At 42.1% G+C, this 72,089-nt stretch overlaps 1 protein-coding gene across 1 annotated transcript; it reads left to right on the top strand.

Moving 5' to 3' along the window:
• Nucleotides 1-16,190: 16,190 nt before the first annotated feature.
• On the top strand, nt 16,191-59,281 carry Txlnb (taxilin beta). The gene is made up of 10 exons (XM_006986081.3): nt 16,191-16,347; nt 19,288-19,733; nt 27,130-27,221; nt 32,311-32,481; nt 39,694-39,888; nt 42,762-42,881; nt 45,593-45,667; nt 51,058-51,150; nt 54,472-54,567; nt 55,788-59,281. Exons 2-10 carry the CDS (start codon nt 19,301-19,303, stop codon nt 56,556-56,558), a joined length of 2,046 nt encoding a protein of 681 aa, XP_006986143.1. The 5' UTR covers nt 16,191-16,347; nt 19,288-19,300; the 3' UTR covers nt 56,559-59,281.
• The last annotated feature ends 12,808 nt before the right edge of the window (nt 59,282-72,089 follow it).

Genomic DNA, 72,089 nt, shown 5'->3' with positions numbered 1-72,089 from the left:
CGTGTGTGGCAGAGACTATTCACATCAAAGAGGACCAGGAAACCGAGAGCAGGAGGCCAGCTGGCTCACATTTGGGCTTTTACTCCCTTATTAATTCTCTGAGGCACCTCGTATGTCTGCTCAGAGGTATGTCTCCATCTTCTAGGTGATTCTAAATCCAGCCAAGTTGACATTGAAGACGAACCGTCACCTCACACGGGGACAAGTGAAGTAAAACGGTGACTGCATAAAGGCCCACGTGACTTTCAAACATCAGAAAGCCCATCATGAAGAAACGCCCGTGGGCTTCTTCTCCATAGCTCCTAATAACAAGTGTTTAGCCAGAGTCTGAGAGGAGAAACCATGCTCAACTCTAGTTCAGTTGCTGCCCGGCACATTTTGTACAACACATCCTTTCACAGAAAATGTTGAGGGCTGTGTCTCTGGAGCATTCCAGAAATTTGACCCTTTCCATCTGTAAGCATGCCCTAGACTAGAGATAAAAAAAAAAATCAGAGGCTACCTCTCTACAACATGCTGAGATGGCTACTGGAGGGAGCCACTCAGTGGTACTGGGAAGAGAGACAAACTTTCTCTGATCTCCTCTGAAGGAGAGACCAAATTTCACGACAACCTTCAGAGCCTCATCCACTCATTCATTATTATTTACAGAACATTGCTGCAGTGCCAGGGATGGTAGAAAGAATCCTGAGTTGAAAAATACCTGATGGGAATGTCTTTCTGTATGCTGTGAATATATGTGGTTCTGATTGGTTGATAAATAAAATGCTGATTAGCCAGTAGCAGGGCAGAAAGTATAGGCAGGATAAGCAGACAAGGAGAATTCTGGGAACAGGAAGGTTGAGTCCATAGACGCTAGCCCACCTTCCAGGGAACAGCATGTAATGGCACACAGGTAAAGCCACAGAACACATGGCAACATATAGATGAACAGAAATGGGCTGAGTTTAAATATAAGAGCTACTCAGGGGTAGGCCTGAGCTAATGACTGAGCAGTTTTAATTAATATACACCTGTGTGTATTTACTTGTGTCTGAGTGGCTGTGGACAGGGTGGGACACAGGAAAAATTCAACTACAAATACCATTATTATTATTTTCAAAGAAATTAGTCTCATAGGGAAACAGAAGCAATAGAACATGTGCCCAGGGTATTCACCTAAGTTTATCGTATCATCTCAAACTTGAGATAAATATCAATAGATTGATTTTGATTCTTGAACATTTATCTATACTTAATTCCTTATCTTTTGGGGTTTAAAGGATGCATACTTATTAAGAAGATGAATGCCTTTCTAATTAATTGGGATTATTTACTATTGGAGACAGATGGAGGATCTGGATGCTTTCCCAGCACTGCTGATATGTGCAAACCTCTACTTACAGTTATCACGTTAATAATCTACAACTCTGGTAGAAGTTATCTGTCAACCCGAGTCCTCGAGTTTACATCATACACAAGCACTTACTTATCCCAACTCCCTATAAAAATCCATACCTCCTACCCAGGATTAGCCACTCAGTGTGACTGAGACTTCTACATAGGAAATGTTTTCCACACCAAGCATTAATAGCATAATAAAATATACAGATGACTTTCAACTTAATTGTTTTAAAGATTTTTCACACTTGAGATTTTTCCAATGTTCAGTCCATGTTATTCAGCTATTTATAAAATATTCCTAATAGAATATTAGAAAAATTTAAATGTATAAAGTTATAATCCACTGCAAATTTTCTATTGACTTTCCTTCCTAATGTTTATCAGCAAATTGTCATTAACCACGTTCTATAAATATAGATATTTAAAAATATTGACATTAACCCTAATCTCTCTCCAATTTACTATATAATATATACATATCACACATTACTTTTTTATTGAAAACATTTTGTTCTCATTCAATATATTTGAATCATACTTTTCTCTTCTTCCAACTCTTTCCAGGCCCTCCCCACCTCCCTACCTACCCAATTCCATGTCCTTTCTTTCTCTCTCTCTTAAAAAGCAGATGAAGCACACATAGAAAAAAAACCCAACTTCACAAAAACACAAAATCAGAAACCAAAATATATAAGAAAAGAGCAATAAGAAAAAAAAAAGCTCAAATAAAGGAATACGAGACAAAAAGTCTATAAAAATGTCCTAGACCTTGTTTTGTGTTGGTCATCTCCTGCTAGGCATGGGGCCTATGCTGAAGGGTTGTTAATATACTCAGTGAGCTTCCACTGGAGAAGATAATTTTTTATTGCAAGTAGGTACTAATTGCACATAACTTCTTGGTTAGGGATAGGACCCAACGGCCACTTCCCATCTCAGTGCTGGGACCATGTCTAGCCTGAACCTGTGAAAGCCTGGTAGATGCTGCCATAGTCTTGGTGCATTCACATGTGTACCAGGACTACTATGTCTGGAGGACACTGTTTCCTTGGAGTCATTCATCACCTCTGGCTCTTACAATCTCTGTGCCTCCTCTTCTATAGAGACCCCTGAGCCACGAGGGGATGACTTTGATAAAGACATCCCATTTAGAACGGAGTGCCCCAATGTCTCTCACCTTCTGCATATTGTCCAATGGGGGGGTCTCTGTGTTAGTTACCACTTAACTGTAAGAGCTGCTCTGAGGATGACTGAGAGGCACCGATCGAGGGGTATAGCAGCGTGTCATTGGGGGTCATTTTGTTGGTATATTCCTTTGGCAGGACAATAATATTTGGTTTTCCCCTAGGCCCGTGGCCTATCCAGTTTCAGGTTCTTGGCTACTCCTGCAGTGCCAGGCATTGTTCTATCCCATGGAGTGGACCTTAAATTTAATCAGAGAGAGGTTGGTGACTCCCACAGTGTTTGTGCCACTATTGTATCAGTATATCTCACGCACCATGGTAGGTCACAGGGTTTGTAGTTGGGTTAATGATTACCTTTCTCCTCTGGTAGTATGCAAACTACCTTCCAGTACCATGAATGCTGGTCAACAGGGGAGAAGCTTCTCTTCAGGCACCAGCTTGACTTCTTTATGTTTGATGAGATATGTCAATGTCGTCTCCAGCAATAAGGCCTTACCATCATTTTGTGGAAGACAACCAAAAATCTTAATAACAGCCTGAGATTTGGGGGGGGGGTGTTTCCATGGGGCCCCTTTGACCAACAACCCAATTAGATGTAACTCATTCCTGGCACTGGAGGTCTCATTCGGTGGCAAAAAATGTCTAGCTGGGGCTTTGTCTCTCCCATTATTTGGTTACTCCATTTAGATTTCTTTCAGAACATATTTAAAATGTTGTAAGCTTGTGGCTGGGGCAGTAGCTCAGTTAGTATGGTACCCATTCAGCATACATGAAGACTTGAGTCCAGTCCTTAACAGCTTGAACACCGTGTCTTTCTTGGGGTCCCGTTTTCCAGGTAGCCTCACTGGTGATGTGAGTAGCAGTCCAGTCATCCTTGTTCCACATCTAGCATCTTCCTATGAGTGAGTACATACCATATTTGTCTTTCTGAGTCTGGGTTACCTCACTCAGGATGATTTTTTCTAGATCCATCCATTTGCCTGCAAACCTCATGATGTCATTGTTTTTCTCTGCTGAGTAGTATTCCATTGTGTATATGTGCCACAATTTATTTATCCATTCTTCAGTTGAAGGGCATCTAGGTTGTTTCCAGGTTTTGGCTATTACAAACAATGCTGATATGAACATAGCTGAGGAATCTGGATGCAGACATCCACGGCTAGGCCCCTGGTGGAGCGCTGGGAGTCTAATTAGTGAGAAAGATGAGGGTTTATATGAGCGAGAATTGTTGAAACCAAGGTTGGATAAAGCACAGAGACAAATAACCAAATGAATGGAAACACATGAACTATGAACCAAAGGCTGAGGGGCCCCCAACTGGATCAGGCCCTCTAAATAGGTGAGATAGTTGATTGGCTTGGTCTGTTTGGGAGGCATCTAGGCAGTGGTACCAGGTTCGGGGCTCGTTGCATGAGTTGGCTGTTTGAAACCTGGGACTTACGCAGAGACACTTGGCTCAGTCTGGGAGGAGGGGACTGGACCTGCCTGGACTGAGTCTATCAGGTTGATCCCAGTCCTCGGGGGAGACCTTGATCTGGAGGTGGTGGGAATGGGCAGTGTGCTGGGGGGAAGGGAGGGGGGCAGGAAGGGGGAGAACAAGGGAATCTGTGGCTGTTATGTAGAACTGAATAGTATTGTAAAATAAAAAAAATTAAAAAAAATTTTTAAAGAAAAAACAGCTTGAACACACACAATGTTTTATAAAATCCAATCTTTTATGACACACCAATATATAAGGGAAATTGGATTGCCACTACCAAAATCTGGATTTGGAGTGGGGAGTTCTACCTAACAGTGAGTGGAAGAGGAAGCAACCAAACACTCACATTCCCAGTACAGGTCGCATGGCTTTATATGATAGCTGTGTTTGCCTTCATGGTTTTAATGATTAGTGATGACTTTTGGGTCTCTATGAGGAAAGCAATTAAGAGTTTGTGATTCCATCTGGCCACAGTTCATAGAATGAAGGTCCCAGGTTGAGTCTAGAACTGCCATGTTACCCAAACTCAGGATGGCCACACCCATTCTGCTTAAACAGTAACCTATGGAGTTAGGCAATAACTAACTCAGTTGTAGTTCAACTATAGTTTGGAAACACAACTGGAACAATTCCAATTTTGTATAGAACTAGGACCACAGGAGGGTTTGGTGAAGAATAGATGTGATATTTCCTTCTGAGTCTGTGAACTTGTAAAAGGAACAACATGATAAGATAGTCTAGTCTAGAGACAAACCCATCACAGAAGAGACATTAGGAGCAGAAAAGGTTTTCAAACTAGACAGGCTGGAATGCTAATGATCTGCTTCTAAGACAACAGAGACTACCAATGGGCAGCATTAGCTGAGGCATGCCCTCATGATGGAGGAAAGGCAAATGAAAGATATAATGAGGAGGTAAGACATGAGGGGATAAGCATTTGTTCACATAGTCCCCATCCCGGTGACCACCTGCTACATTGTCAGGGCCCATCTTGTTTATCAAAACTACATCAAATTACTGTATAGTAAAAACCATAAACTCAGATTTTTAAAATAAACCAATGATCTTTACTATAACTGCATTGCAAAAAGGAAAAAAAATACTTATCAGTCCTTGCAAGTAGTGGCCACCACACCTCTGATTTTTAACACATCACATCATTGGCCTTCCTTTAAACATAAGGTCAACAGACTCCTTTGGAGAATTGCCTTGTGATCAATGGGGGAGAAAGGGCCTTGAGTATCATGAGATACTCAAGGAGGGGATGGAAGATCTTGTGATCCTTGTGGAAGAAAATTAAACCAAACCAAACAAAAAAACCTATGATACCACATAGAGAATCTTGCAGGCAGTTAGAAATTCTTGAAATTCCTACTTGAATGCTGGGAAAGGAGCCCCAGATCTTGTATGGCAGAACACTGTGGCTCATTCAGTTTGGGAGACTTTGCTCTATCACATCACTGTTCTAAATGTACTATTTCATTTGGGAGGAATGACTTCTTCCCACCAAATATCATTTGCCCAGAATGGATCAGGAGGCTGCATATGGAACCATAAGATTATGTTAAGAATGTACAAATGCCAGTGGGTCTTCCTTACCATCTGCATAAACAACCAGATCTCTGCCCAGAGTAACCCAGAACATTCCTGGACAAGCCACTGATGTATGTTTCTAAAGGGACCAAGAGGAGAAATTTCTCCATTCCTCTGTCATATGACCTTAGAGTCCTCTGGTATGCAGGAGTTGGGATAGGGAATGACATCACTGTCTGTTTCTAGAAAAGGCCTTTGCTGCAGGACATAGCACCTACCAAAGGTCAATGGCTTACTCCAGATGGTATTGACCCATGGTGCAGTGTTCCTGAGTCTCCACAGCATCCAGCAATAGATTCAGCAAGGAACCTTCAAGATGGAGGAGACACACATTACTGCAGTATGACAGACTTCACTCTGTCCTTGTGATAAAATACTGACATGTGCATACCCTCTGATGAAAAATGCTAGCAGGAAAATCTTCTTAACTCTGATTAAACAATGAATCATTGAAAAAGAGCTTAAGCCAAAGCTTACCTGCATGATTTATCAGATGTCCATGATTAATTTGTTAGCATGAAAAAGTTAGTGTAATTGAATAAGGCTGCTTAAGAAGTGGAGATCTTTCCAGGTAAATGCAATTAGCGAGCCCAATATTCATGCAAATTTCAAACAATTTATTTGACTCATGAAAGCTAGTCCACTTTACCCTTTATTGGAAATAATCTTTGTTTGCCTAATGGCAGCTTAAAAGTAATAAAAACCAAATTCTTTTCACATCTGGAGATTGACTGCACACAAGTAGCACCAATTAAAGAGTTATAATCACAGGAAACAAATATTATAATTCAGAGCATGGTTTTATTTAAACTAATCAAAAAAAAATCTATGCTTGGCCATAAGCCCATGGTCGGCTCCCTCTTAGAAAGGCAGAGAGGCTGTTCCCCAGTAGGTACAAAGTATTCGATGATTTGCACTCCAGGACCCTTGATGCCTCGGCAGGTAAAGGTGCTTGCTCACAAGCCAGACAGAGTCTGATCCCCAGACCCACATGGTGAAAGAAAGAACTGACTTCTACAAGCTGTCTTAGGATCTCCACACACAGACACTACAGCACACATGCGTGCACACACAAATGTGTAAGTAAAAGCAAGTCTTTTTTGTTTTGTTTTGTTTTGTTTTAAGAACCAAAAGAGCCGGGCGGTGGTGGCGCACGCCTTTAATCCCAGCGCTCGGGAGGCAGAGGCAGGCGAATCTCTGTGAGTTCGAGGCCAGCCTGGGCTACCAAGTGAGTTCCAGGAAAGGCGCAAAGCTACACAAGAGAAACCCTGTCTCGAAAAACCAAAAAAAAAAAAAAAAAAAAGAACCAAAAGAAACTCCCTCACCCTTGGATTTGCTGCCCCTTGCTGAACTCCTTCCCATGCTGACCCTCCGGTCTCTAAGGATGACGAGTCCATCCCATTCTTCTGTGAGATTTACATTAGTTTCTACAAGTGAGTGAGAGCATATGCTGATACCATGTCTGGCTTATTTCACTTAGCATAATAAAGTACAGTCCCACCCACACCGCTGCAAATGACAGAATTTCATTCATTTTTATGACCAAACGGTATCACATCGAGCACAGACTGTATTCCCATATCATGTCATCCACCGAAAGACATCTGGATTGATTCGGTACTGTAGCTGTTGTGAAAGTGTCGCAATACACATGGGATTGCAAGAGTCTTTATAGCATAATGATTTTGCTTATGATTTTCATTTGTGATTTCATAACGTGATTCCTTTCAATATAGACTTAGCAGTGGAGTTTTGAGGTTATATGATGGTTATTTTAAGAATTTTAAAATTTATTTTATTTTGTAGTTATGTGAAGGTATGTGTGTGGGTATGTGCACGTGAGTTCAGGTGCCCATGGAAGCCAGAGGCATCTGATGCCCCTGGAGTTGGAGTTACAGGAACTTGTACTCCATCCGACATGGATGCTGGGAACTGAATTCAGGTCCTCTGCAAGAGCAAGACATCTTCTCAGCTGTGAAGTCACCATTCTAGCCGCAAGTTGTAGTTTTTGAAAAGTCACTGCATTGATTGTACTAATTTATATCCCCACAAACACTGTATAAGAGGTTCCCCCCCCCCGAATCCTCACCAACATTTATCTTTTGTCTTTTTCATTATTTTTATTACTTTATTTATTACTTTATTTATTTATTTATTAATGTGGGCAGGCTGGAAGATGGAAGTGTGTAGATGTTGAAGTCAACGGACAACTCTCAGGAATCCGTTCTCTCCTTCTACCATTTAGACCCCAGGGATGGAACTCACCGTACCCATTCCATCATCTCACCAGCCCCAGGTTTAGAATCTTAATGACCAATCTTATCAATATAACATAATCATAATAATTAATTTACTTCAGGTTATGGTAGAAAACTATAGAGCTTATAAATGGATATTTTGAAGAGATCTTTAAAAGAATCACTTATCTACCTCTCTTCCCTGCTAGCTCCATGCAGGGATCTCTACCCCAGTATCCCTGAAACATTCATCGCTGAAGTTTGTTATTTTGGAGGACAGTTCATTTTATTACTGAGCCACTAAAACGGTTAAACAGATCTCTCTGACTCAAACATGGTAGGGTAACAAGGTTGACAACCTCTTTCTCCACTAGAATTGACCACAGACCAGAAATAAAGCAGTAAGAGAAATCATACCATCAGGGAAAAGAGAAGAATTGAATCTGAAAACCCCAAGCCACAGTGGGTATGAACTAGAAGATAGAGCGGTAAATGATTCAACAGAAAGAAAGAGCCAGCTTCATAGGAATGGAAGTGACTGGCAGCGGAAAGGCCACCCGTGAAAGGTACACTAACACGGCTGATAAACTGAAAAGACTTTGAAATGAACGCAAACGCTACCAAAAGACACAGCAGAAGATTAGACGTGAGAGCGCTGTTGGATGGCAGTCAGGAGGCTTGTCTACTTTAATAAAAAGAAGAAATGTTATACTACTTAAGTGGCCAATAACCTGAAACTAGGTAAGTCATGGGCCTATGGGAAACCTAATACTACTCTTCTGCTAAAGGAATATAGCAATAAAATGACTCCTAACGACATACTGCTGTACTCATAGATCAGGGCTCCACTCACCACCATCAGAGAAGCTGCTTCTTGCAGAGGACAGTAACTCCCACAGAGACCCACAACTGGACAATGTGCAGAGAGTGAGAGACTTTGGAGCACTCAGTGCTGACGGGATGTCTTCATCAAAGCCCTCCCCTCAAGGCCCAGGGAGCTGTATGGAAGAGAAGGCAGAAAGATTGTAGGAGCCAGAGGGGATGGATGACTCCAAGGAAACAGTGTCCTCCAAACACAACCGGCCTGGTGCACACATGAACTCACAGAGACCGTGGCAGCGTGCACAGGGCCTGCCCAGGTTCAAGCCAGACCGGGTCCCAGCACCGACAGGGGAAGTAGCCAAGGGGTCCCATCCCCAACCAAGAAGCGTTTTGCAACTAATGTCCACCAACAAAAGGAAAATCAGCTTTCTTCAATGCAGTGGGTCTCTCAACCACACTCCAGAGCAGGCCCAGGAGCACTTGGCCAACACAAAACGAACTCAATTTGTGTGTGTGTGTGTGTGTGTGTGTGTGTGTATGATTGTGCATTTTGTTTCTTCTTGGTTTGGCTTTTTAAAAAAATGCTATTATTATTATTATTATTATTATTATTATTATTATTATTATTTTGGTCTTACTTGATCTTTTATTTGTTTTGATTTTTGTTTTGTGTTTTTGTGGAGTTTAAAAAAATTCTTTGAGAGAGTAAAACTGGGTGGGTAGGGAGGGGAGCAAAATCTCGGAGGGGCTGGGGGAGAGGGAAATGGTCAAAATATATTGTATAAAAAATGCCTTTTAATTAAAAAAAAAAGAAATATTAGAAATTAGGAGTCAAAGGCCCACAGTCCCATCTCACAAAAAGAAATCTCTTTCAGGATACCCAAGGACTGTTCTCTACAGAAACACGGAGGGGTCCGAAAGACGACAGACACAAAGACCGGTGACAAAGGGGGAGTTGAAAGGATGAGACTCCAGATTTAAAAAAAAAAAAAAAAAGGCCATTGCATCGCAGACAAAATGAATCATAGAAGATTTACATCAAATCCTGTAGATGTAGTTTTCCGCCTTGCCCACAGTCAGGACAAATCTTTGTCACCCGCCAGTCCCACAGCCACTCAGACCCAACCAAGTAAACACAGAGACTTATATTGCTTACAAACTGTATGGCCGTGGCAGGCTTCTTGTTAACTGTTCTTATATCTTAAAGTAACGCATTTCTACAAATCTATACCTTGCCACGTGGCTCGTGGCTTACCAGCATCTTCACATGCTGCTTGTCCTGGCAGTGGCTGGCAGCGTCTCCTTCTGCTTTCCTGTTCTTTTATTTCTCCTCTGTTAGTCCCGCCTATACTTCCTGCCTAGCCACGACCAATCAGGTTTTATTTATTGACCAATCAGAGCAACTTGACATACAGACCATCCCCCAGTACAGCCAAGTGCAGACCATCTCAGACACCTGCACTCAGGCCCATGGTCCTAATCATCCTCTATGCAAACCTGCTGGGTAACGCCACAAGGAACCCAAGAAGGGCTCCCACAGGACATACATTAACATCCCACAGCAAAATCCTATCACCACAACTCCAGAAACTCCGACAGGAGAGAAGGTCCTAAAGGGTCCAAAAAGAGGGAAGAGAGGGATCCCATGAAAGGACCAAGAATAAATATAATAAAAACAATAAATATAGGGCTGGAGAGATGGCTCAGAGGTTAAGAGCACTGGCTGCCCTTCCAGAGGTTCTGAGTTCAATTCCCAGCAGCCACATGGTAGTTCACAACCATCTGTAATGAGATCTGGTGCCCTCTTCTGGCCTGCAGGCATGCATGCAGACAGAATACTGTATACATAATAAATAAATAAATCTTTAAAAAAATAAAAAACAATAAATATAATAAAAAGAATAAGAGGGGGAAAAGAATAAAAACAGGCATTTTCACCTTTAAAAAAACTGAGAAATGATTTTTCAACCTATAAGTTATTATTTAGACAAGCAATCAATCAAGAATAAGGCTAGAAAGTAGCATTTCAGACACAAAGTCTCCCATAAATGCTGTCTCAGGAAGCCAGTAGAGGATACACTCCACCAAATGAAGAAATAAAGCCAGGAAAGAAGGGGAGACCAAGAAATGAGAGAAGCAAAGCGAATTCCCAGGTGCAGAGAAAGCTCATGCAGCTGAATAGCCGGCCCGGGAACAACCTGACCAGCACAGAGATCAAAGCTCGGAGGATTTTGGGTGGGGAGATGGAACCCCCACCTAAGTACTAGGACGTGAGAATTTCCAAACGGTTTTGATCCCGGGGAGTTACAGAATGCACAGGGCTCTTGTGCAGTCAGGGACGGTAAATAAATGAAAACACAGCCAGATGTGCTAGTTAGCACACACTTAGAAACCCAGGGCTCAGGAGGCAGAGGCGAGAGAATGAATAGTGAGTCTAAGCTAGCCGGTCAAAAAGATGAAGAGAAGGAAGGGAATGCAGGAGAGGGGAGGGGTCAGGAGGTGGGAAAAAGGAAAAGAAAGAAGAGGAAAAGGCACAATCTAAGTTCAGGGAAGGCAGAAAGCCACACAGGAATGGGAGCAGGGTCACAACACTACCTCACTTAGCAGAAAATAATACTCCTTTCTTTTTCTTGAAAATAAAGTTTTCCGATGGGCAGTGGTGGTACATGCCTTTAATCCCAGCTCTGGGGAAGCAGAGGCAGATAGACCTCTGAGTTCAAGGCCAGCCTGGTCTACAGAGCTGTATACAGAAGCCCTGTCTTGAAAAACAACAAAGAAAGAAAAGAAGGAAAAGAAAGAAAGAAAGAAAGATGGATAGAGGGAGGAAGGGAGGAAGAAAGAGAGAGAAAGAAAGAAAGACGAGGAAAGAAAAGAAAATGAAAAAAATTGATCATGGGATCCCCCTCCCATGACTCCTCCCAGAACCTCCCCACTCACCCACCCAAGTCCACACCTTTTCTTTCTCTCTCTGTTTAGAAAATAAGCAGGTGAAACAAAACCCCAAGTAAACCATTAAATACACACACACACACACACACACACACACACACACACAAACAACAAACAAACAAACAAAAAACCCAAATCCATAAAAACACAAAATCAGAATGCAAGTAAAAACACAGAATATGAATCAAGAGCTGAGATTCAATATTTTTGGGAAAACGAACAAGGAGAGAGTACAAGTAATAAACACCTTTATTATTATGGGACACAAAAGATAATGTCAAAAATGGACAGCTGGCAGCAATACAGCCAGTGTGCTCCCTTTGCCAATTCCAGATGCACGGATTCAATCCATTACTGATCAAAGACATTTAAGTGTGCCTGAAGGCTGGAGGTGTAGACTATGCTGGGGTACTTACACAAGGCTTTGGGTTTGATCCCTCACACCTCAGGGAAAGAGAAAAAAAAGCACCTGTATCAAACATGTACAGTTTGATATTTTCCCCTTGTCTTCACTTCTTAAACAATACACATGAACAGCCAGCAGCCTGCCGTGTGTATACTATTGGGTAAATATGAGAAATAACCCAGAAATGATCTAAAGCACACAGGCGAATGTATCTATAATATGTGTAAACACTACAGCATTTTATATAAGTCCTTGAAACATCTGCAGGGTTTGATGTGGGGGACGTGTTTGGAAACCAAGCACACAGGATATGAACAACTGACCACGTAAGTATTTCACCTCAGATAACAAAGTAAGTCCCATAGGAAATATCGACAACAATTTGGTATCTCTGCCACGGGAGGGTATAGCCAGGCTGGAAGAGGGTATAAGGACACAGAATTCTTCTTTCTTGTGACAAGCTTTGTAACATTGTTTGACTGTATAATCTATTTGCCTATATTTGCATAAAATTAAAATGTTGTTTTTGAAAACTAAATGTACTCCTTGCTATAGCTTTAGACTTACAATTTATGGACTCTTGAGGTTGATTTCACAACAAACAGAGACTTATTAAGTTACCTTCTTCATTTATTAGCCTGTTCAAATATTCCGGGCCACAGGTGGATTCTTGTGAACCACACTTTTGTGTGAATTTTGAAAACCTATGAACCTATTCTGGATGTTGGGGATAGCTATCACGTGGCTGTTGATTTTTCTTCATCTACTTAATTCACACTAACAAGATACCATGAGTTGCTCCAGTTTAGCAGGCTTGGCAGCCCAGGATGAAAGTGTAGGCAGATTCCACGTCTGGTGTGGACTCGAAGGGCAGCCATCTTGCCACTGTACTCTCACAGGAGAGGAGGGGTTTTCGTCCAAGTCCCTGCAGAAGGGCCTTCCCAGCTGAAATTATATAGTCTCCAGATTGCCTAATGACTTCCTAAAGGCCTAGCCTCCCAATGCCACCTTAGAGGAAATACAAAAAGAACATGGTGTGCAAGGGTACACATCTGTCCAGTGAAATGATGGCATATTATATATACAAAACTTCCCTGCTGCCCTTAATGTCCTTAATCTCTTGCAGATTCTGTCCTTGGTAGCCCTCTGAACTCTTTCTGCAGCCTTCTACAGATCTAGCTCAGAGCTTTGGGTATCAAGGCTCTTAGCTCTGGAATTCTTAGTGGCCTCCATACCAGGGCTGCTGCTACCAGAGCCAGAATACCTGACTTCTTGTGCAACCATCCCAGCCTATTCTGCTTTTGATAAAGATTCCAAGTAGGCAAAGACACCACTCAAGTGAAGTCTTTATCAGTGCCCAATGTTGCCATACCAGGGGACAGAGCAGGGTGGAAGCTACCCAGACTTATCTGAATAAAGTGGTCTGTTTAAAAGGCCAGAAGAGGGCCTCAGACGCTTATGTTCTGTCTAATCCCACCATTCGTAGATCCACAGATGCACAGCTTCCAATTCCAAGAGTCCCAAGCCCTACAAGGACCTATGATGAGTTCCCATTGAGCCAATGACAGGATTTCTGCTGAGTCAGAGCAGGAGGAGTTGCCGAGTTCACTAAGGTTTATCCAGCCTTGTCTTCCAGAGCTGGTACAGATCGTGCAGAAAGAGGTCACGGCTGGAGCATGGTCTCCCAGAGCAGGCTTTCTTGGCTTCAGTTGCAGTCAGGATCACAATGGTTCTTGAAGCTGAGGTAATGACTCTTGGATGTTGGGGAACAATCTTTTTCTACGCTGTGAAGATGTGTTGCTCTCAGTGGTTTAATAAAAAGCTAAATGGCCAATAGCTAGGCAAGAAGAGGTTAGGTGGGACTTACCAACAGGGAGAGAGTCTACGGATGAAGAAGGGAGGAGTCACTAGGAGACACAGAGAGAAGCAAGGTGAGCATGCCATATTGAGAAAAGGCACTGAGCCATGGTGACAGAACTTAGATAAGAAATATGGGTTAATTTAAGTTGTAAGAGCTAGTTAGAAACAATAAAGGCTGAGCATTTATAATTAATAATAAGTCTCTGTGTGGTTATTTGGGAGCTGGCTAGAGGGACAGAAAAGTCTGCTTATGCCTCAAGGGCCAATGAACCTTATTTGGGAAGCTGGCATGCTCCCTATTCCATGCAGCCATATAGGGCAAAGAATATGTCAGCTGTCAATCAAGCAAGCAGCTGACTGGCCCACACCTGTCATTTAAAATATCACTTAAAATATCAAAGGATGTTTATAATAAAAATCGAGGGAATTAACATTAACTGTGTTTGACAGTGCCCAAATTCTATGTAAAATTCTTTAGAGAGTTGGGTCATTTTGTGATTCAGTTTTGTAGAATTTTAAAGTAATACATACCTGAAAATGAATATTTTAAACTAACTATAAGAAAGGCATAAGGAAGATCTGCCTGTTTTCATATTAGGACATACTGATACACACAATAACATAATAACACAGTTCAGTCATTAGATTTCTTTTTCCAATTAGTTTCAGTGTTATTTTGTTAAAAGAATCTGTACCTTATTTAACTTTGATTAGTATTGATTTGTCATTTTTGTTTACTGGAGACCTGATTGTGCTGATTGCTCCAATCCAGGATGCGCTGTCTCCTGACTTCTGGTGTTTACCAAATAGCCACTAAGTTAGGAGAGAGGATTATTCTCTTTCGTCAGCTTGTGTTTGTCCTGAGATATCTGTGTCCCAGCTTCTCCTTGTCAGGCTGGTTCTTCTCTCTGTGTCCTTGAAAGCTCTTGTGCCCTTCTCCTTGGCTGACACCCTGAGCTCAGAGGAAAGCCGGGAAGCGCTCGGGAGTGGAATGCATTAGCTTCCTTTCTTTCTGTTCTTTTTAACAATCTGCCACCAAAGTGGGGGCTTTAAAACAACCAACTTACTACTTCACAGTTCCCGGGGGGCGGGGGCAGTGGGGGGTGGTTTTAAAAGTCCAAAGCGAGTTTTATGGGGTCTGAAGTCAAGCTGTCAGCAGAGCTGCATCTCCCCTGAGGCTGGAGAGAACAGTGTTTGGTTGCCTTTCCCAGCTTCCAAGGCTGCTGTGTTGCTTGGTTCAGGAGCTCACGCCATTACACACCCCGCTTAGATCCACAAATCTGCCATTCGGACTCTCAGCCCACCTGGCTCATGTATAAGGACTCTGTGACCAGTGGGCCCGCTCAGAAAATTCTAGATGATTCCCCATCTCACAATTCTTAACATCACATCTGCAAGTCCCTTTCTCATGTAAAGTAACAGATTCATGAGCTGCCCCACAAGGACATGGACATCTCTGAGGTGACTGTATTCTTCTTAGAGATCCTGTGCCCAGACTATTCCCAGAGAGAAACTTTGATGAATATAAATCTGCTTTAGTAAAGCGTGGGAATACGTTCTCCAGAAAAATCAGGAAACCAGGGAATGGCTGTGAATTAGGAAGGAAGACTTGTTTCTTTTAGACAAGATATCACTACATACCTCTGGCTGTCAGTAACTCACCATGTAGACCAGGCTGGCCTTGTACTCACATAGAACCACATGCCTCTGCCTCCAGGCCTGAGGAAGGCATTTTTTTAGGGTGAGTGGGCTCATGGACATGTCAGCTTGGGACACACTAGTTGCCACATTTGTGAAGACAACCTAAACCATAGCTCCAAAACAGCCACCTAAAAGTGTATTTCAAACTTTGCGAAAACAATAGCAACAGCGAGAACGTAGTGGCCTCGGAAGCAGTCTCTGCCACCACACTGTGTGCCGTGCAGGCCACATTTCACCTTCAGTGATTCTGAAAAGAAACCCGACACTAACTAGCCCAGCCCAAGGGACAGGGACTGAATCATAAGCCACGCTGGAGATAAACCAGGAAATAAAAAACAAACAAACCCTGGTTTATCCAAACGAAGGACGGTGGTGGAAATCTGCACCAGGAGCCCCTTCATCTGGGTTTGCATTCTGAAGAGGACTAAACGTGGTGAAGAATCTCCCAGCCCACCAGCTGCTTTTCTTTGAAAGGAGATTTCCCTGGCGATGATACCTACTGAAGCGTGGGCAGACTTCTCTCTTGCTGCGTCATGGGACGTTCCCTTCCCCACCCCCTCCTTTTGTGGGCGTGTGTGTGTGTGTGTGTGTGTGTGTGTGTGTGTGTGTGTGTGTGTGGTTTCTTGCTCACTGTAAGAACACAGCCCTGCCGCCTGTTCCTGCTGCTGCTGCTGCCCTGACTCTCTGCCATCTCTCTCCTCTCTTTTCTCTTCCTGCTTAGCTCCCTTCCTTCTGGTAAGTGTGGCAAACACTCCCAGCAAAAGCCCTGCGTGAAGTGCAGCCTGTAGTCTGTAGTGCTCAAAACTTGTGGATGCCAGTGAACGGTGGCAGGCTTTCCATTGTTCAACTTCTAAAGACAACCTGTCGATCAGGAAGGGACTGTGTGTGTGTGTGTGTGTGTGTGTGTGTGTGTGTGTGTGTGTGCAACTGCAGGGATCTCTAGGACAGGGAAACTGGTTTCTCCTCACAGGAGGGGCGCAGAGCCAATAAAGTTTCTAAAAGACAGATTTTAGAGTTTCTCCACCAGAAAATAAATTACTATAGAAAAGGGATCATTTAAAGTTCTTCAGCTTTGTTTGTATTTGGTTTTCCTTCTTGTTTAATTTGTTCTGGGGGCTTTTTTTTTTAAGGCAGTAAATTGCCCTGGGAAGAAAAGGTAGCTTACTCTGAAAAGGAAGCTGTGGTTTGGGGAGATAGCACAATAGTAGAGCATTTCAGGTCCCGGGATCGATCCCCAGTGCTGCGCGCGCGTGCACACACACACACACACACACACACACACACACACGCACACGCACACGCACACGCACACGCACACGCACACACACGTAGAACAGGGATTTAAAGACTATCCATGGACCTACACGAAAAAACAACTGATGGGTGAACGGATCACACACACACTTCCATGTCTCCTAACCACAAAAACATGCCTCAGGACTCGGGAAACAGCTGCCTTGGAGTTTACTTGACTTCAGATTTCATCCAACGATAATCTCCCCTGCCCTTACAAGCTCACATATGGGTTCAAACCAGTAAATGTTCCCTATTTACAGTCTGACTTAGCCCCTATCCTCTCGGCTTGAGGGATGGAGGGCTAAATGTCAGGACTCATTTTAGAAGGGCTTAAAATAACCTCTGGCTGGGCAGCAGGTGACAAGTGTCTTTCTCTGCACTCGGGAGAGGCAGGGGTTATATATAGATGAGCGCATAGTAAGGAGAGGTCAGGGTAGAAATTGCCGTGATGGAGACATTGCCACATTATGTGGTAAGAAGTTGATGAACTAGAACTAGTGAACTTCCTTCTAACTCAGCGAAGGCTGAATGAGACCCACAGGTGGGTGGGGGGTGTCTGTCGTACGCTGGATTTTCCACTCTCTTGGCGTTCAAGTGTTCTGACACCTACCGCCCTAAAAATGGGACAAGGAGGCTGTGCAGTTTGGAGAACAGCATGTTTTTGTTTTACTTTCATGCCAACACAGCAAAACCTGTGAAGCTTGAGGATTTCCCCATATTTTGAAGCTGCTAATTAGCGGCATCATTATTAAATTCTATTTGCAAACAAAATGTACCAGAACTTAAAAAAACCTAAGCCAAATCTACCCACCCCTCAAAGGGGTAAGCGCAAAGCCTAGGTTCTTTAATGCAATGTATTGTATTACTCCATATTTCTCAGAGTCCGTATTATAGCTAGGTGGTGTTGTTGCTGCTGCTGGGGATGATGATGGGGGACAGGGTCATTACCTGAGGAAGGCCTGGGACTCAGTATGTAGCTGAGGATGACCTTGAACTTCTGATCCTCCTGCCTCCATGTAGAATAATAGGCATGCCCCACTACGCCTGGTTCGAGCCTATATTGTATTTGAATTATTTCTCTAGTTGACCCCCCTGTTTACTATACATTTCTTTTTCTTAAAATTTTTACCCTTCCCCAGAACTTCATGTCTTAGAAAATTGAAATTTCTTTTCTTCTAAAATAAAGTCAATTTTTGGAGTAGAGTGGTATAGAAATGTAAGGAATTAGTATTCTAAGTGGGTTGGAGAGATGGCTCAGTGGGTAGAACTCTTACTCTACAAGCATAAGGATCTGAGTTCAGCTCCCAACAACCATGTAGCAACCCGAGGGTGGGCACGTGCACCTGGAATTGTAGTGCTGTGAGGGACAGAGACGGGAAGACACTGGGGCTTGTTGGCTGCCAACCTAACACAGGTTCAGGGAGACCCCATATCAAAGGAATAGGGTGGGGAGTGACAGAGCAGGACGCCTGTCACCCTCCTCTGTCCTCCACATGTGCACACACACACCCACCCACACACACACACACACACCTATACACACATACACACATGAAGATACACTTACAAGCACCATCTCTCTTCCATATTATTGACTTATGTATACATTCCCTCCTTCCCCGTTTTAATTCAAAACTAATGCTAGTCCAAAGCTCAAAAAAAAAAAGAAAAGAAAAGAAAAAATGTTTCTCTTCCTTGGTAATTGCATGTTGCTCATTATCAGGGAGAAAGTACTAGAAAAGTGATTTTACCTAATAATGTGTTTATATTAAAGTATGCAAATTGAATTTTTACTTAAAGATTAAAAAGTAGCTTAGGGCTGGGCAGTGGTGGTACATACCTTTAATCCCAGCCCTTGGGAGGCAGAGGCAGGTGGAACTCTTTGAGTTCGAGGCCAGCCTGGTCTACAAAGTGAGTTCCAGGACAGCCAGGACTGTTACACAGAGAAACCCTGTCTTGAAAAACTTAAAAAAAGAAATGTAGCTTAGGGATGTAACTATTATGAATGATCTTTAGTAAGTACAATGGTTCTTGTATTAAATATTTTAGCTATGAAAGAGAATGTCTATATGCATGTACTTCTAAGAACTGTGAAATCCACACATGAAAATCTTAATACAAACTGACAAATATATTCATAAAAAACAATATCATGAGTTAACTCAAATGATTTCAGCGATAAGAGATACTACTAAAATGTGAAGATTACACTCAAAATACAACAGTAACATGACTTGATTTTAAGTGTCAGCGACATATGAAGGTCCATTTTTTTTCTACAACAGAAACCAAAATTAGTTGGTACCAACCTGAGAGATACCTTTATCGTTAATCTATAAGTGGGTTCATTACATACAACTTAACTGTGCTTCCCACTAGGTACCACTCTCATATGGAGACTAATCACCCTAAACAGCTCTCAGCTGAACAGCCAAAATCTCCCGGGGACAGTTCCTCACTCAATCACAATGGCCTGGGAAAGCAAGATGGCCAGCCGCCCTCAGCCTCCCTCGGAGCACCAGAGCAGGAGTCAAGTGTGCACCCTGAGGAGGGAACCCACGACATCTCTGAAGAGTTGAACCGGCAACTGGAAGACATCATAAGCACGTATGGGTCTGCTGCCTGTCCCGCGGGGACCCAGGGTGCCGCTGAAACTAAGGAGCAGCCTGAAAACACAGAGGCGCCGGACAATGAGGATGGAGACTGTGAAGAAACCATTGAAGAGACAGACAGAGAACCCACTGCTTCTGAAGAGCCAGCCGCAGCCAAAGAGCCTGTCAGCAATAAAGAGCAAAAGCTGGAAAAGAAGATCCTAAAAGGATTAGGCAAGTATTATGTTCTAATATCTGACTTTTCTCTTAATTACCCCATGTCTTTAACCTCACTGAAAGCCATAGCTAATACATTTGGATTAATATCATAGCCTCCTTTGGGGCTGTTTTTGTCCCTAGCCCGTTCTTTAAATAAAACTAAAGTAGGACTGGAGAGATGGCTCAGAGGTTAAGAGCACTGGCTGTTCTTCCAGAGGTCCTGAGTTCAATTCCCAGCACCCACATGGTGGCTCACAACCATCTGTAATGAGATCTGGTGCCCTCTTCTGGCCTGCAGTCATATATGCTGTATACATAATAAATAAATAAATCTAAAAAAAAGTTTAAAAAAAATAAATAAAACTAAAGTAAAAGTTTTAACACGATACCTATCTACTCTATTCCCAGGGCTTCCCACTGCTTTTAGAGAGAACATCAGAATTCTTAAGACCTTTTTAGCCCCTTAAACCGATCTAAGCCTAAACAGTTTGAGCTTGATGTCATTTCCCAGTGTCCCCCAGCATCTTTTTTCACCCTTCTATCCCTGTCCCCACGCTACTACGGTCATTCTCACCTTCCATGTTGGTTCTTTGAACTTCCATGTTCTCTTCCCTAAAGGCCTGTGCACACTCTACCCAGAAACCTCTGCCCACTTTGCCCGGCCACCCTTCCAGCCTCTGGAGCATAAAACTCCTACTTACCATACAGTCATAATGGAAGGGCAATTTCTTAGCCCGATTCTAAAGTGGTAACTTCTTTGGGTCTGCATTGTACCATGTGCCCTTTTTCATAGTACTAGTGAGCATTTGGGGTGGGGGAGAGTATGTGGTTAATGTATCTAACTCCCAATTGAATTTTTTTTTTTTTTTTACAATCTAAAGAACAGTGTGCATATGTGTTTTGAACATCACATGGGTGCCTGTGGTATAAGACAGGAGATGACAAATTAAAAGCTCAGTAAATATTTGCTATAAGGATGAATAAATGAATGGGAAATGTAAATGGGAAATTGAAAACAAACCTAGTAAATAAGCAAAATATAATAAATAGGAATGGTTCATTGATAAAATAATCGTCAGTTAGGTCACTTATTATAAGATATTTTTGGTTAAGAACAGATCTCAAAAACTATGGTTACATCTGTCAAGAAAGGCAGAAGACACATACATGTGCACATCCACTCACTGGTCTCATGACTATTTGCTAATGCCTGGTTATGATGCACTGTGCTGAAAGCACAAAAAGAGATGATCCCTTTGGGTAAAGGTCTCTCCGTGTAGAGAAAAAAGCAAACACATGAACAGTTAGAGAGCAGAAACAGGCAGAGGAGAAAATGTTTTTGAAGAGCCTGGGGATTGGTAGCACCAATAACTGTGAATGAAGGGGAAAAATGCTCATTTTGTAGCAATGGCTGAAAAAATATTACTATGCCTAGGAAACTCCCTCAGTCCGTCCCCATAGTGACTGCCACTGAAGCACTCACGTCAAAGACGACTTCCCATGCAAGACTCTGTTAACATCACCTTTCTCATGTCTCCACTCTCTCCACCTTCCATGTTAGATGGCTAAGTTCTCAAGGGAAGAACCCACACCTCGCTCATTTGTACAGTGTGTGGAGTGAAATACCAAAGGGACCGAGTCAGAACCCCGTTCACACTCCACACACTCCAGCAACAGATTTCTATCTGTAAACCCAAGTGGTCTACACTAGAGTACGGCACCAGTGTGTGCATAAAACTCATTCTGAAAGGAATTTCTGGAAGGGTTTAAAGATACCTTCCAGTAATACACCTGACTGCCCCCAACATAAAGATCACAACAACATTTAATATGTTTTCACACTCCCAAAATGCAAGGCTGAATCATTCTAAAGCACTGGGAGTTATTATAACGTCCTTCAATGTTAAAGGACACTTTTTTCACTTCTCCAATCAAATCACCTTGGACGTGCCTCTTGGCACTGTCCCATTAAGGACCCAGAATGTCTCTGACCCATTGTGCATATCATTCCTAAACCATTTATATAGGGATTTCTGTGTATCGGCTCCAATAAGGGACAAACGATGAAGACAATGAGGGGAAACCAAAGGCAACCAATTGGAGCTTCTCCCATGAATGATTTTATAAATCTGTATAATACTTATAACTATCAAAAAAATTAGGACAGTTTCTCAGAATGAGGAAAAAAGTTACACTCCTTTTTTTTCCCCCTGCCAGTCCAATGTGTTTGGCTAGACTTTCTGCTTGTGCATCAGAGGCCAACTCTCAGCATGCGTGGGCTGGTGGCCTTTCTGTGCTGTTCCAATCTAGATCATTAACACATTCTTCCACACACAGTACGCTCTCAGCTACACTCAGAGTTACAGCAACATTTTCGGGCAAGCCTACACATAAAAGCGCCACTTCCAACTTAGCTGCCTACAAGTGGCTTTAGGAAACTTCTTGGCTACTTGTTAATGGCATGGTGCTGCAATATTGTCTACAAACATCGCTCTGTGTTTAAATCAAATTCGGAACGTGTCAAAACTCTGCCAGGCGCGGAGATTCAGAACTGGTGGACATAAAGCGAGCCAAAGGCACTATGACAATTCGGCAGAAAGCAGGGTGTGGAAGAAAAGGATGATCCAGCTTCAGAAACTGTTCCTTCTCTTAGAAGTAATAGAGTCTGGGCTGCGGGCTTCTTCCTGGGGAGAGAGCTTCCCTGGGCAGAAGGAGGTTGCCAGATAAGGTAAGGCTCTGGCCGCATCTGCCATTTACCAAAGCAGAGACTCGTAACTGTCTTTTTTATAAGAGGCATCCCTGTGACTGCAGAGGGCTGCCGTTTCTCTGAATAAAAATCCTAAATATGCCAGAGAAGCGGGTTTGTTGTGGGATATTTCACTTACCTGACTACAGGTAAGTTGCAATACATACACCAAGAAACCCAAAAGAAAGACAGTTAGCTCTGTAACATCTTCAGACACCCATTCACTTCTCCTCATCTTCCTTAGAACAGTCACACACACACACACACACACACACACACACACACACACACACACACCACACACCAGAGGGTCTAATCCATTTCTGGTTGATTTATACAAATTCTGAGAGGACACCAACCTATAGTTTTGACATAATTTCTAAATGTTCTCGAGGAGAGGATGAGAGACCAATGGAACTCAAGGAGGAGAGGAATTGGCGGGACTCAACGATGGATGAGCAAGTTCACAGAGAAACTGAAACTTGGATCAGAATTGAGTTGAGACAGGTGTTAGAGAAACAGAGTCAGGGCTCGAGAAAACAAGTCTCGAGCAAAATGATTCCTTCCCTCTGCTGAGCACAGGAGACAGTGTCCACATTAACACCTTCTTACTGGTTTTTTTTTCTTGTTTTTTTGTTTGTTTGTTTGTTTGGTTTTTTGAGACAGAGTTTCTCTGTGTAGCTTTGCGCCTTTCCTGGAACTCACTCTATAGCCCAGGCTGGCCTTGAACTCACAGAGATCCGCCTGCCTCTGCCTCCTGAGTGCTGGGATTAAAGGCGTGTGCCACCACTGCCCAGCCACCTTCTTACTCTTTCTGAGACCCTCATAAGAAACCCAGGTCTATTGTCTAAGTGAGTGAAAGGCTGAAGTTCCAAACACAGCTATGCTACGGTCACTAAAATTCCAGAGGCACAAAATGTCAACTTAAGGGAAGATGCTGTGACTGAAAAATACAGGCCGGGTAGAACTGTCAAAACTGACTGTGGTCTTCAAACCAAGAGAAACAATCAGATGCTGGGACTGTGAGAGGAGACAGTGAGGGTGAGAGCACTAACCGAAAATGCAGATCCACACTCAACATCCCAGGATGACAAAACATGGGACCCATCAATGTTGTTTCTCCTGGATTGCTATTTGTACCAGGCTATACGTGGTTAAAGACATTTCACTTGTGGAGACACCAAACCTTAAAGACTGGATTCCCAAGCCATTTAGTCAACTCAGTAATTTAATTTGATAGTCAGGGAAACTGAGGCTACAAAGTTGCTCAACTTGTTGATGGAAGTATGGGTTCTAAAACTTAGGTCTCCTAGTTAGATGTGAACTTCCCTGAAAAGATATCTATTACTGTTCAAAAATGCTTTGTTGGCCGGACGGTGGTGGTGCATGCCTTTAATCCCAGCACTCGGGAGGCAGAGGCAGGTGGATCTCTGTGAGTTCGAGGCCAGCCTAGGCTACAGAGTTAGTTCCAGGAAAGGCAAAAAGCTACACAGAGAAACCCTGTCTAAAAAAAATATGCTTTGTTGAACACTTATTGTATTCAATTGTATGACTAGGAGAACAAAAATTAACATTAAAATGTGACTCTGGGTATAACATTTGAAAGAGGACACACTCTTCCACAATACATGGACAAGAAGAAGAAAACACAGAATTGTACAAGCAAGCAACAAGAACAAATTTTACCCCCTCCACCAAAAATGAAATAAAAGAAACTCTTTGGAAGAGAAAAAGCCTAAGTTTAGGGATACATTGAATCTCTGCAAGCAACCGTGACATTCAGTAAAAGCAAGCATCACTGTACTGGAGAAAAAATCCTGGTTCACATGTCTACAGCTGTTTCAGTTGTCTGAAAGTTAAGGTTTTGAATTTCTTTCCCAAATGCTGGACAAAAGCCGATTTTGAAAAGGTCTTTTATGTAAAAGCCAGCTCCTTCGTCCTGCAATACAGCTGAGCCAGTGGCCGCAGCCAAGGCCACCGTATTGTCCTCCTGCTACGGGTGCTTCAGCTTTACACAGCTTCCCAATAAAAGCGCTGTGCGCTGTGGTCGTCATATGCCCACCACGTGCCTTCCTCAGCTCTTTCAGGGAGAAACGAGGCTTCCTTCAGAACGGCACATCCGGGAGAAGGCAGATGATGCCCACCTGATAAAATGTTCTGGAATAAAGCCAGGGTTTCCTCTTACGGCTAATATGCCAGCACATGGCTCCGTTTCCATGAAAATGCAATAACAGTTCTCTCGGAGAGTGAGTCCATCTCTCTCTGTTCCTCTCCTCCGTGAGTGTCCCACACAGCACCCTAGCCCCCCAGAACCCATGTAGGTTTAAAACCTAATGTCTCTGATGCATTCAATACACCTCTCTATAGTGTCTTGAATTTTCTTTTGAGGCTGGGAACACTTTTTGAAGGTGTATTGATACACTGGAATGATAGATAAACATCTATTAAGCAGTGGGAAACTACTAGAGCAGAATGGGATCTCAGTTAACATGAAGATTATGCAACAGGAACAGCAAAACGCCCTCTGTTAGCCACAGAAAATACAACCTAAACAGATAAACCATTTGAGAAGAAGAGAACACGGAAGTCACTCATCTCTGCCTTTCCAGTAAGACATGCAATGGCCTCATATGTTCACGATCATCACGAGAAGTCCTTCCCACACACTGAATCTCCAGGTGAGGGTAAATGTTTACCTTCCTCTACTTACCCAGCACATTGTCATTTGGTTTGCCTGATACCTGCATCTGCTAGCTGGCTTTATCTCACTGTATTATTAGTGTGACTAAGCATTTGTCATGGACCGAACACTATGCCCTAACTTGAGGAACAGCGAGCTTCCTTGCCTTTAATAGGTAAAAATGACCCAGGAGAGAAATTCGAACCTACGTTCCCAGCTCTGAAGTCAAGGGTGAAAGGATGGTCTGGCCAGTGCAGATCCCCCAAGCTGCCAGAGGAGCAGCTGGAAGCACATGCCCAGCAGAGGCAAGCATTGTGCTCATCAGCCGCCAAGGCCAGCACACTGTGCAAGGGCTTTGAAGAGCTAGGAGCTGGGCGGAGCCCACTCACGGCCACCTTCTCTCCTGGCTTAGGCCAGCCTTAGATCTGAACTGACTCACTGGGCCAAGACAGACCAAACTTTAGGAAGGAAGCCATTTTCTTCTAAAGACATTTAGACTTGTTTCACTAGACTTCTCTACAACCCAAATCCCAAGTGAGATCTTAGAGCAAGTCACCTTGGAGTCTTTGCAGTGCCAGCAGGAATCATGTATGGTTGGTGTTTTCTGGGCCTTGATTATTTCATCTAGAAAATTGAATTGGCTAGCCTGGATGTCTTTGAAGATCCTTCTAGACCTAGGATTCTGTAATCCCATGTAAGCTTGCCATATTTAACAAATAAGAACATTTAGATGTCGACTAGAATTGAGTCATGAGTTAATGATGAATGTAATTGTATATATGCATGTCTCCTGCCCTGCCTTTTGAAGGCAGTCCTAATTCCTGACAGATCTGCTTCTCCAGGATGAAGGCAAGTATTCTAGCCCAGAGGAAATGTCAGTTCTTAGGGAAAAGGTTACAAAGTTGTTCACATTGTTAAGTTCGTTTGCATCAGGAAACAGGGGCTCTCCTCATTGACCTGACCTCCTTACCGTGAGTAGACCAGCTGCTGTCACAGGTAGGAGCGGAAGGGGGAAATCCTCCACCTCGACAGGATGGCTTGCAAAAATGTAATCCGTAGTAAATGTGGGCCCAAGCATCCCAGACATCCCTCCTGACACTGGCCAGATGGCTAACTAGCCCCACCGAGACTCAAAGCTAAAGGAAACAGAAGGAAGAAGACAAGGGGGAGTCTAAATCTATTCAATGATCAGGAACATATGAGTTCTAGAATACAGCTTGATGCCCAACTGGGGAGAAAAAGAAATGAAGCTTCCAGCAGAGATTAAGGTCTGGATTGTAGAAATGGTTGCATGGGAAGGCTGAACCCAAAGTCATGGAACACACACACACACACACACACACACACACACACACACACACCCCTATGAAACATCTCCGAGGTTTGGATCTTTTCTCTTATATACTGGTTTTTATTCTCTGGTAGGCAATATGATTAGTTATTCTCACCCAAGCTTGATGAGTAGGCTTAGCAAAGAGAGAGGATTGGTTCAAAGGGAGGTGTCAAAACAATACAGGATAAGCAGGCTCTGCTTGGCCACATCATGCACTGACACTGGCCGTTTCTTGCTCACCGGGAATTCTGATTGGCTGTTCTGTTTCTTTTTTATTAGTTGACACAGGAAATGGGTAATTTGTCATTTCATAAAGTCAGTGCTGTGACACGCTTACCTTTAAAATATTCAGGATACACAAGGGGGGGTGATGGAAAATTTGGGGATTACTGTTCTAGCAAACATTTATTGGAATTCTACCATGAATTTGACCCTGCACCACATCAATTCATCCCCACTCTGAAAGGCAGGGGTTATTTTTTTCTGATAGGAAGAGAAAACTGTATGGGAGGTCAGGGAAGTTAATGGTTTGGCTGAGATCGTTCCTAATTTGCAAGAGGTTGGCCCTAATTTGCAAGTGATCAGTTGGGAATAGCAGACACTATCACTCCACGACAAGCTCAACACTGATTTTTAAAATTTTCTTTTCAAGGCAAAGAAGCTAACTTGCTAATGCAAAATCTGAACAAGCTGCAAACCGCCGAAGAAAAGCTTGATTTTTTATTCAAGAAGTATGCTGAGTTGGTAAGATCTTTGATCAGTTCCTTCTGTCAGAAACTCCCAGCTCTAGTCACTGCTAAGAGGAGATGGCAGCTTCTCATGGACATCATTATAGAACACAGCTAGTGATCATAAACAAGCAAAACGAGATTCACAGAATTCTAGAAGGAAAGTATTTTTGAGGAAAAAGAAAAGCTGAGATGTAACTAGAAAGGAAAAGATGGTAATGGTCTCTGTGTTCAATTATGTGCATAATTTGGGGGAAGCAAGAAAGAGGAGCACAGATAATTTAAATCTATGGATATTTTAAAGTTCTTGTTAACTTTAAAGTAAAAAAAAACCCTGTCTCTATAAAGATGAATGAATATTAAATTTTCATTCAGCTTCTACACTCACGGTTCTCAAGGACTACAAGAAAACTTCAGAGTGGAGTCGATGCCACCCCACAGTTCATGGCACTTTCTCGTCTGGCCTGGGCCAGTTTTTCAATTCTCTTCTTTGGTCCCCATTCTCCCCTTCCCTACAATGACAAAGTCATCTCTGGGGTTGCTTAGTGTCCAGCTCTGTGTCCTCCACAGACAGACAGCCTCACTCTCCATACTTAGGGTCCTGGGAGCAAGGGAAGCCACTTCAAACCATCCAAGAATTCCAGAAGGCCATTGTCTCCTCTTCTGAGCTGTGATTGGCCCGTGGAGAAAAGGAACAGACTTGATGAGGACAGTGCTCGGGTACCAATGAGGCCTCACCTGCTTCCCTAAGAAGAGCAGGAAAAGGCGATGGAAACAGAAACATCTGAGCTCTGTGCATCACTCTTTCCTTTACCCCCAGAAACGAGATAGCAAGCTGCTTTTTAACTCTGTGTGTGTGTGTGTGTGTGTGTGTGTGTGTGTGTGTGTGTGTGTGTGTGTGTGTACTCTTTAAGAAAGTCACTGACTTGACTCCTCTGGAGAAGTAGCAACAGGTAAATGAGGCTCTACACAGCACAGAACTTCTTCCCGGCAGGACTTGAAGCACCTCCCCTCCCCGGGTAGATGTATTTTACAGCCAAGGATGCTCCACTTGGGGACCTACGCCACTAGTGTGCTCGCCCGGCCCCAGGAGGCCTTGGGCCTAATTTCACTGTCTAAATTATGTTTTTAGGAGAGCTTCCCAAACTGAGTAGGCATCAGGCCCACAAACTCCATGCCTGTTGACGGTTTGTTTTTCAGTGACTCTAGTCCCGTAATCCCTATGTGTCCTTTCTTTCCTTCGGTCTTGACACACCCTGGTATGCTGAATTGTGACGTCATCAACACAATACAATTCTAAAACCCCAGTGCTCAGCTGATTGCTTAGCTTTTAGTTATTTTTAGTCATACAAACCACATCGTGATGATGTGAGAGTTCCAAAGGCACAACAACGTTATCTCCAATCCATCATCTAAAACACAAGTTCTGCTTTGCGCCTGCTCCTCTCCAGCTCTGTGCAGCCAGAGATGGAGTCGCTCCTGCCAAACGGCACAGACAAGTTGATATTTCGGGGTTTGTTTTCTTTTCTGTTGTTGTTGTTTTGTTTTTGTTTTTTTGTTCATGTGGCATCTTTCTGCCCGTGTAGTTCAGTCTGCATAAGCACATTTTGTTGAAATTGTATCACATTCCATTCAGCGACTCTATGTGCTGATTCACTCGTTTGGGAGCCAGCGTCCTCCCACTTCAGAGGACACTGCTGCAGTGAATGCCATCATTTACAGATTTGTTCCTCCTCCAGTATGAGTTTAGGAAACAATTCTAGGAAAAGGATTACTGGATCAAATAGGATGAAGGTTTCTTTGTTTTTCAGTTTTATGGCCATGTTGCCTGCCAAAGGAAGGGTAGAAAATTACAAAGCGATTTAACATTGGCTATTAGCAATTTAAATTAGCGTAACGTAAGTTGGAAGTCAAGGATCTTTTTCCCCAAATCTGGACCCCATTCTCTCATGTACACCACATGACTCTCACTTACTCATTTTTTTTTTCAGTATTTTCTGTACTGTCTGTCCATCATCCCTTCCACTAAACTACTACACACCAAGGCCATTACTGCTCATTTCCTAGCACCATACTTGGCATGACTAGGAAGAATCCTTGACTGGCACCTGACACTGTCTTACAGTGCTACATGGCCACAGCAGTACACTCGAGAACTCCAGTCTGAGGGAGATTTTTCCAGGACCCAGGGTTCTTCATGCTGGTCCCAGGAAATTCCCTACTCACCGTTATAGCCAGACAATCATCCCAACATAGACAAGCCAGTTCAAGCCTTATAGCATTTGTCTTATGCCCTATAACAAACTTTAAGATCTAAAAGATTATTCTCAAAAACCGATCCAAAAGACCAACTATATTTCCTTTCCAGGGAAGAAAATTTTTTAATTATTTACTTGGAGATAAAAGCCTATTTCCTCGCTCATTGATTAGGATAGTAGCATAGAAAATGTCTGAAATACAATGGTTAGTATGGAGTAAATTGTCAATTCCAATTCTTTAATTCAAACTGCCACTCTAGCTCACTCATGCTCACAGAGCCTGAAGTCTGTAATACTATCCGCCATTGTGTTCATCAATAAATAAGGACATGTTCATTAATAAGTAAGGATACTTCATGACTGCATTAAGAAATGACCTTAGGAAAATATTTTCTGGAAATTTTCTCAATTTCTATATACTGAAGACAAATCATTAATACAATTCTAATGTAGCCATTGGCAATAATTGTGCTTTTATTTATTTTTTAACTTAGCAAAGAAGAAAGAACAAGAAATTTCAGATAAAATCCTATATACCTGTTACAAATTTCCAGAACTGTGCCTCAATGAATCATTGAACCTCACAGCCAGCTTTGGGCTGAGGTTGACTTGGTTGTAATATGCTTACTTTCATTCATTAAAAACAAAAAAATCCTTGCATTCATACACAAGCACAGAAGTCTGAACCATATGAAAACAAAATCATCCAGACACTAAAAAATGCAAGAAGCTCAGAGCCTTTCATTTTAAAGCCAAGGAGAATAGACCTGGCTAAAATTTTAATGTGCACAATCTTATAACACAGCCAAAGATTAAATATGGTAAAACATAAATCATCTGTCTTCCAACCTATAAAGCACATAAAGTTTATATTTACTTCAGGACACACAAAGACGATACAGTCTTGTCCATCAAGGAGCACTAGGTGTCTCTGCCTGGAGATATTTTGCTTGTCACAGTTAGGTATGTTACTGCCACACAGTAGAGAGAAGGGCCCAGGCTGGTGGGCCCATAATACAGAGGATTCTGCACAATACAAAAATATGTCCCATTTTGTCAACAGCGATGAACCTGAAAAGTTTTGGTATATGGCTTATTCTTCACAAGTAAAGTCTAGTCTATAATGGCAATAACAATACATCAATTTCAAGGAAGAAAACTCTTGCTACAATCATGGGACATTTTACCTTGTCTAATCACCAGGGTACAAAATGAAAAAGTTCAGCATGAGAAATGCCTAATGTAGGCTCACTGGCTTTTCAAGAAGGATGTTAATGCCAATCATTATTTCTAGTAACACGGTTCACTTTTTCCAATGTTAATTTCTAAAAAGTAGAAATTGCACATGGGTATAAACTTAGAATATCAAATGTGCACATTCTTGGCTCAATCTGAAGAGGGTTTTTAATAGTTATTCAACATGGTAGAAGAAAAAGAATAAAACAAGATAGGAATTGAAGAAAGTGTGACAATCTTCAAATAGTTCAGGGGAAAAACAAAAAGACTTGCAAAACAGGGAAACTGAGATGTGGTCAAGATTCTTGTGGAATGTATATCCATTTCCGTCAGGCTCTGTGAGGCACCAGGAACACCTGGCATCTAGAAGCACCCACTGGCTCCCCAGAGATTTTCTTTGCTCTTAGCCGATATGGCTATTAATAGAACCAGCTCCTTCCTGCCTTAAGCAACACCCAGGCACTAAAGAAACCAAGTTCAGTAGAGGGAACGATTCCAGACCAAAGTCTGCTGCTTGCCTGTGGCCACATTGATATTCCAACTGATATTGGTCTACACCACTCTGGTGGCTTCTGGAGACTGTTTCCCATGCTTCTTCCATTAGAACTAAGACCTTAGGATAATGTTACCAGATTTAGCAAATAAAGACAAAAGATCCATAAACTTTACATTTTAGATAGTGAACAATTTTTGGTAAAAATATGGCCCATCCAATATTTGGAATATATACTGATACTAAAATTATTCCTTAATATATGAAATTTCTATTTACTAAAGTATCTGGTATCATATCTGGCAATCCTATGCTCATATTTTAGCATCCCAACATGGACAGTATGGGAATAAAGTGCATTTAGATTGCCAGAAACAAGGGTCGTGATGTCTTTACTGTAGCCACAGAGAGGTTGGGGACAGAGCTGGGCAGCAGAGAATGCTATAAATATTTGTCTTTTGTGCCACTCCGTTGTGCTGTGGCTATTTCTAATGCTTTGGCAAAAAACCATCACCATGAAGGCTTCTGTGTTTGGGTGTTATGGTTTCTCATACCCAGAGGGTCCACATCTAAAGCCCCAAATTATAAATAAGACAACTCCATCTTCTGTTTACCAGGGGGCCATTTTTCTCTTTCCTGTTTTTAAAAGTGTCACCGTCAGCTCATTTTCAGACAGAGTTATGAGAATGAAATGTGAGCCAAGCAAACAAATTGTTGGCCATGGTCTGCAGGTCTGCATACAAGATGCTGCCATAAACTCTAGCGCTTCCCAGATTCTCAAGCCTATCTTTCTTTTTTTTGGATAGCACTAGATGACATCATTAGACAGGAACAAAGAAAACATTGCATGACATTCAAAAAAAAAAGTCAAAGAAGAGGCTAATAGAAGTAATAGTTATGTAGAAATCATATATACGTATATATGTCACACTCTGCAAACTCTATCTATACATGATACAGGAGTGGCACTTATCATGAGCTGCTGGAGAGGCAGACAATGATGGAAATAGTTCCAAACAACCACACAGAAAGGTTTTTGGCTTAGCTTCTTTTTTTTTTTTTTGTGAGCCTCGGAGACATTCCTGTGATTTCTTCGCTGCTTACACCCCCACGTCTAGCTGGATGAGCATCGCGCGGAGCAGAAGAAACTAAGACTCCTGCGGAAGCAGCAGGCACAGACCCAGAGAGAGAAGGACCAGCTGCAGAGTGAACACAACCGAGCCATCCTGGCTCGGAGCAAGCTCGAGAGTCTGTGCCGCGAGCTGCAGAGGCACAACAAGACGCTGAAGGTAGGCGGCACCCTGGCTGGGAATGACACGGTTCTCAGCGGGCTGCATAGACGCAGGCCTCTGCCACCTGGAGAACGCATAGGTTACCACCAGAGAGCAGCGAGGTCACATACCAGTGATGCCACTTGCTCACTTGGGATCTTCAAGTTTTTAAATCTCCATGAATCCTTCCCCCACCATCTGATTGTATGGTCGGAAGGGAAAAACCAAATGAGATTTCATGGGCAAGGCGCCTACACAAGACAGCAGTGTAGGCCCAGAGTAAAATAAATGTCATGCCTCTTTCTTGCTGGCTGGGTTGAGGGTTTTTTGTTTGTTTTGATTGATTGGTTGTTTAGATAGTCCTTCATTTACTATTTAATTCCTTTTATTTTTACTTTATGTGTCTGGGTATTTCTCCAGCATGTATGTATGTCTGTGTATCACGTGTTCCTGGTGCCTGAGGAAGCCAGAAGGCAGCACGGAATTAGCATTACAGACAGTCATGCTCTGCCGTGTGGGTGCTGGGAATTGAACCCAGGTCCTCTGGGAGAGCACCAATGCTTAACCTCTGAACCATCTCTCCATCCCTTAATTTCCTCTTTAAAAGTTTGTAAAAAGTCAATGTTATATTTTTTATTCAATGAATTCTACATGACACGGCATAGACACAAAGCTAATTGACATGCTAACGTGAGGTGGAGAGCCAAAATGTCAATAATTGTCTAAGAAGCTACTTTAGAAAAACACTGAAGAGCTCTTTAAGACTTAATTACTCAATTTAAACATAATAGACTGATCACTTCATTATGTCTGCACGGGTTTCATTAGTTACAGCATGGGTCCCTAGCAGTTTATTTAATTTGATTACCAGCTCCATTCAAAAGGAAGATGTAGGGTTCTTCCAAATAAGTCCATTTGCATCTACAGTCCCTTTTCCAGTGGTAGATTCCAAAGCTGGAGACACACAGTAACTAATCAGACAATATTCCTGCAAGGAAGTTATTACTGTATGTGTTTACAAGGAGATATTTAAAAAACAAAAACATTAAAATCATTAACTACTTTGGCAAGCAGGAAAAGATAGTGTGGTTCCTCATTGCTCAATTATCCTGTCATGTTTGGGAAATGCGAAGCCAGTTCAATGAACTATGACTCTCACACTGCAAGTCCCAGAGGATGGGCATCTGGGCTTTCTTCAATGATTGTACTAGGAACAACCAGAAGTCCAGGTTAGATGGGGACCTGGAGATGGGAGCATCATCTTCAACTCATGGGGTAGTGTTTTGTGTTTACAAAAGACTCCGGTCTTTCTATAAGGTCACACAGGGAAGAAATGGAAATTAAACCAGATGGGGTGGGGAATGCGTCATTGAAAAGACGCCAGGGGAGAAGAGTGTGGCTTCGACCCTTTTAGGACTCTGCGTTATGTCATTTGATCAGCACAATGGCCTTCTGAGAGTTCATATCTCTACTGACAAGGAAACTCAGTGATTCTAATTAGTCATTTAAAGCCATGAATATTGGAGGTGTCAAAGTAAGAATTCAAATTCAAAATACTAACCTATCTTTGATTATTTCCCCATGGGCTGGGGCATATTGAATTTGTAGAGTCCACCATGTATATTCCCTTTTGAAAAACCAGTGCATGCAGTATTCCATAAGCAACAACTAGCTTTGGAACTGTCGGTATAATCCCAGCATTAACTGTGGAACGGTTTACTTCCTTCAAATACATCAGTTTTTGTTTCTTGAAGCACTGATGTTAGTTTTAGTCACGTTCACCTTCTGTCTTTTTGAATAACTGGTCATTTTATCATCATGAGCGTCCCCTGGTAATAACCTTTATCTTGATACTTACTTTATTTGACATCGATACAGCGCGCCTTAAGTTTTCTTACTTTTTTGTTTGCTTGTTTGCACAGTATATCTCTTTTCGTCTACTCATTTCCCATGTGGGTCTACAAATACAGCTCATAAAGACAGGATAAAGCTGTATATTGATTCTTTTCATAGGCACAGTGTCTGCCTCTAACTGGGGTGCCAGCCCATTAACACATAAAATAACGACTGACACGAGTGTATTAAGCAGTGAGTATCATGTTTGCTTGCTTACAACATGTTTCACCTCTCTCTCTCCTCTCTCTCTTTCTCTCTCTCTTTTCTGCCCCCCTATGTTTTGTACCTTCCAATTTGAAGATTCTTTAAATTATATTTTTAATTTATCTCCCAGATTTTAAAATTATACCTCTTTGCATTATTTACAGTGGTTTAATCTATGGTTACAATCAACATTTTCAGTTAAATGCCTAGTCTATCTAGAGTTAATATTATACCACATCATATATGTAAAAACACTAAAGCTAAGTAAGTCCAATTATTTCTATCTTTAAGCTAGAATTTTCTAAGCATACAATTATACGAACTTATAAAGCCCATGAGATGACAATTCACATTAAAAAATGTCTTTTTGTCTTTACTATCATCTGTATTTCTTGAAAAATGAAAAGGAAAACTGCCTTTTATCTTTTCCCAGATACTAGACTTTCTTGATGTCTTTTTATTTGGCCTAAAACTTGAGCATCCTGTCTGGCACCATTTCCTCTCAACCTAAAGAGCTCCCCGTTAGGGTCTGTTGGATGAGAACGTTGTTCACCTTAAGGTGGCAAGGAAGCAGAAAGACCCAGCTTGGTTGGCAATCAATTCTCTTAGTCAGCCTTTATCTTTAAGATGTCTTTTAGCTATTCATTATTCCCATCTTCCAACTGAGAACTGTAATTAGTGGATATTGAAGTTGTCCACTGATGGGATCTGTTTATGGATCTCCCATTTTATCCTGACCTCCATAATTCTGATGACAGCAGTAACCTGGGCTGCTTCTCATAGGACATGTCATTTTTCTGTGGCTCTTTTCAAAGACGTTCTAGTGATTTTTTACTTTTAGAATCTTCATATCTACTGATGGTTTTGTTTTTTTACTTTAAAAAATGCTATGAGTGTTTCCCCTCATGTATGTAAGTGTGTGGTATCTACAGAGGCCAGTAAAGGGTGATGGATCCCCTGAAGCTGGGATTACAGATGGTTGTGAACTGCTCTGTGGGTATTGGGAACTAAACCCAAGATCTATCTCTGCAAGAGCAGCCAGTGCTCTTAACCACTGAGCCATCTCTCCAATCCCTAAAGGTTTTCTTTACATATATTTCATTTGGTATTTGCTGAGCATTATATATCTGTATGTTTTTTTTTTAACCAAACTTGGAATTTTTTCAAGTGTTATTTCTTCAAATACATTTGTTAATTCATGCTCTCCTCCTTCCCCTCTCCCGAGAGTCCAGTTGCATGCATGTTTACCTTGTGACTCTCTCACAGCTCCCTTCATGCCTTCCTCAATCTTCTGATCAGACCACTTCACAGTCCTTTCTTTGTTATCTCTGTTATGTTCTGGGTCCACAGAGTGATTTTTAAATGTCTAATTTCAGAGTTTTAAATTCCAGGACTCCTGCTTGTTTAATAGATTGTTTTTCTTGTCTGAGACTTCCTGTTTCTAATTCATTGGGATAATATTTTCCTTTACATCACTGAACAGAATTATAACACCTATTTTTTTTTAATTCTTTCCTGTTATTTTCCCATTGGGCCATTGTAGAACAAGCTGTTTATTTGCTTACTGTCTTTCTTTTGATACTGTGCCAATTTTTGGGTAGGGTTTTCATATGACAGGTCATTGCCAACAATATCCTAGAGGGTATGACAATGTGGAGACTCTAAATTCCATCATTATGTTATTTGACCTTCCAATGCTATTAAAACACCTCACAGAAATCAAGTTACAAGAGGAGAAGGTTAACTTGGCTTAGAGGTTCAGAGACTTCAGTCCATGGTCACTTGATGCTTGTTTCTGGCCCATGATGAAGAACATTGCCATCAGGAGTACATGATGAGAAAGTTGTCCACCTTAAGGTGTCAAGGAAACAGAAAGGCCCAGAAAAGGGCTCTAGAGACAAGATAGAGCCTTCAAAAGCACGCACCCGGAGCTTACTTTCTCCAACTAAGCCCCACTTCTGAACAACTGATTCAGCTACGAAGGCATCTGTGGACGAATCCACTGTTGAAATTAGCACCATCATGGTAGAATCACCAGTCGTCTGAGGGACATATCTTCAAGAGACAAGCTTTTGGAGTGTAAAGTACATATCTAAACCCTAACTCTACTCTTCTGAAAAATATTGATGATTTTTAATCCAGTTAGTATGGTTAGCTTCATCTACAAACTTTCGTCTCTTGGACAGCAGTCCAAATGTCCATTCAGTTGTTTCCTCAGCTGGACTGTTTCGTGTCCATCCTGCAGAAGTGTAGATCAATGTTGTTAAGAGACAGGAGAATTTTCTCCACAGAACTCGGGTTTTCCTCCCTCTCTGACTCTTTTCTTGGAACTTCCCTCTCATCATCTTTCAGTGGTTATACAGTTTCCCAGAATTTCACACTCTTGTTCTTATCTGCAAGATGGTAGATGTTCTAGGGAAGTTTAACACATCTCATTCTGTTTCCAAGTCTTCCTACAAGCTAAAATCTGTTTAAAAGGGGAAAGAGTGAGAAACTTACATTACATCAAGTGCCAATTGGCCTCCAGAGTCCACAGATGTTATTTGTAGAAGACTAAACTTGGCATGGCCTTCTTTGTCCAAGCTAGTAGGGCAGCCTTAGTACCTGGCTCTAAAGCCCATGCTTTAGGAGCTTGGGAAGGCATGGGAAAAAGAATGCGTAGTCAGGGCTCTCCACCACCATACATTTTAACTTATATTTCTCGTAAAGTTTGTTTTTCCTCGGTGAGTGAAACACAAATACAAGCCTTAACAATTTAGGATAATTTAGAAGAAGGCCAGTGAAGGTCTGGGCCAGGTACTTGTTCTGCAGCTCCTACAAGTACTTACAGGAGTAAATTCGAGCCTGAAACTATGCTGAAAGAGAACTTTCTAGTACAATGTGGGTAGGTAGCTTAGGGTACATGATTTTGATAAAGAAATAAGTGGTATTTTTTTAACAGACTATCAAAGAATTTTAATGTGGAAAGGGCTATAGAAATCATCCCGCCCAAGCTGCCCATGTGTCTGTGCACCAGTTAATAGTGTATTAATCATGAAATAAACATTTACCGAATACCTGTGGATTATGTGCCAGGTACGGCATCAGTTTTAAGACACACGACACTGCTTGCACCACTGTTTTAAGCGTTTGTCTCCCGGTCCTGTTTGTCTTAGTAATTTCCACTGTGCACACATACGTGATCAATTTGAAAAAATGATCTCAGACATCATCCAAGTGGTAGCAAATTATTTATCAATGGACTCAATATCATGACATTTAGCGACACTATTTTTTTTGTGCCTAGTTGAAATAACAATGTAGCTAGGATTGTTGTTATTTGGGAGGATGGGGTGGGCAGGAGGGTCACAAGTTCAAAGACAGTCTGGACTACCTTACAAGACAGTGCGTGTACTCTTCCTCCTCTTCAAAGGGAGAGGGGGAGGCCATATAGTACAAACTTCAAGTTGCCATTTCATAAGCCAGAACGGAGTAGCTTAACACATGTTGCTAAGATCTGGAAAAATCTCAAACTTTCTCAAGAGCGTGACATGGTTTTTCTTCTGCTCACACATGGAATCTTCATAAATGAAAATGAAATTAAGATTGTGGTCTGTAGTTCAATAATTCATAATTTGGGAACTTGTAAGTATATGAGGAGCAAGGAGGTGACAATCACTCTGACAGGTATGGTCAGTTACTCTTTAATTGATAGCTGCAACCATTTTTAGTGATATATGAATATAAGAATTAGTATACAAAGATAAATAGTATCTCAAATAGTCTTTAGGAAGTATCTTTTATAATATCTCTGGGAAGGCACAGTATGATGAAATTACAATTCTGGTGGCCAACAAGTTAGGCAATGTGTTGATATTATGTAGGAAAGATGGAAATGAGTGATAAATTGAAATACTTCCAGAGCATATATTTTTCCAGATCGGTCTTTTGTTTTGATCATATTGTTCTATCCTGATAAAGACTTGTGCAATTACTTCTGCTAAAATAATTCTCTCTTTTTAAATCCTGTTACATGATCTGAAGTTGGTAGGCAACTAAATGCAGGGTAATATTACTCGCCAACAATGAAGCAAGCTTTCCTATTAACAATTAACCAGGGCTGGAAGGAACCCAAGAATGTGTGTATCATCTCTCTGCATTGTAAACATGTCTATCTTTGGGATAATACAGCAAGAGCAAACCCTTTCTTCTAAAAGAGTGAAAGGAACACTAATTACAACACAGCTAACTCTTGGTGTAGACAGAGGAATCTGGGCACATGATGAGTGGTTAGCAATGAATGTGGAGTTTTGATGTAAGAGAAAAGAGAACAGAAATAATATAAAAGCAAACTGCCAAACCCTTGATGGTAACAAGTGGTAAGGTGGGCGGCATCATGTTTCATTGTTACTATTTTAGAGTTAAGGAGATTTCAAACTTACTGTCTTCTAATTCAAAATTTACACAGCAAGTATTTTAATTATCCCAGGGGACACATAAAATAATTGTTCTGTCCAGAAATAAAATATCCAGCATATTTGGGAAGATTCTTTTTATAGTTTTGAATGCTGTATTAAAGCTTCCTGATAATATATTTTTCTTATTATGGGCACTTGCTGCTCTTGCAGAGGGCCCAAGTTCAGTTCCCAGCATCCATGTGAGGCATCTGACAATCACCTATAACTCCAGTTTCAGGGAATCTGACACCTTCTTCTGGCCTCTCTGGGTACTCACACATATGTGACCACACACACACACACACACACACACACACACACACCAAACAACTCATGATCTGTGTCCCATCACTAGGTAAATCCTTTTTTCCAGGCCACATCTAAGAGATCAAAGTTGTGTGACTAAGTGACTGTCTGTCAGAAGTCACTGCTGGCCATTCACCCAGCAGGTGACTGCCATTTTAAAGGAAGCCTGCTCACTGAGCACACAGCCACTGCCTGGGACTGGACGGCACTCACAGCCGAAACCCTGCTCATGCATTTGTTTGGGGATTTGGGCAACTTTAGCTGCGGAGAGCTGAAAAGAAACACCCCTCTTAACTCTGCACACTGCTCCTTTCACCGACCTTACCCCGAGGTCTCTAAGCCATGGCACTTCTAAACCAGCACAAAACGTTCTGCTCTTCATCCACAGGAGGAAACCCTCCAGCGGGCACGAGAGGAGGAAGAGAAGAGGAAAGAGATCACGAGTCATTTTCAGACTACCCTGACAGATATCCAGACGCAGATAGAGCAGCAGAGTGAGCGGAATATGAAGCTCTGCCAGGAGAACACAGAGCTGGCCGAAAAGCTGAAAAGCATCATCGACCAGTACGAGCTCAGAGAAGAGGTGAGCACCACATCAACCAGCTCGCAGAACTGTACACAGGCCCAGATGTGGGCTGTGGAACTGAAGAGCTTGGTTAAGAGACAATTCATGGCCAGGCGCTGGTAGCGCACATCTTTAATCCCAGCCCTCGGGAGGCAGAGCCAGGCGGATCTCTGTGAGTTCGAGACCAGCCTGGGTGTGGAGCAAAGCTACACAGGGAAACCCTGTCTCGAAAAACCAAAACAAACAAAGGAAACAACTCATGGCCAGCTCTCTCAAACCGATTAGTAGTTAAGACCGGGTTTCTTTTACTACCCAAAATAAAAACAGAGACTCCTGCAAAACACCTGGCTGAACTCACTTCAAAATAACAGCAGTAAACTTAAAGTGGTAGGCTGAGGGCACAGTTATCCCACACAATATTTTGGTCCTTTAAAAATCCTTCCCATGTAAACAAAAGATAATTCTGCTCTCTTCATTAGGATCCCCATGTCATCTCAGTTAACAAGCTGATACTAGTATTAATAATGTAATAATTATAATATCATTTATTTAGTGCCTAATTTGTGTCAAGCCATGTACTTTACTATCAAACAGAAAACACTATCTAGATAAGTCACTTTATATGTTGCTGTGACCAAATATCTAACAAGCAGTAATATAAGGAAGGAAGGGTAAATTCTGGCTTACTGTTTTGCAGGATTATTCCATCGTGGCATGGTAGTGGGAATGGAAGGCATTGTGACCAGAACAGGTAGCCAGCTGGTTACCACTGGGTCCACAGACAGGAAACAGAGAATAATGGGTTCTCATGCTCAGCTCACTTTCTTATCTTCATTCAGTCCAGGGGCCCAGGCCATGAAATGGCACAATTCACAATTAAGGTGGGTCTTCCCACCTCAATCAACCTATCCAGTCTCAATAATCCCTCACAGGCAAGCCCAGAAGTTAACCAAATTATATGGTCCCTCACAGGGAAGCCCAGAAGTTAACCAAATTATATGGTCCCTCACAGGGAAGCCCAGAAGTTAACCAAATTATATGGTCCCTCACAGGGAAGCCCAGAAGTTAACCAAATGTAGACAGTCCCTCACAGGGAAGCCCAGAAGTTAACCAAATGTAGACAGTCCCTCACAGGCATGCCCAGGAGTTAACCAAATGTAGACAGTCCCTCACAGGCATGCCCAGGAGTTAACCAAATGTAGACAGTCCCTCACAGGCAAGCCCAGAAGCTAACCAAATATAGACAGTCCCTCATAGGCTTGCACAGAGGCTTTTCTCCCATTGATTCTGGACCCCATCTAACCATCAATATTGGCCACTACAGTACCTTTTCTGCATATTATGTATGAGAGCAGTGGCCTGGAGATGGTATTACTTCCGGTCACAAAGATTTTCATTCTCAATATTTTACATTAATGAGACAACAAGCATCTGGGTTGGCAATATGCTAAGATTTTATCAAGAAAACAATATTCGAGTCAGCAGCACATGGCAACAGCAGTCAGGTAAACCAGGAAAGCCCTCGCAGCAAGCCATAAGGCCTAGCTACCATCTCTTTTCACAAGGTTCGATTCCATCCAGGATCCAAGAGTAAAGAAGAAAGGAAGAGAGAGCCAAAGGGAAAATGTCTATTCTCCTCAGAGAAAGTTCAGCCAGGAATGGCCTGGAATACCAGTTGTACATTCCCAGCACTGGTTCTGTGTAAAGCCCAATCCAATATTTCATAGGTCTCCTTTCTGATGGGGCACCCTCTCAGTCAAGACATCCTTGAAACAGGTAGTCCAGAGGTCCAGATGTGGAAGTCAGAGAACGACTGCTTATCAGTTCATTGATGAGCCCAGGTCATGTCATCTCTTTTTGTCAGCTTTCCTTTATTCTAAGAGACACTCAGCTTGTCAAGAAAAGGGTTTGCCCTGGCTCACAGATGTGAAGCCAGTGACTTTGGGGCCTATGGCAAAGCAGCACATCATCATGGTGAGAGAGGTGTGGCAGTGCCAAGCCGCTCACTTCATGGTACCTGGAAAGGGAGGGTACCAACTGCCAAAGACTAGAGGGTCTCCTGGCAAGCCCCGCCTCTAGAGTTTTCTACCGCATCCCAATAGTGTCAGGCTGGATACTAAGCATTTCACATTTGGGCCTTTTGGGGGGACATTCAGATCCAAACTGCATTAGTATCAAAGTCAGCAAAGCATTCAGGGGCCTGGGCCTCAGTCCCACACATCTAGGGACTGCATGCTGGTACTCTAAGGCTTTGTGACAACTCTTGAGAAGGTACACAGAGAACTCACCATGACACATTATATTCATTTTTATGGTTAAAAGAGGTTGTACAGTCAGCAGGGTGGTGGTGGCATATGCCTTTAATCCCAGCACTCGGGAGGCAGAGCCAGGCGGATCTCTGTGAGTTCGAGGCCAGTCTGGTCTATAGAGCGAGATCCAGGACAGGCACCAAGACTACGCAGAGAAACCCTGTCTCAACCCCCTGACACACACACCAAAAAGAGGTTGTACAGTCATGAAAAGGGCCATAATACCAAGCCGGAGTACAGTGGAGCATTGTCTGGGAGGTCTAGCCTAATGAATATCATCATACCAACTGGCTACCAAATTGAGTAAAATCATGTTGGTGCCTTTAGGCATTAATGCTGGTGACCTCTGGCACCTCCACCTTTTGAAGCTCCCTCTGAATAGTGCAAAGTGTGTGTGTGTGGTGGTGGTGGGGGTAGATCTCACCAATTTATGGCTTTAATATAAAGTCTTCAGTGAGGCCAGAGTGTTTATTCCTTAGAATGTTGAAAACTAGGAAATCTGTATTCATGGGAGTCGTTTTCCATTTTCGCATTTCTAAGCACTGATCCTAAGCCTGGCTTTTCTGCGTCCTCTTCCCTTAGCATCTGGACAAAATATTTAAGCACCGAGAGCTGCAGCAGAAGCTGGTGGATGCGAAACTCGAGCAGGCTCAGGAACTGATGCAGGAAGCGGAGGAGCGTCACCAGCGGGAAAAGGAATATGTATTTATCATTTCCGTCCGCATGCAGATGCAATCCATCTCTTTGTCGGGGGCCCTCTAGGAAGGCTGTATGACCACAGCAGACGACCACTCTACTCACATACAAGCCCATGCATCTATGGGGAAGTCAGTGCACTAGCCCAGTGGGAGACACGGGGGCCTCGGCCATTATTCACACAAAATAGTCATTCAACACACTCCACAAGTGTTTCTCAAGTGCCTGTTATCTGCTGAGAGCATCTGAGGTGCTAGATTATTGCTGTGAATAAGACAGAGAAGGGCCATCTCCTACCAGGCAGATTAGAGGCTGAGTGGGAAGAGACGCGTAACACGCAATGCAGGAAGGGTATTTAGATGATAGTAAGTTCTCAGGCCAACAAGGAAGAACTGAGATGGGGCTGAAGCGGGAGGGACTACCTAGACTGAGTGATCGGGACAGGCAGGGAGGATATAGCAGCCAAGTTCTGCCTTGTGGGGACCTGCCTCACGGGAGTCTTCTCCAGCAGTGGTATCTTGTCAGTGACGAGGCTTGATGTCAGACCCACCGCGGCGTGCTCCACCCGCAGGGGAAGGTCAGAGATGGTGGAGCAAGTGGAGAAATGTTCAAGGTGTGGGGGTAACTGGGGTCCAACTGCGCGGATTCATAGGGCTGGGAGAGGTGGTTGGGTTTTGTTCCGAATATAATGGGAAATGACTGAGGAGTTTTAGGAAAAGAGCTGACACGATTGGCTCCCCACACGTACAGGTTAATGTGGCCCCTGAGTGGAAAGTGGACTAGAAAAAAAAAAAAGGCAGGGGTTCCCAGCACAATCCACGGGAGATGTGATGATGACATGGATTAGGAGGGTGGCAGCTGAAAAGAAGAGGTGGAGACGGGGAACAGTTACTTCAAAGTAAAAGCAGCCGTCAGTCCAAAGAGGACGACAATGTTAAGGGGGGGCGGGGGTCCTACCAAGGCTGACTCCTGAGACTGGATTGAAGAAACGGAATGGTGGTGTTTATTGCTCTCCAAGGAACCACCAAAAGTTGCAAGGCCATTGTGCACATGTCAAAACTGAGGCTCAAGGAGGACACACAGCTTAAGGTTTCACACTGATAAGGGAAGCAGTGTGTTTCAAAACCACACGCATCTGTCCCCAGCCTTAAGCGCTCTGTGACACTACATCACATTCAGAGGTGTGTTTCAGCTGCGTGGAAACATGCGCCAGTTGCTGGAGGGCATGGAAACATGCACCAGTTGGTGTGTGTGTGTGTGTGTGTGTGTGTGTGTGTGTGAAGGCTGAGAGGGCTTGTGAGACAGTTAGCTGTAAGGCCAGTTACTCAAATGATGCCACTTACCATTTGACCAGAAGCTTTCTGTTCAGCTGAAACCAGACAAGAGTCACTTTAATTTGTTAGCATAGCGACGGTTTTCAAATATGACAGAAAAAAGTAAATGTGGACAACAAACCCTCATTCCTAGTTCTCAAAGCCTACCTACCCTCACCCATCCCCACCCATCCCCACCCATCCCCACCCACCCCACTCCCGGTTCTCACTTCTGGTGAGGTTTTTCCAGGCAAACAGAATAACCAGGGCTATCCAACAGGCTGCCACTGTTGACTCCAAAAGCGTGGACCAGCACGCCTCTACCACACCCTCAGATGGCCAGAGGGCCTACAGGTCTGGTACTCCACAGTGTCCTGGGCCTCTCCGAAGACCGACAGTGTATACTTTACTACTATCTCTAGGCCAAGGCACAATTATCTGGAAGTCAACAACTAGAATTCTCATGGTACATTGTAGACATGACTTTTATTTAAAAAAACAAAAACAAAAATCCCTTCTGAGCTCTGACCAGAAGAACCAAGCCTAAGACTATAGTTGTACATCAAAATGGATTGACAAATAAATGTATGCCTTAAGTTAAAACATGTCTACCCATCTGCTCCCAGGTCAACCCTGTCTAGCGGCAGTGGTTACATAAGAAAGGCTTCCTTGTGGGAGAAGGAGGATCAGGACTCTTAGGACCAGAGGGAAAGTTCAGAGCAACCCAACAAACTTCTCTGTTTCTCAAATGTGCTGCTTGGGTCACTGATAGCCAAAGCATCTTGGGTGTTGGAAAAGCACAGATTTCAACCATGCCCTATACATCCCTAGATTATATTCTCCAAAGGGGAATGGACCCATTAGTGATTCCCTGAGGAGAGTCAGACCCATTTGAACTACTGTGTCAAGAACCAGGGATAAAAAAGGGAATGCGTATTTCTTAAGGCATCTTGTGTGCTGTGTTGGAGACTATATGCTAATATAGTGGACCAGTCATACACACACCCAGGCCCAGGAGGGAGTGTCTAGAGATGTTCAAGCTAAGGTTGATGATGGTGATGGGAGAGGATTGCTTGGGAAGTTCCTGTAATTGCCAGGGAAGCTTTTCACCAATGGGACTGGTGAGAGGTTAGGTTTTGTGTGATTGATACTTGATTTGGATCCTTAATATTTTTTTCCATTAAAGCCACTAGTTTCCATGGGAATCAAACCCATTAAATTAATTATTGTATCAACTTTAACTTTGTCAACTTATATTTTGCAAAAGTCTCCCCTCAAAACAATACTTAAGGGAAAGGGGTGGAAGAAGAAATTAGTTTTATCCGTATACGGTAAACTAAAAATGTCAATTTTAAACCAGTTAGACTTCCTCCCCATGCACTCACTCACTCTCTTTTCTCGCAGTTGCTGAACCAGGCAGCGGAATGGAAACTCCAGGCCAAAGTGCTGAAGGAGCAGGAGACGGTGCTGCAGACTCAGGTGAAGTGGGGGGACCAGCACATGGGGGACGGGGTGGGGGCTCCTTCTGGGACCCAGGGGCTGGGACCCAAGATTCCCTGCACAAAGCTTTAGAGGTGGCGGGGCATGGGGAGAGGATGAGACGTGACCGACTTCACATTTATGGTAGCTACGAAAATAGAGAAAGGATGAGCACCAACGTTTTGTAGCCAAGGGTCTGCAGACAAACGATGCCATTAAGGCGGTCGGTCACAGCAAGCTAATGTCCGGCTTCCCACTTCGCCGTCACAGTTCCTTTCTGTCACCTGACCCATTGCCCGGCTAAGGGGAGAAGGAACATAAAACTGTTCGGAAGCACCCTTTATAACTGTCAGTCCTGAACAGCCTTCACGTGTTGATATTGTCGATAATACGGAGAAAACGAGAAAAAAATGGAGGCCAGGTTTCTGTGCTGTCAGAGACTGACCTCGTCCATAGTGACTGACTGGGAGTGGTGGGGAAATTGGAATCCTTCCGACGTGGCTTCCCGTGTCATTGGAATTATTTTTGGTCACATTACTAGAGGTCCCATTTCAGGCTCAGAAACATCGCCACAGCTGGCTCCATGGAAAAGGCAGGCCTATCTATCTATCTATCTCTCTTCCCTATTGGCATGGGGTTCTGGCTCTCCTGGGAAACATTCCCTGCCACAGGCCACAGGGGGACTCTGACCTGCTGTTAGAACTGCCCAAGCCCTAGAGGGATGGTGAGTTCACAGAGAAAATGGATGCAAGGTGAGGGCATCAGAAACCTTCTATGTTGGCATTGAGACTGTAAATGTTTATGAACTGACTATAAAATCCTACTAATTATAAAAAATAAAAGGTACATACTTCCTATAGGAATGAACAAATTCAACAACTACCGTTCACTGCAAAATACACCAAGAAAAAACTTCAGATAACAAGTTACAGCAAGCATACATACAGGTGGCATTGTCGAAGACAGACTTCCTAAGGCATATGTATGCAATGTGTACAGAGAATGTGACGGAAAATTACTTTCCCCAATATACTCCATTCTTTGAAAACATTCAAGGAAAGTTTTCAAACTAATTAGAGGTTTGAAACATAATGTTTCTGGATTCCCACCGAATCACAGGGTTCAGAGTTACAAGCTCAGGATCACCTTTGAGTCAGCTGTAGAACCCATCACATTACGGTGTCAGGAGCATTGAGCCATGGTGGGTCTCTAACCTGTGGATAGTGGCGGGGGGTGGGGGTGGGGGGTGGGGAGGAAGGTGTGACTCTACTGTCTAGGGATAGAGAAAACCCAGAGAGTCAAGCCAGAGCCCGTGGTCCATTTCTGCTCACTAACAGCACAGAGCTTGAGAGAAACAATGGACAGTACTTGAGGCAAGGCATCATTCACTTTGTCTACAAGAAATCGCTTCGCTAAAGGAAGATCATGAACTTGAAAAGAGTAGATTAATATTAGAGTCTAGCCTAGAGGGTGATTTGTTCAGCTGCCATCAGAGTTCAGGGTGTGTCTATGGGGCATGTCCATGTCCGTGTGAGTGTGTGTGTGTGTGTGTGTGTGTGTGTGTGTGTGTGTGTGTGTATGCATTTGCACATGAGTATGTGGAGGCCAAAAGTCAACATCATGTATCTTTCCCCAATCACCACCCACCTTACGTTTTGAGATTCATCTTGAAATGAATCTGGAGCTATGTAACTTGGTCAGACTAGCTGGCCCGAGAGCCCCACCCATGGCCTCCTGTTTCCATTCCTTTGGTGCTTAGATCCCACTGCTGTGCCTGGCTTTTTTAAGGTAGGTGTTGGGGATCCAAAGTCAGATCCTCACTCTGGCATAGCAAGCACTTTACTGACTGATCATCTCAATAAAACCAAGGATCTGGGAACTTCATGGCGTGGGAAGGAAAAATATAAAGATGTGATACCATTTCTCAACTCTATCCATTCAAACTTGAGAAGTATCTACCAGGCATTTCTAATTCCTCACTCACCCACTGATCCTGAATGAGTCCAGGTATTGAGATCAGAGATGCTGTGTGACCCTGTCCAACTTACACAAGCGAATTCTACTCACATACTCCTGTTGTTCCTAATGGTCCTGAAAGGGGTAGGAACACCAGGAAGTTAAGGCCCTGGTGCCCATTTTTTAAGAAGACCTGAGCAAGAAAGATGCCAAGAGCAGTTTGCCCGTTTTCCTAGACTGAAGTCACTATCAGTCATAAGACAACACTGGTAAGTTGGGAACGTGTTTCCCACTTAGGAAAGCGGTGTCTGGCTTTCAGTTATATAAACTGAGGCAACAGAGCTGCTGTCGTAGATGACCAGTTAGATACAACTGTCATGTCATTACCAGAGTGTCATCAGATCAATAAGGATGAGGACAGTAACAAACAGGAATGTCAGCAGTATCCGAGACCTCAGACACGAAATACCACCCGAGGAGAATGATCAGGAGTAAACTGTTGCCAGGCGGCGGCGGTGGAGGCAGAGCCAGGCGGATCTCTGTGAGTTCGAGGCCAGCCTGGGCTACCAAGTGAGTTCCAGGAAAGGTGCAAAGCTACACAGAGAAACCCTGTCTGGAAAAACAAACAAACAAAAAAAACAAACAAACAAAAAAAAGGAGTAAACTGTTAACAGTATAATCATAGTCTCTAGACTCAGATATCCTCTCCTTATCTTTAGATGAGGGAAGAGCTCTCTACAACCACTATGGGACAGAACTGGCTTCCATGTCAAGTCTCACCGTCTTATTAAGGCAATTTCTAGGCACAGTGCCTTCCATTTCCTACCCTAACTAGAACTTGGTGTTCAGTTAAAGGAATACATGAGGACCAGTTTGATATGGCTCAGTGGGTACAGGCACTTGCTGCCAAGTGTGATGATCCCCAGGTCCCATTTGGTAGAAAGAACTGACTCCCAAGCCTGGGAAGTTAGACTCTGTCCTCCACTGATGCACGAACCTCCAAACACAACCGAATATAAAAACAGAAAGTGAGCCCTTTGGCCAGTTTTAAGGTGATACATTGTAGCAATCTTTGTTACTTTTAACCATGGAGTAGTATACTTCTATTTCTGTCCCTGGCAAGACTTCGGGATAGCCTTTCCACACTTCTCTGAAATCCCAAAGCAGAAGTGGAAATAGCTCCTGTCAAATCAAACACACAATGTGTCACCATGAAGGCCAACTCCATAGTATAAATATCCACTAAGGAAATGAGAAGTACAAAAGTTTAGTTAGAATAAGATAACATTCGTGCTGGCTGACCGAGCGATTGATAAGCCACACAAATTGTACTGTCTATGACCAAGCAGTCTAATAGGAAGAAAAGGAGAATGTTAAAAACCTGACCACTTGAAGGAGGAGGAGGATATGAGAAGTTGTTTGATGTCTGTGGAGTTATTGAATATGTGAATGGCTTCCATTTTGCAATGTGAAATATTCTGGAGATTGGCTGTACAGCAATGTGAGCGTAACAAGATTAATCTGTAGACTTCAAACAGGTTAGGGTGGTTAATTATGTGTGTGTTTTAACAAAATTTAATTTTTAAACAAAGCAAAACAAAATGGTCAGTTGGAATAATCTAGTAAAAAAAAATAAAGGAGACAATGCAGAAATACCCAGTTCTTGGCACAAATATGACAACCTAAGTTAGCTCCATAGCATCCTCTCACAAGGTACCAGGAGAAAAGGCAATTCCTGAGAGTTTTCTTCCGACCTCCAAATGCATGCTGTGTCACACACACACACACACACACACACACACACACACACACACACGTGAGCGCACAGGCACACATATGTAAGTACACATATACACACACACCACATACTAAATATATATTTTAAAATATTTGTTTTGCTATTGTCACCAAGTGCATCAGTTTGAACGCAATAATAAATAACTCGGAGTCAATAATAATGCTGCATTAGTGTCACATGAAAGAAAGAGATCAAAGCACCGACCCTTGCTATTGTTTAACCAAGAGTGAGTCCAGAGCTGACGTTTTGGTTGTGACCCTAAGTGTTTAACCTCTGAGCCAGCACTCCAGCACAGTGAGCCCAGGCTTGACACTTCACACTCCCTGTGTCTTCTGTCATCATGGTTTATCTGTTGTACGTGTCTAAATCTGTTGCCTGCCTGAAAACTGTCTTGTGAATCTGTCCCTGTCCCTGTGTCTGTCCCTAACGAAGGGCTTTGCTGTGTAATTACTGAAAAGTACAGAAAGCATCAGCTGGGGAAGGAATGGGAAAGGCCTTTACAGAAAGCATTAACAGAGGCTTACAGGGCTTAAGTCACTGACCCCAGCTGACCCCAATTGACTCAGATAACAAACAAACAAATACTATCAAGCAATATCCAAAGACCCCTTTCAGTATGTACGGGAGATATTCATATGTAAGATTGATTTTGATCTCTATTTGCTGTTTCCAGCAATGATCATCACAACACATATATAAACACACATGTGTTACTCTTGGGTCAGGGGCATGGAAAAGCACATAATTAAGACTACAGCTATTTATTATCTTAGGTTGTAAAAGTTGATTATATGGGAAATTCAAAGAAAATAAAGTTCTGACTTGGTAATTTGTATCGAACATCTCATAGTCAAGTTGTCATTGAGTTTATCTTTCCATTAGGAGTACAAGTATTTCAAAAGCAGGACCCATGTGCTAAATAAATATCTTTATGTATGTGGTGCATATGTATGTTCAGTGACCAACAAATACTTGTAAAAATTAAAACGTAATAAATCTGTAATGATAGATCTTATCATTTTATTTTTCTTTAAAAAGATTTTAGGCAACATTAAGAGGATTCAATAGAGTCTTCAAAAGATAGAGCACAAGAAATTGGAAGGGAAACGTTGTGGAGTGGGATAAGGGAGAAACTGGAGGGAGGGGATGGTGGTGGGTTTGGGAAGATGGCTGAGTGGGTAGAGGGCTTGCTGAAAAAGAATAAGGACCTGAGTTTGAATCCCGAGCACCCATGTAAAAGCCAGACATGGTGACAGGTGCCTATCTCTTCTATGGATGGGGAGAAGAGACAGGAGACCCCTGAACCTTCCTGGCCAGCCAGTGCAGCTGAAATGGCGGGCCCTAGACTCACCAAGAGACCTTCTTTCAAACGGTGAGGTGGAGAGCTTTAGAAGACACCTAAAGACAGACACACAGACAGACACTCACACACAATTTTTAAATGAAAAATTTCAATCATGTTCACCAAGCTAGGTTGACCTTGTAGTAAAAACAATAACTAAACACATGACTAACCCTGTATTGAGAATACCTTTAAATCATTTTTTTCCTCAAATAACGAACAATGACATGTTGTTTTTCTGGAAGCATTCTGAAAGCAGCCCTAAAATAGATGTACTCTTTGCTCTGTTTACAGCTCACCCTCTACTCAGGAAGGTTTGAGGAATTCCAGAGCACACTGTCAAAAAGCAATGAAGTGTTTGCCACTTTCAAGCAGGAAATGGATAAAGTGAGTATTGCGTATCCATGAGGATTGGCATATTTTGTTTTTGACAGGCAGGTCTTTGCATTCATTTTTCTCTGGCTAAGATACTTCAATGCATTTCATGATACATGGAAATTTTTATAGGCAGGAATGAAACTTTCAGTGGTTTTTTTTTTTGTTGTTATTTTTTGTCTTTTAAAAATTTTCCAGTAAATTAATCTGATCAACAGCCCTAAAATGCTAGGATACATTTTTACCAGAATGAACACTATTTTTCTTCTTAATAGCTAGCTTTAAAGAGGACAGAAGTTGTGTGGCAAGTGCCTTATTGAATTTTATTTGGAGGGCCTTACATTCATTCTGTGGTTTATTTTACTCTGCTATTGTGTTTATTTGGTGATAGTTACTTTTCTGCTGCAATGTATAGACTTGGGTTGCCCATCAAATAGTCCACTGATTATGTATTTGAATATTAGGTAGTTGAGAATGACAACTTGTCAAGTAGTAATTTCTTGAAAAGTGGTATATTGTTATTGATTTTGTTTTTCATATTCACACAAATTTCCTTATGATGGTCTTTGTATCTAGCCTTCTTGGTTTTCAGTAATTAACAGGGCTACATTTGAACTTATGATCCCATGTATCTGCCTTCTGAGAACTTGGATAGACAATGTATGCCTTACGTTTTCTATTCAGTCCACATATTTCAATAATGTCACTTTTTAAATGATTAATAGAAGAGAATATCAGAAACATTGAATACCATGTGTGTATGTAACGCAGCATTTTCATCTTTATGGTAGAAATGTAGTAAAGTAAGATAGGTAGCACTCAATTGTTTATGCATATCTCTTAACATAGACTGAGGTAGACAGATATATATGTTGTTCCATCCTGTATTATGTTATGACTAGAAGAAGTATTACTTCCTCAAGAAATTGACTTGAGATACCAGAAAATCTAACTGCAAAAAGATTTCTTTCTAAACAAACATGTCTGTGATGTGGTTATGGGCATGTAGGCCATGACAGATAGGTGAAAACCAGACGACATATTTTTTGAGTATTTTCTCTGTCCTGGTTACATGGTTTCTGCGATAATGTTCAAGATACTAGCCTTGCACACCTCACATATTTTTCCCTTTGTACCATCTCACTGGTGAAGATATAAGTTTTGTAATAATATTGTATCAATAAAGGTTTAAAACGGTAAAAAAAAAAAGGACAGAAGTTAGCATTAAGTTAAAAAGTTCCACCTTCTAACGTTCAAAACAAATATTTAAATACCTAAAAGTACAACGTTAGAGTTGATAGATGCCTTCCCATAATTGTAATATAATTGTTGAGCTATAAAAAAGAAAATAGAAGAGTAAGTTCAAATACCGAATTTGTAACTATCCTCCAAGTACTGTTGGGCTATTTACTTACCTCTCAACTTTTATTTTTCTTATTATAAACTGAGATATTATATTCTTTGCATTACTCACAAAGCTGTGGAGTTCACATAAATTAATGTATTAGAAGTTTTTGCAAGTCTTTTACAAACATAAGGTACAAATGTTACTGATGGACAGAGCATTAACATTATATTCAGAACAGTATCTTCCCAATGGACAGTCAGCACCAGCATTCTGCCAGTGAGGGCAGAGGGTGAAAGCACTCGATGTACCAGCCTGGTGACCAGAGTTTAGATCCCTGGATCCATGTTCAAACCTGAGTGAGGTGGGGTACATCTGTGATCCCAGAACGCCTCTAGCGATATGGGAAGTGAAAACAGGAAAATACTCTGGAAGCTCATGGACCAGCATGCACACACGCGCACACACACACACACAAACTTTTGTGAACAGGCACTGGCATTAATTATAAGTGCAAGAATCATCTTTCAAAATCTATTTTATTGAAATAATGTAACGTTTACACTAACATTTTTTAAGTTACTTTTCTTGGTTCTGAATAGATGTATCCATTAGTTTTTTTTTTTAAATTCTAGAGTTATAAGATTAGAATTTTATTTCAAAATTGCATATTTTGAGACTAGGACATTAAGTGTTCTTAATCTGAAATTCATTTATGGATATTAGTTAATCCAATAATTCCCAGATAAACAACAACAACAAAAAACCTGGTATGCATGTTTGTGTAACTCTCAATATGGTTCTATATCTTTTATAAAACTATTAAAGTTAACCACTTAAACTTTACAATTGCCTAATCTGGCTAACACATAATCCAACCCCCCCCCCCCCCCAAAAAAAATCCATTCAAGACTCATCTATCTTCTCTTAGAGCAAGAGCTGATAGTCTGGGCTCAGCCTCTGGCCTCAGTGGGTGCCTCAGACAACTTTGCTCAAGAAGCAAGTATGTAGCCAGGCTTGCAGGCACACCCCTTTAATCCTATCACTCACTCAGGAGGCAGAGGCAGGCAGATCTCCATGGGTTCCAGGCCAGCCTTGTCTACATAGCAAGTTTAGGCCAGCCAGGGCTACAGAATGAAACCTGCTCTCAAAATAACTGAAATAAAAATTAGAAAAGAAGACAGCACCTAGGTGTGGCTCATGAAAGGGAATAATACCTGACCACCAGCCTTACCCTCCAATTTACAGAAGCAGAGAGGCCACAATAAATAATAACCAGTAACCTTATACTCAAGGAAGATTTGATCACTTCTCTATCACCCACATTCAGACTCAGTGACTAAAAAATACTTCGTTTGTTGCCGACAATGAGGTATCTATAGCCTGGCTCTTTTGTTAACACACTAGATGTTAACACATATTCTTGCACCTCGCTTTCCCCATTTATAAAACAGGGGTGAAAATGGAGCCTCTCTCGTGGGACTATTTCAGAGATGAAAAGAATGTGTACTAATCACATTCTGTGAGCTCACCTTCACCCTATAAGCGTAAATAAAGAGAAGGTGGAAAGCAGTGTTGGTGTAAACACGAATGGTTATCTACAATTTAATGCCTAAAGGCAATGCCAGCTTCTTCAGTGTGGCAGCCTGTTCAATAAAGCAACTGCTCTAAATTGCAAGCTTATTCATGGGTCTCACTAAGGACATTTTTTACTTTAAATGAAAGAAAAGTCAACAACAACAATGTGTTCCTAAGTAGCTTCCTTCCTCCTGAATTGGCTCTGGTGCAAATCAGTTTATTCATTACTGATCTAGAGGACTCAGAAATAAATCACTCCTCTTCCGCAATCTGCATTGTTGACATCGAACATTTGTTTGCTTTGCCGGCTGGTAGCAGAAGGACTGGCCTTGGTGTCACATGTGGAACTAATTGCTTCCTTGACACATTAACTCCTTGGGATTAACACTAAAACACTCTAATTTCTGTAGACAACCAAAAAAATGAAGAAGCTGGAGAAGGATACAGCCACATGGAAAGCCCGATTTGAGAACTGTAACAAAGCTCTGTTGGACATGATCGAAGAGGTGAGGAAATTCCTTTCTTAGCTTTTCTCTCCAATTCCCTAATCCTGTCAAAATAATCAATATAACTTACCAGTGCAAATGATTATGTTTGAAAATAGGCTGACTTTCAAGGGAGATGTGATACATTAAAATATAATGAAATTAAGATCAAGGATCATTCAGAAATCTAAGGAAGAGTCAGAGACCTTTGTAAACCTTAATCACAAGATTATTGAGTAGAATGCTGTGGCACCATGCCTGCTGGACTGTAATGGTTTTGATGAAGGTTTTACTTGACCTCAAATGTCTACTGTTCATCACCCAGCAAGTACAATGGATACACTGGTTTGACCATACTGAGAGAAGACACCAGCCCAGGTAGCCCCTACACAGACTATTTTATAGACAGATATGAAGAAATCTTTTTTAAAACTCCTTCAGCATTTACTAGATTGCTGATGTTATGCCAGGACCTGCAGGTTTTCCAACTCTAAAGGCAAAGACAGATAAGCTCTGACATGAGTGACAGGGCTTACAAGTGAAGACCCCTGCATGTTAACAAGTCAGAAGAGTCTTATCGGGACAGTAGCTGGGGTGGGAGTAGGTAGTAAGCTGGTTAGGGGCAGATCCCTGCTCACACTCACACCACTATTACCAGAGGGGGGAGAAAAACTGAACAGTTTAAGCAGCCCGACATCATGAATTAGTATGTGGTGAGTTTCTGTGGTTATAATGACCACTTTAACTATTCATCCCAAGTTGCAACCAATTCCCAAGACATGTGTTCATGACTCATCAAGACGAGTCAAATGGCCGCTGCATTAGCACACAGCAGTTTATCTATCAAGAAGACATGTTCCCTAGAATACATAAAGCAGTGTTGAGGGTGAAGTCCCAGTCTGTCTTGTTCATTTCATGCAAGCTCTTGCTTATACCCGCGCCCCCTCCCCTCCCCCCCCCTGCCCCGTTCTTAGAAGATTCATGTAGGTTAAGTTTGACAGATTCTTCATTGAAGCAGAAAGAAGGCTCGCCATGTTGCTTTTCCAAAGAACAGGCAATGGTGATTAAAATTCTATTAGTCTAATAATTGGTGCAAAAACCAAAAACAATGGAAAAACCAAGTGATCTCCATAAATGTTTGTTCAAACCTAGTAGACAAATTCTGGGACGAATGGTTTTGTCTCTGGAGAGCATTCTAGGGAATCCACTGCTCATGCCATTTGTGTATGTTTATGTCACAGAAAGCCCTGAGAGCTAAGGAATATGAGTGTTTTGTGATGAAAATCCAGAGGCTGGAGAACCTGTGTCGTGCTTTACAAGAAGAGAGAAAGGAACTCTACAAAAAAATCAGAGAAGCGAAAATGTCCGAAAAGGAAGAAGAGGGTCAGCACACCTCTGATGAAGAGCCAGAGTCAAATGTCTCTGAAGACAAAGAAATAGATGCAGAGGAAGCCAACAGTGTTCAAAGCGCCGTGAAAAACCTGGCCACAGCTTTCACCATCCTTCATCATCCGGAGTCCACCCTGGACCAGTCAGAGGCAAGACAGCCCGCAGTGACTGGTCCTCATGGCGGAAGTGACATCATCCCCCAGCAGCCTGAACTAGCCCTTCTGAACCCTTCTGCTGCTTCAGGGAGTCCTGAGCCTCCTGTAGCTTCTCAGGCTGGGGCTGGAGGGGTCTGTGAGGCAGCACCTGCCTCTACAGCCAGCTGTACCCCTACAGGGCCAGAGCTCCAAAGCCAGGGACTCCTTCCTGGGAACCTCCTGGACCTGAAGCTCCAGGAGCCAGAGGCAAAAGCTTCTGGTCAGGCCTCACTGTCCCCAGCCCAGGGCTCCCGAGCTGCAGTGGAGGCAAAATATGCTGCTCCACCATCTCCAGAGAGTGAGGGAGTCCCTGCTGTGGTGCCTGGCTGCGAGCCCAGGGAGCAGCCCCCGCCAGCTGCCACAGAGATCCCAGGCCCTTCCACCGGGCTCCTCGTAGAGGCTGACAGCAGTCTGGATGGAGTAGACTAAGACTCATCGATTCTTTGGGCTGTTCACCCTGCTGCATCTTCCTCGCGGCACAATGTCTGTGAAAGAAACTTCAAGAACTAGGAAGAGAGTTAGGGTCAAGACACTTTTAATGTTGAGCCTTTGCTGCTGTTCGCAATTTATAACTAATGCGGAAATTTTCTGCAATTGCGTAATTTTCCCATTGGCAGCCAAACATCAATAGCAAATATATATTTCAGTTCCACTAAGCTGGTACCTTAATCCAGTTTATTAACAATAAGATTGGTTATTTCAGGACTCCCATTTACAATATGTAAATATTCTGAGATGTTACATTTATTATAAATAATAAGAGCTATAATGGCTATTCAGATTCCATTTAAATAGCATAATATGCACTGTGCTTATGTGCGTATATAATACACATATCTACATGTGTGGATAAATACTACACCTGTGTGTACATATACACATGTATTTTCATACATGTATATAAGTCATCACACATTACAGGTATATTTCACTCCTTACAGATTTTTCTCTATTGCAAGGTATCTATATACTGTTCAAAAGTTCTCTTACTTATACTCTGTACTACAGTAGACTAATGCTCTATAAATCAGAAATAGATTCAGAACACAAATATTTAGGTCATCACTACTTTGGCTGAAAAAGGCAACCCAATTTAAGATAAAGAAACTCAACCGGCACATCAAACGACAGACTTAGAAAGCGTGTCGGAAGGCCTGTGCAGATGGCCTGCGTACACACAGGACCACAAGGGGAAAAATCACAAGGAGGGGGCTCCCTTCCTCTAATGCTTCTCCTCATCTCCTCAGCCAGCTCCCTCTCAACTTCCCAGCATCACTTTCCTGGGATGAAGCAGCCTGCTCCTGGCCACCTGTGAGCAAATGGCTGGAAATGGGAAAAGAATCTAGGGTTTGAGGGGTCGAGTGTCCTCAGACTACAGGAGGCTGACCCTGGTCACTGTCCCTCTGGCTACTGAGATCCTGACGTCTCTAACCTTGTCCTTTTTTTTTTTTTTTTTTTTTTTGGATTTTTTTTTTCATTTTTCTTTATTAAGAAATTTTCTACTGACTCCACATACCACCCACAGATCCCCCCTCCTCCCTCCTCCCACGTCCCAGCCCTCTCTACCAAGTCACCCCGCATCCCCCACATCCCCCACCCCCCCACACCCCCACACCCCCCACATCCCCCACATCAAGGTCTCCCATGGGGAGTCAGCGGAGCCCGGCACACTGATCCTGTCTAACTTCGTCTTTACTGCAAAGCATCTATGCCTTCTGAATTCCCGCCTCTGTATCAAGTAATCATGCCTGGCCCACATCTCAATTAATGTTAAGTAAAACGGATTTTTCCCAAACAGAAGAAATCCACACAAGTTTTCAATAAGAGTGACGAAGCTTACAAAGCCAATCCATTTTCTGCTCTAAGAATTTTTGCACAGGCAGAAGTACAAAAGTTTAAAACGGGGAGGGGACCCTACCCATATGCAAACGCAACAGGTGAGGACGCCATAGACATCAAAGCTATAAGCCCTGAGGGTTGTCCAGACAAGTTTTACACTCTCATTGTTGACCAGATCCTCTAATAACACTGGCAGCATAAATTTCTCGGCCTGGGCTAAAAGAAGACTATCCTAACAAAACAGAAGAGTCGGGAAGGAGGGGGACAGAAGGAGCGCCAAGGGAGGAATATCTAATCTAACACTACTGTAAGAAGTTGAGTTTGCCGGGCAGTGGTGGCGCACACCTGTAATCCCAGCACTCAGGAGGCAGAGGCAGGAGGATCTCTGTGAGTTCGAGGCCAGCCTAGTTTACAGAGAAAGTTCCAATACAGCCAGGGCTACACAGAAAAACCCTGTCTTGAAAACAAAACAAAAAGTTGAACTCAGGTAGAAAACATGGATAAAGGAAGATGCCTGACTACTCATCCAGGAAATCATTCTTCAGTGGTGCATGTGGCTGTGTGCCAAGGCACACAAGCAGCTGGTAGGCAGTAGCCATATGTTAAAAAGAATTATAAAACTGTATAAAATTTGTTTGAAGTAGACAGTAAGGGAAATAACAAAAATACCATTTGAAAAAAAATTGGGGGGAAAAAAGATGCCATTATTTGAGAATCCATGTGTTTTTAGAGGCTTTGCATATTATAATCACAAGGATCGCCAGCCAAGTTCAACACTACTGGAAATTAAACATTCAATTAACTCAAAGCCAAATATTCACCATAATAATCCCTTCTGTTTATAAGAGTTGAACTTCAAAGAATGGAGTAAGATCATCTCAATTAGGTCTCGATCCTAAAGCTTAGGAAGACAGACAGAAGGTGCTGACGTCCAATGAATTATGCATTCTTACATCCAAAGTTTATTATTTTCATCCAAAAGGGTTTCCCAGCAACACATCACTCACAAATGTGTGTACCTTTGGCACGGTTTCAGAGGCTATGACTTCCCTGAAATCTGTAAAGCTTTAATATTGGCTTTGGGAGAATTATTTTAATAGTCAAAGAATGTTTTATTATAGTTCTTTGTGTTCAAGCTTGGCCTTCCTCATAACAACTCATACTCTCTGAAAGCAGAAAAATCTATCTCTTCTTTATCAAGTTCATGTAACTATTTTTAGAGATGCCAAATCTTTCTAGAAACACTGGAATTATTGTTTTCTAAATGGAATCATATAAAGTTTGTACCAATTAAAAAGGCTTTTTCCGCCCAAGTTTTCTCGTAGTTTTTTTTTTTTTCCTGTTTTATCCTTCCATGATTCTACAATGCTAAGTAAAAATATGGCATTATTCTATCGTTGGTTGAGTTCGGGCTTTCTAAATAAAATGCATATGTAGTAAGTCTTTTGGGAGCCTAGAGGGAAGAAGGGCCAAGGAATAGAGGAAGAGATCACAGCAATGAGGCTCTAGTCAGAAGCTCTGTGGAAGAAGCTACAAACAGGACATCCACATGCATGGTTTGACAAAGGACTATCATGCATTGCATTTAAACACTGCCACACACACATACACACACACAGGTTCCCATTCCACACCCTTCCTGTTTATTTACTGGACACTGGATAGCTGAGATATTTAAACTTGACACAGCTGAACTGAGTGTGGTGACACACGCCTTAAACCCCAGCACTCGGGAGGCAGAGACAGGAGGATCTCTGTGAGTTCAAGGCCAGCCTGGTCTACAGAGCAAGTTCTAGGACAGCCCAGTCTACATTGTGAGTTCAAGGATAGCCTGATCTACAGCGTGAGTTCCAAGACAGCTAAGACCACATAGACTTGTCTCAAAATATCAAACAAAAATAAAACTTGACATAGCTAAAAAAAATAAAAAATTCAAAGGCCAATTCTAGAAACATACGTACACACTCGGTGTAACAACAGAAAATGTCAAACTCCTCTTGATGAAGTGACAAGAACGATAATTCCAAAAATTAGAGCATTGACTAAGTAGAGCCACAGTTCTAAAAACAACAACAAAAACCTCTCTACCCTCCAAAATTTGTGGGACAAATAATGGTTTTGTGGCTCTACTGAAGTGATAGCCACCAGCATTCTCTACACCATGTCTGTTGAGCATGGCAAGACAGCAACCATTGTGAACACTATCAACAGTTCTAATACATCAACCAGAAACCGAGAATCCAGGTGTGCTCAGTTCACATAGCATTTTAATCATGAGTTACCCTAGCATAGCATTGCCCAGGTCTAAGGAGGACACTACTTCAAGAATCACTATTGAATTCCTAAGTCCCCATCTGCTGCCAGCTAGCTGGGTTACTTTGGAGAAATGTCTACTATTTCTGGGCATCAGTTCATGTATCCACAAAATGAGAACCTTGGTGCTATGGTTTAAGGGAGTACCGCTGTATCAAGCTTACTTCCAAAGAGGAGGATTTGTGATGGCTCAATACAAAGGGAAGGACTTGGAAAGACTAGCCAGTGCCCCTCATCCTACAATGTTCAGCAGTGAAAAATACAAAAAAAAAAAAAAAATTAAATACTTTTATTACAAATGAAATACCCAAATCTCCAAGTGGAGAACATTCTCCTGAGAATGAAGGTTTCTAATAGTACATGGCTATTTGTGTGTATATGTAAGGCTATATATTAGTGTATATATATAATATATATACACACATATATAATATATTTTGGTGTACAGGTGTAGTTTTGTGCAAGTATATTACACACATGTAGTTATTTGTGAATGTTTATGACCAGATATGGCCCTACATATGCATCATAAATTAACATGAACTTATGTAAGCATGTATAGTTATATTTGTATTTACAGTGTGTGTGTGTGTGTGTGTGTGTGTGTGTGTGTGTGTGTGTGTGTGTGTATGTGTGTGTACATGTACATGGGTAGGGACTGAAAGCTCACTCTGAAGATGTGATTTTGGTCATGCGGTTAACAGATTTTTCAGAGGATCACATCTTGCTGCACTTTGCTCCATAAATCCTCCTTGGCTTACAATTTCACAAAGTTTACCGGTTTTGTTTGCTTTGTTTGCTTTGGTTGTTTTGTTTTGTTGGCTGACGATCTGCCTCCTGAACAAGCAAGCAGGTGGGTGAGTTGGCAAGCACACTGGCAGCTGTTCATTAAATAATTGCACACGCCACCAGTCCAAGGTGACAGCTACCACTGACTCACGGCTCTCAGCCCAGGAAGGCAAGGAGTGTGCCTTGAGAAAGTCTCTCTGCCATTCCTCACGGAGGCCTGCAGCTGGAGTCAGGAGGAGTGCATGGCTGGAGAGAGCTGGAGTCAGGACAAGTGCACTGCTGGAGAACAAGCTGTCTTCATTCCTGTCTTCCTTGGGGAGAGAGAAGCTCCCCCTTGGTCACTGTCTCTTACCATGGTGACGATGTTATGGGCTGAATTACAGCCTCCTCAATCTCTGCCTCACTTCCTGCAGCTATAACTGCAACCACGAATATTAAAAATGTTTCCCTACACCAAAAGCCAAAGAGAAATGGTGTTAATCCATCTATGTTTTAATCATGAGTCAGAAAGTAGTAAGCCAGAGTTTACTGCAAATAGTACCAGCCAATCTGCCATGCCCATGACTCAGTCTTTCTGTGGGGAGTTTTTTCCCCCGTGATACAATTCATCTCCTAAAAATATCCAGTATTGACTGGCTGTGCTGTCACAGCTGGACCATCTGGTTGCTCCTCTGACATTATTAGGGGACCAATACAACGATCTTCTAATTCAATCAGGGAGTAATTTGAAGCAATGCCTACTTCCTGCCATTCAAGGAATTAATAATCTTCAGAAGTTAAAAGGAGAGATCTAAATAAACAATAAAGGAAATTAAAAGGTAATAACAAAGGCAGTCACAAAAAACCATGAGAAGATATCAATGTCCAGAATACAGATAGTCATATAACAGAGCAATAAACAAAGCAAACAAGTCAGAAGAGAGTATGTAGATCCAGGGACAGGTAGCTGATGCATTGTCTGGACACAATTAAAAAAAATAATAAAATCCGACTACCAGCCAACCTGCTTTTTATTCCTCTTCACATCAACCCTAAATAATGCCAGTGGTAAGGCTGCCCTCCTTACCAGAGACTATCATGCTTGCATGTGCCCTCATCACTGTCTGTAAGCTTCCTGCCACATTGGATAAGAGGTAGGAGAAATACAAGGGACTGAAATGCATCAGATACCATCACCTTCGCTCATGCGATTAACCTAACTTTAGATGTTGATGGCATCTAATATCAGCAAGGATGATAGCACATGGGCACACTCATAAGTTGTCATTAAGGGTTGGGTCTCCTCTCCATTGCTTGTCCATTGGTAGTTCATTTAGGCAGTGGGCAAGTTGGCCATATTCTTAAACTGTTTCTGATGTGCAAAACTGAAAATTATTTAGCACACAGTATACACATGATATTGGCATTCCATTCTCAAAGGAAGTTCTTTACCTAGGATATATTCAGTGTGAGTGGGTCTGTCGATCACAATGTCTCTCCCTCTCACCCATTCCTGGGTGAGAAAAGGTTCTTAAAAGCTCAACTCAGGGGCTGGAGAGATGCCTCAGTGGTTAAGAGCAATTGCTGATCTTGTAGAGAGCCAGTGTTTGGTTCCTAACAACCATATAATGACTTACAGCTGTCTATAACTCCAGTTACAAAGGAATCTGGTACCTCCTTATGCCTGCCACCCTGGGCACCATGCACACATAAACATACACTTCCATATATGCAGGCAAAACACTCATAACCATATAATAAAAATAAATAAATCTTTTTTTAAAAGCTCAACACATTTGAAAAAGAAGCAGAAGGCTCTTTGGCCTTTCCTGATACTGCATTTGCTTCAAGATAACAGTATGCGATCTGGGTTTGCAGGCACTGGAGCCCCTCCAATCAAGGAGGCCTAAACAGGCCAAGAAGCTTCCAGTCTTCTATGCTACCTGTTGATTCTTTCTGCAGGAGTTCTACCTGGTCCTGGGAAACGTTAAGCCTGCATGCAACATAAAATTGAAGAGGGAGTGAGTGGAGCACTGAGACCAGAGGAAGAGAAACACAGTTTTGATAATCACATTTGGGCTGCCAGGTCCACTTGGTGCTTTCAGCCCAGAATCTTGTCTTTTGAACACCTTGTGAGATGGGCTGCTGTCATGTGCAACTGACAAGCTCTGGGGAGTGGAAACAGGAATTACCAACAGTTGATGTGCAGTGTGGGATCTACAAAACTACAACTTCAAAAGAACTGATCTTTAACTGTAACTAGAGTTTTCCTGCCAGTCAGGACAAATCTTTGTCACCCACCAGTCCCACAGCCACTCAGACCCAACCAAGTAAACACAGAGACTTATATTGCTTACAAACTGTATGGCCGTGGCAGGCTTCTTGCTAACTGTTCTTATAGTTTAAATTAATCCATTTCCATAAATCTATACCTTGCCATATGGCTCATGGCTTACCGGCATCTTCACATGCTGCTTGTCATGGCGGTGGCTGGCAGTGACTCCTTCTGCCTTCCTGTTCTTTCTTTTCTCCTCTCTGTTAGTCCCGCCTATACTTCCTGCCTAGCCACTGGCCAATCAGTGTTTTATTTATTGACCAATTAGAGTAATTTGACATACAGACCATCCCACAGCATTTAACTGAGCTTTAACAACTCTATTCCTTTAATTTTTTCATTTATCTTTAAAATTTTACTAAGTATGATCTGGGTTAAGAAGTAAAATATCCCACCAGCATCTTAGGCTTCCCTTCCTCTTTTCTACCCTCCTGAATGCTTTCTATTCCTATTTATGCATGTGTGGGGTGCGAGGTGTGTTTTGTATTTTTGCAAAAGTATTTTGTGCCTGGCCTCTTTTCCTCACAACTATTACCTATATTTTGCCTTACAGGAATAGTTTATTCACTCATTGTCACAGAGTAATCTATACCACAATCTTTCCATTCCAATATTGGTGTTTAAATTCATTTCAACCACTGTCTATGTAAGCTGTTTCCAAAGAGGGGGAAATAATGGGTGATAGAAGGTATCTATTCAACAGACTGCAGCAGTTTCCCAAGGAAACTGAGCTACTAGTATAGTAGGAGTTCTAGTTGCTTCCTGTCTTCCCCAACACAGGAAGTCATCACTGCGTTTATTTTAGACTTTGAGGTATGTAGTAATGTTCACTGTGGTTTTAATTTGCCACTCCCTCATAACTAGTGAAACAGAGTGCCACTTTATTCATGTCTGGCCACATGAAGATCCTGTCACTGACATGCACTTCAAGGTCTGTCCCTTCTTTGCCTGGAGGACCACCCTTTTCTTTGTACTTGAAGGAACACTTTCTATTTCCACGAAGAGTACTTTTTTTTGCTTGATACAGATATCAATAAATTCTGTGGTTACCCTTTTTTAGTTTCTCAATGACATTTTGATAAACAGAACTTTTTAACTTGATTATTCAATGTGCCAATCAGTGACCTTTCTGACATATACTTCTGTGTCCCATTAAAGAAATCTTTGTTCCCTTCAAAATTGTGATGATCTCATCTTTTGTTATTTTCTGGAAGCCTTATCATTTTATCTTTTACATTTAGATCTACAATCTCCTTGGGATAGATTTGGGGGTTAATGTGACACAGAAGATCATCCAATTAATTTCATATATAATGAGGCAACTCATCAAGCATCATCTACTTAGACAAAAAGTTTTCCTCTTGCTTTTTAGTGAAATCTTTCTCATAAATTGAATGTCATATGTGGGTAGGTCTATTTCTAGACTCTATTCTGTTTGGTTGGTCTGTTTATTCTTATACCACATTATTTGTTATTGCTACTTTATAATCTTTATAGCTGATATTATATATCCTCCTGTTGTAACGTGGTATTCCATTTTAAAAATATTATTCCTCAATATAGTATTAATCATCTCCAAGATCTTTAGGGTAGTATTGCTATGCTTAATTTCTTTATTTCCCTATGGTATTTAGAATTAAACTGCCAGTTTACATATACATACAGTGGGACTTTCATGAAGAATGGACTTACTTAACCTATAAACCAATTTGAATAGAACTAATTTTAAATAGTGAATTTTCAATCATGAATATGATAATATATCAATTTATTTCAGTCTGATTGTTTTTCAATAACATTTTACAGTTTTACAGGTATCTTTGTTCATTTTGGTTAGGTTTCATTCTAATTGTTTGCTATTTTGTGATTTTATTGAAAATAATGTAATTATTTTAAGTTTCATTTTTGAATTGTTGCTAAAATATAGGAATGGAGTTGGAAATTTTATAGGTTCATATTGTAACTAGCAGTCTTAACAAATTCACTAATAAATTCTAATGGCTACCCATAGGTGCTTCGGAATTTGCTAGGTAGACAACCCTGTTATTCACAAACAATAACTTTATTTCTCCTTATCATTTTTATTCTTCTTTAATACAATACATCCCAACCACAGTTTCTCCTCCTTCCACTCCTCCCAGTTCCCTACCACCATACCTCCCTTCTTCCCCAGATCACTCCTCCTCTGTTTCCCTTTAGGAGAGCGCAGGCCTCCCAGGGACGGCAACCAACAGCAGCATAACAAGTTATAATAAGACTAGGCACAAACCCTCATATGAAGTCTGGATGAGGCAAGCCAGTAGGAGGATAAGGGTCCCAAGAGCAGGCAAAAGAGTCAGAGACAGCCTCCTTCTCCCACTGTTAGGAGTCCCACAAGAACACCAAGCTACACGACCATTACAGGTATGCAGAGGACCTAGCACAGACCCACGCAGGCTCTGTGACTGTAGCTTCCATCTCTGTGAGCCCATAGGAGCCCTGCTTAGTTGATTCATTGGGCCATGTTTTTGTGGTGTTCTCAACCCCTCTGACTCCAGCAATCCTTCCTTCCCCTCTTCTGCAGGGTCCCCTGCCTCTCCTTAGCTTTTAAAACTTGTTTTGCATAAGACAAGGATCTTTGATGAGAATCTGATAACACAGGTGACGAAGGGCCTCTGCTTATTCCTAATCTCTCAAGTGAAATTTTATATTTTGCTAGCAGATGGCATGTTTGCTGTACAATTTCTATAAATATTTTCTCTGAGAATAAGGATATAACTTCCTGTTCCTACTTTTTTTCTAGTATTTTTCATGATTAGATATGATTTTTTAAAACAAAATCCTTTGTTTCTCTTCAAGTATAATTGTTTTCTATTTTTCCTCTGAGATATATTCTAGTGATTGATTTTCAATTATTCATCTGATTTTACATCTTTGGAAGGAAGTCAATTTGGTCATGAAGTAGTAGCCCTTTTACACAACTAGTTTGCTAAGATTTTGCTTAGCAACCTTGTATCTATGTTCATGAGAGATTATCTGTAATTTTCTTTTCTTAGAATGCCTTTGTTATTACAAGTTAGAAAGCATGTCTTGTTTTTGTATTTTAGAAGGAAGGTTTGTATATGTTATGTGTTCCTTTTTCCCTAAATATTTGGAAGAATTCTTTAGTTAAGCTATCTGGGCCTGGAGTGTTATAGAAAGGATTCGAATTAGGGATTTAGATTTCTAAAGGAAGCTCTCCATTTATGTGTGTGTGCCCCTTGTTATTTTGTTATATTTCTAAGGAAATTAATCCATCGCATTTCAAAGTTCACGTTTATTATCACAAATGGTTCATGCTATGCTCTTAATTTTAAAATTCTGTGCATACTACATTTGCAGTAATGTTTGCCTCTTCCTGATCTATTATCACGATCAGACCATCATCAGCCCCAGTACCTTGTTCGCCCAAACAGCCGTTAACTGTTAGTGTTCTGTATTCCATTTCCTGTTGTTCAGTTGCTTTCCAGCCCATCAACTTGTGTTTGTATCTTGATCGTTTGGTTTTGTTTCTCAGTGCTAGGGACGGAACCCAAGGTCTTATACAAGACAGGTGATAAGATACTATGACCAAGTCACCTTATAGAAGAAAAAGAATTTATTGGGTGTTTACAGTTTCAGAGGGCAGATCAGAGGCAGGCATGGGGCTGCAGCAGGAGCCCAGAGCTTACAGTTTGACTCACTCACAAGAACAAGGCAGGGAAAGGCACACCCCTAGAGTGAAACTTCAAAGCCCACCCCTAGTGATATACCTCCTCCATCTAGGCCACACTTCTAGCCCTCCCCAAACAGTCTCAACAGGGGGGGACTAAGGGTTCAGATCTATGGGCCAGGGAGGCCACACTCATCCAAACCACCACACTAGGCAAGCCTTCTCCCACTGCACTAAACCCTCGTTTCTGGTTTTTCAATTTCATTGATTTTTCACCCTTTCCTCCTTCCTAGCACAAGTATTTAAGACTTCTAAAGAATGGTTTTAAGTATAACCCACCCCTTCTAATCAATATGTTATCATATCATTTCAAAATATTTTCACTTATCTTCTCTAACATATTTTAAGAAGTAATAATACGTAACATCTGAAATGTTTATCTTAGCTTTTAATTATAGGTTAATGCTGCTATACTCATCAATCATATACTGTATGATTGAAATCATATGAAATATCTTGAGGCTTCCTGGTCCAGCACATGCTCAGTTTAGGCAACTGCACCCTATGCAGTGCTGCATGGAGAGGACTCTCTAAGCCAGTGGTTCTCACCCTTCCTAATGATGCGATGCTTTAATACAAGTCCTCGCGCTGTGCTGACCCCTGACCATAAAATTACTTGCACTGCTACTTCATAACTGTAATTTTGCTACTGTTATCAATTATAATGTAAATGATCTGATATGCAGTATAACTGATATGTAAAGGGCCAAAGGGGTCAGGACCCACAGATTGAGAACCACTTCTCTTAAGTATGCTGCTCAAATCCTCAGTCTCTTTAATTCATTTGGCCACTTGTTCTACGAGTCAAAAATTTCTATTATTATTTCAGATTTTCATAGTTATCCATTTTGCTCTATTAAATATTATCTTACACATTACTAGGTATATATGAATTTATAGTTGTAATAACTGCATTGAAATGATCATTTTATCATGTAATATCTTTTCTTAAAATTAGTAATGTTTGTTGCCTTCATGTCTACTTCGTCTGATATAAATGTAAATAGTGAGTTTCTCGTGGTTAGTATTTGCATGTGTTAATATTTTCTACTCTTCTGCTTTCAATTGTTCTGAATTCTTTTAATTTACAATGTAGACATCTATAAAACATAGAATTGAGTTTTGTCCTCTTTTGTTTTCATTGTTTAGCTTTATACAGCCCAACAATCTTGGTCTACTTGACTTTTTATTCATTTATGCATAATATAATTAGTATAAATAATTAAACGTACTAGCTTGTTCTATAGTTATCCCACCTATTTTATGTTTCAACTTTCTTTATGTTCTTTTAAACTACCATCTTAGATTATTTTTATTGTCTCATTCCTTCTCTGTTAACTAGTTTTAGTAATAGATTTCCATTATGCTTTTGTGGTTACCATAGGGATTTCAACATTCATCTTTGACTTATTAATGTCTAATGAACAGTGTTGCCTTTGCAACTTCCTGCTCCAAATAAGGCCTTGGGGCATTTAAACTCCACTTAGTACCTTTCTCCTATCTTCTGATTCATCACCCAATTAATGTAGGGCCCCTCGTCCTTTAACTATTATCTAAATCATTGTTATACAATCCTTTGAACTCTTAATTTATCATAGTTTCTGGCTGTAGATATTCCATTTGACTTATGTTCTAGGTTCCTTGATTAACTAACTAATTGAATGTACTGAGCACAATTATTTAAAAGCCATGCCTAATTATTATTGCAACGTCTGATTGCTTAAGAAATTTTATCTCGGTTTTTAACAATTTTGCCTATGAGCATATAAGAAAAAAATTATTTGATTTCAGAGCATTTTCCATTTAAAAAAATATCTTGGGGAGTGTGAACCAATTTAAGGTTGTTAAGGTGAGCAGCTTGCCGCGCCCAGTCATAAACTAAGGGGCTTGAAGCTGGGTTCCAGCCTTTCCAGAACTGTCTGTCTCCTGTGGGGTAGTCATTTTAGGGTCCCAATTAAAAGCCTGGAATGTTGCTGTCTGGATCCTAAACCACTGGCTGTCTCTACAGCCCACTTTTTGTTCTTGATGCTGCATGAAACTGTAGGAAGCTTTGATGAGCTCCTCAGCCTCTCAGTCAAGGGAGGGAGAAAACTAGTCTGAAAGTCACTTCGGTTCTCTTTCTCATCAACCAGTTCCACCCATGCAAAAAGTAAGCACAGCATTCCAAGCCAGCCTGTCTCTTTCCTTCCTTCCTTCCTTCCTTCCTTCCTTCCTTCCTTCCTTCCTTCCTTCCTTCCTTCCTTCCTCCCTCCCTCCATCCCTCCCTTCCTTCCTTCCCTCCTTCTCCACCTTCCTCCCTCCCTCCATCCATTCATCCATCCATCACTTCCCTCCTTCCCTCCCTGCCTCTCTCTCCCCCTCCCCTCCTTCCTTCCCTCTTAAGACACGTGTTACTGTGTAGTCTAAACTGGACTGGACCTTGCTATGGAGACCAGGCTGGCCTCAATTTTACAGCTATCCTGCCAGCTGTCTTCCCAAGTGCTAAGATCACATGTGAGCAACACCAAGCCTGTCTTTGGAATATCAGTTTTGTCATTTCGTCATCCTAAAATTCTGATACATCGTCGTGATTTCTTTGAACTCAAATTAAATGGTTCCTCATTACATGGGCCTGAGTTTCTATTTCTCTAAGAACTGACTAGAGAACATGTGTTTCATTAACTTAGCTAAGATTTTTGATCTCTATCATGACCTATTACAATGGAAATAATGCCATCAGTGAAATCAAGCAATGAGTCTGAGGCCCCAGGAGGTTTAGGAGGAATGTGTACCATGATAAGTTAACAGTGCCTATCATCGAAAGAAAGGATGTAGTAACACACACACCAAGAATGTCAGACTCAACTGCAATGATTGACAAGTAGAGCATCCCAGCAGCTGCTCTGTATTCACTTAAGTTTAAAGAAACGTATTTGTTAATAAGGAGGATGATTATTCCATAAGCTAAGTTATTAGCAAAACCCAGATTCCATTGGCTCATCCTTCTCCATTACTTTGTATATGAGTTTGATAGAAGTTTGAATCAGATAGAAAAAAAGAAAGCGTAACTGTTGGTTGTTCTTGTCCCCAGGGGGCTACTGTAACACAAATACCAGTGACTGTATGGATTATAAACAAACAAAAAAATATTGCTCACAGTTCTGGGGTCCAGGAAGTCTATAGCTGATGTTCTGGAAGATTCGTTGTCTGGTCAGGGCTCACTTCACCAACAGCCTTCTTCTTATTGTAACATCACACAAAAGAAGGGACTAGGGAGCTTGAGGGGGTCTCCTCCGATAAGGATACTAGCCCCATGTATTAGAGCTCCATCTTCATGATCTAACTCCTTCCCAAATGCTCCATCCTCCTGTACCAGCAGCTTGGAGGCAAGGATTTCAATACAGAAATTTAGCAGGGAATCGAGCATTTAGTGCAGAACATCAATTGAGAGGTGGCTGTCAGGAAATAAGGAGTTATAGTGACCACATGCCAAGCAGACACTGTCATACAAGGCCTAATACTCTCATATCAGGAAAAAATCACAACACTGGAAATTAAAGTGACCAACAAGATGGAATTCTGAACCAATTCAAGACAGTCTAAGAGATTCTTACTAGCTCGGCTCCAAGATGAGTCATAAGTAAATTGGCATTTGGTAAGATTTTTCAAGTGAGGAGCCTGCCTGCTAGCTCAGCTTCCCAGCTACCCTCCATGTGTCTGCAGGAAATCTGATTTGCAACCTGCTTATTTTAGTTGCCTCAGGTCCCTTCCTGTTTTCACATCTCCAGCCTCACGGTGGGTCGGACTCCAAGGCCCACCCTCTAAACCAAGATTCTACAAGCAGGGGCAGATAACGGTGGCTTCTGCCATCACCCTGAGAGTGGGTCTGCGCTGCCGCTGGCCTTGAAAGGCTGCTCTGCGCCGCTCGCCCGCATTCCCGCCTGCCCGGACACAGCCTCTGCCAGGCGGCCACCTTCAGCACACAGAGAGAGCAGCACTGCCACCTGCCGATCCGCCAGAGGCAGAACCGGGTGTGCAGCCAGCTCCAGACGGATGCCACATAACCCGGCCGGACAGCTGTACCCAGCTACAGGACCGGAAAAAAACCGCACCTTTGTACAGCAATTAAGTAGGTCTTCTCTTCTGCCGCACTGAAGAGGCTCGTAGGAAGTGTATTCTGCTCTGAACAAACGAAACCCGGGTGTTGTTAGGACCCAGGCAAGTCAGCCAAGGCAGTGTCAAACAGGGAATGGACTCATTGAGTACTTAATTAAGTACTTACCCTGGGCTAGACACTGTGCGAGGCACAAAAGCACAAGAATAAATGCCCGCACCAGAGAGGCTGGAGAGGGTTAACAGGCAGACATCTCTGCCCCACATTGGCAGGCTACACTCACAGAGCTCAGGGGCATGCAGGCATGTCCAAACTTTTGACATTGGATAGGACCCATGTCACCTAGAGTTCATGATGGAGAACTGCACGGTAGGGTCACACACACACACACACACACACACACACACACACACACACACACACACACACTCCCCACCCCCCATGTTTTAAGTAAGTGTGCAGCTGTCCTGGGGCCAAACATATGCCTCACAGGACAGAATGTGAAGGATCCGGATTTTCTTCCCGCCCCCCCCCCCCCCAGGATTATATTGCCCCATGCCACCAAATTTAGATTAAGAAGAAGTCATGGTGAGTTCCTCGATGGTTTGTGACATTTTGTTTTGTTTTTAAAGCATCAGTTAACAAATAACATATTTAGAATTTTATTCTCAAAATAGCAGACACCCTATGCATCCGCTCGCTCAGTTTGATTTTTTTGGAAAGCTTTACCAGGGTGATGTTCAAAGTACAAAAGCTTTCCTGTATTCACAAAGTCCTAGTAGCTCATTTCTGACAATGGTTAACAGAATACATGTTACGGTTTTGAGTGTTTAATATAAAAAAAACTTACCCAATATGCACATATAGACATACCTGCATGCT

Source organism: Peromyscus maniculatus, chromosome 16, assembly GCF_049852395.1.
Source record: "Peromyscus maniculatus bairdii isolate BWxNUB_F1_BW_parent chromosome 16, HU_Pman_BW_mat_3.1, whole genome shotgun sequence".
Classification (NCBI taxonomy): domain Eukaryota; kingdom Metazoa; phylum Chordata; class Mammalia; order Rodentia; family Cricetidae; genus Peromyscus; species Peromyscus maniculatus.
Note: the sequence above shows the minus strand (reverse complement) of the source record. Positions and strands in the feature narration are given on the sequence as shown.

Coding starts and splice junctions, on each gene's coding strand:
- Txlnb (XM_006986081.3), top strand. CDS start 19,301: ATGGAGACTAATCACCCTAAACAGCTCTCAGCTGAACAGCCAAAATCT. Junction 45,668..51,057: donor AGACGGTGCTGCAGACTCAG/GTGAAGTGGGGG, acceptor CTCTGTTTACAG/CTCACCCTCTACTCAGGAAG. Junction 51,151..54,471: donor TCAAGCAGGAAATGGATAAA/GTGAGTATTGCG, acceptor TAATTTCTGTAG/ACAACCAAAAAAATGAAGAA.